Raw genomic sequence first — 72,089 nt, forward strand, 5'->3', positions numbered from 1 at the left:
GAGAAACAAAACTCATTTATTATTTTACTATAAAATTGGTTTTTTAATTAATAAATATATATTTTTTAAATAAGACGAATATTAATTTTTAGTATATCCATACTTTATAGGATTTTTATATCAAATATTTGGTGAGATTAATTTTTAATTTAATGAGATGTTATAACCCGTTTAAGAAATATATGGGTTTGATGAGATCCATACCCGTGAATTTGGGTCAAATGCATGAGAAGGCTCCATTTAAAAATCAAGCAAATCTGTTGACTCCAAAAATAGGGGGGAGCAACCACATCACGATACATAGGATTTTTATGGTTTCGTTTTTATATATTATAGATATATATAAGATATTGCCAAATAATTTGATAAATAAATAACTTAAAAATCATTTCAAAATAAAATCATCATCATCGTACTCAGTATATCCCACTAATAGCAATGCTATGGTAGGGTCTGAGGAGAGTAAGATGTAGACAACCTTACCTCTATCCCATAGGGATAGAGAGGCTGCTTCCGGTGAGACCTCCGGCTCGATAGTAGTTTTGCATCAAGCCTTGGACATAAGACACATAGCACTCAATCATCCGGACACCGGCTGATTGGTGCATGTGCCCTTGTCTTTCGGCTATCAACGCCACCACATGATGCCTGATTAACCTTCCGCCACTTTTAACGTTATTTTCATGAAATTAGTGAAATAACGTCAAAATTAGTGCAATGTGCCTTATGTCCAAGGCTAAAGCCCGTCAAGAGCCTACATTGACGAGTTTGATGACAGTTGATTTTTTAATAACCATGGCAAAAATAGCAACTTTGTCTAGATAATCTCACGTAAAAAACGTAAGCTATATGTCAAAATGTAAATAGTTTTGACAAAAGTTTGCCAGTATAAAGCCCGTCAAGAACCTACATTGACGAGTTTGATGACAGTTGATTTTTTAATAACCATGGCAAAAATAGCAACTTTGTATTGATAATCTCACGTAAAAAACGTAAGCTATATGTCAAAATGGGAGTATGCGAGAGTGTCGATCGCCGCAATAAAGAAATTATAATCTAAATATTGTCTTTGTCTTGCTTCTAAGTAGATCAAACATATTCGTATTTATCTATCTATATTATTAAAACAAGATAATGTTGCCACAATGCCACATGCGTTTAACTAGGACCGCCACCTATGCTGTCAACTAAGCAGTTCCCAAAAATATATTTCTCATATAACTAACCATTAATTTAAAAAATAATTTCAATACAGTTTCCATATTAACTAAAGTTCTTCCAACAAATATTAAAGTCAACTATAAGGGTCAAAAATCAATATTCGTTTTATATCAGAAATAATCGTATTACCAAATTTGTTATTAAATTATTAATAAATACTTAAAAAATTGATTGATATTAATTAATTCTTTATTTAGTAATTGTTATACTTTTAAATATGTTATCACATAATTATATCAATACCTTATTTCTAACTAGAAATAAAAATTATTTGTAATTTTAACTTATACTTGTTTAAATAAAATTTTTTATAAATGTTACTTAATAGTTATCAACTATATTCATATACATCAGTTACCGATTTATATTTGTATTTTAATCACTTTATTTATTATACAAGAGAATAATTTTTTTCTTGTATTATGTTTGAAATCCTACCCTTGTGGTAGATTTAACATCATCTAATGTTTTTTATAAGTATTCCTTTTTAATTAGAGCATTGATTTTAGTATCACCTTAATCTTCATAGCATTCCATTCATTTGGAAATCCTCTTCTTCCATTTTGTGGTTTGCAAATTACAGGATAATCATTCTTATGTGTTTTTAATTTTTATATCATTTTAACTGAATTATGTTTGCTTTAATCCCTTTTTATATACGTAGCAATAATGTTTATGTTCTGCACAAATTTTTTGACTGATACTTTTATTAATTTATGTAAAATAATCTTTTTTTTATAAATATGACATTTGCATTTCACTAAATCGATAACATATACATACATATGACATTTTATTATATATATTATTAAATTTAAATATTTTGTTATATATTTTTAACCTTCCGTGTATCACACGATCTATTCTAGTAACTTTAATAATAAACATCATCACATAACATAAAATTTATTCAAACATTCAAAGATGTCTCGGTTACTAACTAGTTTTTAATTTGACTTTATTCAATCAGTGTAACTTAAAACCTCTTGCATTGTCAGTGTTACTATATTATTATAGTTTCTAGAAGTTGATTAAATTAATTAATAATAAACCCTAGGTAGTCTTGAATCTCGATACCTATTATATAAATGAGAACATAACGTAAGATTAAAACTGGAAGGGAGTGATAACATAACAGAGCCTCCTTTCTCCACCACCACCCAATAATAATAATAATAATAATCATGGGCGCCGAATTCCTCCCCAAAGCCACTGAGAATTCTTCTTCCGGCGAATCTCCGGCTATCCTGGGACTACTTCCGGCCGCCCTGGTTGACCACATAGCACGGGTTGATTCATCCATCCTCTCCTCTATTCCCGGTGAACCCGGTGGCTCTTTCCCAGTACTTATCCTACCCTATTCATATTATTATTATTGTCTTGTTTAACTTATTAATCTTGCTAAATAAACAAAACCCATGTGTTTAATTGCGTGAATCTCAATTATAATTGGGTAATTCTCCAAATTCAGGATCTCAAGATCATCGTCTTTCATTTCATGTTTCTCATACATAATTTTTAATTCAGTTTCGGGATTTGTCATCATCACAAAATGAAATGAGATTCCTTTTGTATCACTCCTAATAGGGGTGCCGAGCCCGAGGTTGACTAGGCTCCTGCTAGGCTTTGTTTTTAAAAGCTCGAGCCAATGAGACTTTTTTACAAGCCCTTATTGTTTATTAATTAAGTTATATACAGTTTTTAATTATTTTTATATATTTTGAGAAAAAAACCTTATCTTTTCATATAAAAGGTTCGATCTTGGGCTCGATAACTAAACGAGATTTTTATCAATTTAATATCGAGCAACTCGGCTCGTTACTGGTTTTTTGAAATTTGTCATGAGATTTGGGCGTTATGATATAATTTAAGTGGAAAATTTCACCTAATAGTAACCAAGTTTTCCATGTGTATAAAGTTCTAATCTTGTGACATTTTTTGTTTATAAATGCTAAAAGAATTTATAATTGAGTAAAGTATTTGTACTTTTAGTAAAAAATAGATGCATGATATGACTGATATATTACAGGAAGGGGTATGTTAAGTAAAAATAAATACCGTTTAAAAAAAATCATTATGAAGTCATTCATCTTTTGTCAGTAGACAAAGATTTGCCCTTTACCAGAATCTCAAAAAGATTATGAAAAAGTAAAGCTTGTCTTACCCATATTATCTTCTAGGATATTTATGAAACTGTTGATCACTCTGAAGAAACACTAAGTGAACCCTGGACAGATTATAGATAATCTGGGGTTTAAGTAATGTTTCCCACGGATGAGGTCTAGCTGAGAAGGCTGTTCTTCAGGAGACCTGCAAAACAAACACCGTAAGCTCGTCACTGAGAAGGGGGGGTTCCTCCTTGTGACCACCCTCCGGCGTGAGAATCAGACTAGATTGCTCTGAATATAAGTGTATATTAGGAGATTGCTAGATAACTGGATAGCAGATGATCTTACCATTCCAAGATGTTGGAGTATTTATAGCCGAAGGTAGGTTTCCTAGAAGGTACAGCCGGCTGAATAGTATTCCTGTTCTACCAACAGTGGACTATGCACAGGCCATACTGGTTGGTGGATAGGTTACGGCCAACAGTAACAAAGTCGGCTGCACTATTCCACCAACTGTAGATTATGCACGTCCCACCTACTGTGGATTATACGCAGGCCATGCTGGTTGGTGAATAGGTTACGGCCAACAGTAACACTATTCTACCAACTGTAGGCTGCGCACGCCCCTCAGTAAGAGTTGGTGAGTAGGCAGCGGCTAATAGTGAAACAGTACTAGAGGGTGCTCCTCCTCGTACTGTTGTCGGTGAGCTGTCACCCTGTGATTGGCTCATGGGCTGTTCTGGTCAGATTGTCTGTCCTATCCATACCTTGGTAGGTATAGTACAAAAGATCTTTCAGAATCATACGGACTGGCTCATTTTGGCGGGATTGTTCCCGCCTTGCTCATTCCTTCATGTGACTACTGAAGTAGCTATTGTCTTGTGCGTGTAGCCCTGCTGTCTGCGGGTGGCCTTCCCTGATGGCTTGTATCCGCAACTGCGGGAACAGGCGGGGTACTTCACCATTGGAGGCTTTCCCTGCGTGTACAGCTTGCGTACTGCGCGTAAGGTTCTCTGAGCATGGTGGGTCCTGCGGGAGCAGATGGCCTTTGCGCAGACGTCCCTGTTCAAGGTGAGTCTTGCGGGACCAACTGGGCTCTGCTGGGACCAACCTCTTCAAGTCCCCCCAGTCCAATGTTCTTCTCATGAATGTTTAATAAAGTGAGGTGAACTTTTGGACTTTAAGCAAGGGGTTTTGAAAAAGGTTTTTAGTTTTAAGGTTCTCCGTGGGGATTCTTCCCGCGGGTTTCCTAATGTCACTTGCAAAAATTCCCGATTTTTTTGCTTGATCTTTGGGTATGATGCGGGTGGGTATGTAACCTCCTCGTAAGTCAGGAGCGTTGAGTCCCACTTGTGTGGATTCTCCCTGAGGTTTTGGTAGTTTTGAACATAGTGATCAATTATGTTAAAACCACCAATTCCATCCTGGAGCCTCAAACAATGTAGTTCTCGACGTTCCCGCTAAGCGGGGATGTTATTTCCGTTTCCGCAAGCATTGCCCAGAAGATCCTTCTTGGTTTCAATTCCCTGCGGAGCGCTAGGTATGTGAAGGGTTTTGCCTTAACACTGTACCCGCGCTCGTCTTACGGTTACTTTACTTTCAAGGTACCCCTGGCGTCAATTCCCTGCGGGTGCTAGGTATGTGAAGGGTTTTGCCTTAACACTGTACCCGCACCCGTCTTATAGTTACTTTGTTGCCGGGGTATTCTTGGCTTCAACTCCCTGCGGGTGCTAGGTATGTGAAGGGTTTTGCCTTAACACTGTATCCGCATCCGTCTTATGGTTACTTGGTTGCCAAGTTATTCTTGGCTTCAATTCCCTGCGGGTGCTAGGTATGTGAAGGGTTTTGCCTTAACACTGTACCCGCATCCGTCTTATGGTTACTTGGTTGCCAAGTTATTCTTGGCTTCAATTTCCTGCGGGTGCTAGGTATGTGAAGGGTTTTGCCTTAACACTGTACCCGCATCCGTCTTACGGTTACTTGGTTGCCAAGGTAAGGGGTATTTTCCCGCTTACTTTTGAATCTTTTTTGAATTTCGAAATTCGAAGAGTTGGTGGAAAGATAGGAACAGTCCAAACATCTGAAACGTCGTGCGACGGTTTCTTCTGACTGTGTCAGGACGTGCAGGAAGTTATGGTGACGTGACAGTACATGGTCATTCCAGACGCTTTTTCAGGCGCGTGGGCGCGATTTTCCGGGCGCGTGGCCGCGAAATTACTGGCACGCGTCCTTTTTACAGCTGTTGCCAGCTTGCTTTTTGCCACGCGTCATAGTTTCATTGCACCCTCGATTTCTCTCTCCTCCGCATTAAATTCACCGCATTAATTGCGATTAGTATATAAAGGGGGAGAGGGTCCTTTTTAATTCACACCTTCACCCTTCTCTTCTTCTTCTTAGCGATTTCCGGCAAATACTTCCCTTTTCAGGCAAGCATTTTCCCGAAATCGCTTTCTTTCTGCAAGATGTCTTCACATGATCTCGAGTCTACCACCGATGACAGGAGTACTGCTGGCGAGTGCCAGTGTGCTCTGCCCGGCGATCAGTACCGGTATGTTGTTAGGAAGTTCATGCTCGATCCTCTCGAGCCTGAGTTTCCTGAACCCCATCAGACCGTGTACGATGCCCCCAGTGGCAAGATCGGGGTATATGCTGCATTCTTTGTTTATGGGAACCTTAGGTTCCCATTGACAAAGTTTGTTTACCGTGTCCTCGAAAGGCACGGTGTTCATCTGACCGAGCTGCACCCAATGGCGATCGCGAAGATTCGCCACTTCGAGTGGGTGTGCCGGATATTGGGTGTTGGGCCCTACGTGGACCGCCTGATGACCTTCTATACTTGGAGGTGCATCCAGGGGTGGTACACCCTGACAACCCGGATCAAGGGTTTGAAGATTTGCGCGACCGAGCGCAGTCTCCGATCGTGGAAGCGGGAGTTCTTCTACATTTCTGCTCGCGCCATCCCCATTGCCATGAAGTTTAAAAATGGCCAAGCAATTCTGAGCCACCACGCCACCAACTACCAGGAGGCGGAATGGTTTGCGAAGATATCCCGGGTCCAATCTCCGGTTTACCGGTTTGCGGAGTCCGGGATGGTGATGCTGGGGATGAGCCGGGTATGGAAGGAGGCGTCTCAGGTTCCCATCCTTCTCGAATACGGTTTGAACTCTACTCCTTATGGTATGTCTTGTCTTTCTTGCTGATATGAGTTTGTCTTCTAACTGTTTCTTTTCTTTCAGAAGGGAACAATTTGGAGTCGCTCCTGTATCGCGGGAAGCTGACGGTCCCGTGCGGGTGGGTACTCGTGCTCTTGACGAGAACGAGTTGCCCATCCTGGAGCAAACAGCGGATCGGTTTGTGGAGGTCTATCCGCTGGGCCACGAGATCCTGAGCCACCGGCGGCCAGGTAAGGCGTTATTCTCTCCTCCACCCCTCAGTGCTGTACCCGCTGCTGGAATTCCTGACATCCTATCTTCTTCTGAGGAATCCGCAGATGGTCCTCCGTTAGTGCGGAAGAAGAGGGCTGCCGGCGGGAAAGGGAAGGAGAAGGCGGCCTCCACAGCCGATCCAGTGCTCCTATCTGACACTGAGTCAGATAGTGAAGAGGTGGCGGGGAACCCCGGTGGTGAGAAGACCACTGTTCCGGAGGCTACGACTGTTACCTCCGGAGAACCAATGACGACGACGGTGACCGGCATCAAGAGACCGGCTCCATCGGGTTCGTCCCCGCCCGTCCGTACGTTCAAGCTCAAGAAAACCCGTAAGTACAACTCTTTCTTGGCTTTTATCTTCGTAGTTTAATCCTCAAGTCTTTTAACACTTTTCTTCTTTACGCAGGCGTGGATGTTGGCGCATTCCAGGGTGAGGGGCCGAGTACTACCTCTCCGCCAATGACGGTAGGCTTGGTCAGCCTACCTGAGGCGTCGACCCAGGCGCCTGCGCCTGCCTCCGCTGGTTCAGTTGCTCATTCTGAGCCGACTGTTCCAGCCGAGATGACGTCACCGCCGGCTGTGAGTGCAATTTTTACAGCATCCTTCACAGAGCCGGCGGTTACTTTTGCCGCGGATTCTGCTGCAGCGACCGCGGCGGCGACCACGGCGGCTGCTACTATGCCCCCGGCAACGACGGTCGGTCCCTCAGGTACGCGTGGGGCTTCTCGCATCTTTCCGCCACCTTCCCATCTGCCTGACCTCTTGGATGGATTTCCATTGGGTTCCGGTGATGGGTTCGGCGGCTATCGGCCTGTAATTGACCCTACAGGTGCGTAGGGTTCCTTTGGCCCTTTATCACTTATATATTTTTTCATCTTTTCCTAACTGCTTTTTGTTTTCTGCAGTTTCGGATTCCAATGAAGTGTATGTTCCGCGATGGAACATACGCCAAGGAACAACCCTTCGTACCCCTGTGGAGTGCGTGGAATGGGCTCGCCACGCTGCTCCCCATGGTGCGTTGAGGGAAGCCATGGCTAGCTACCAGGAGGGTAGGCTAACCAATGAGCTTCGGGTTCTCCAAGCCCGGATGCAGCCGCGCGTCGAGCTGCTTTGTCGTGAAAACGACAAGTTAAAAGCAGCTCGCGCCAAGGAAGTATCTCAAGCGCGGGCTCTTCGGGAGGAGAACCAAAAGTTGGCCGCAGCTGCTGCGGAGAAGGAGAAGGCCTTCAAGGCCCTCGAGGTTGAGGTTCAAGCGCGACTCGAGGCCCGCTCCAAGGCTGCCCAAGCTGTTAACGAACAGCTTCGGCTGGCTAAGGAGACTGCGAGGAACGCAACCGAGAGGGCTACCAAGGCTGAAGCCGTTGCTGAGCCTGTACGCGTGGAGAACGAGGAACTCAAGGCCAAATTGGAGGCTCTCCAACGTGCTCATGATGCCTTGGCGATGGAGGATGCCAAGAAACTTCAAGAGATCCTGGACCAGAGGGGCGTGCTTGATCACACCGAGCGGAAGCTTAAGGGCGTCGAAGAGGCTGCCGCAAAGGAAGTGCTACTTGCCAAACTTAACAAAAGCGAAGCCGAACGCGCCTGCACCCAAGCTCAAGCCGCCCTTAAAGAAGCTCTGGTTGCCAAGGAATGGCTTCTTCGAGAAGCGTTGTCTCAGGTAAGTCTATCTTCATGTCTTCACGCTTATCTTTGTAATTAGGGTGTTGACACTTGTATATTTTCTTATGTAGGTTGTGCATCGGGTCTTCTCAGAGACATCTTACGATGATGCAATGAGCGCAGCCCTCAACGCTTCTCACGAGGATGGGGAACGGGTCGGTTTCCTGCTTGGTCTAGGGTTTGTTGAGAAAGGCGTCCCGCCATCCAACTTCCCTTTGTACAACGTAGATACCGAAGCCATATATGACCAAGCAGTAAATCAATACGCTGCCTTCCCGCATCCGGTGGTGGAGAAGGTGAACCAAGTAGCTGCTGCTGATGATGGGTTAGCTATCCTTAAAGCTTTCCTTGAACCGCCCCGTTCCTCTGATGGAGCGGGTCCAAGTGGAAGCGGCCCTGAAGCTTGATCCCGAAGATCCCTTCCCATTGCTAGGATAGTCTTGTACGGATGTATTTATTTTTCTTTTCGTAGGCGGGTAGTTACCCGGCCATTCTTGTAATAATTTATTTGTGAAATATAAATCTTTTTGCGTATAAGATTGTTATTTCTTTCTTTGGGTTCCTTGCTTTATAAACTTATGACTTGCATACTTAGTTTAAATTAGCAATTTTCCAAGTGTTTAGAATAAGTTAACCTGTTGAACGTGGTTAATAATGGGTTAAAGTTTTGCTTCCTCTTTCGTGATTGTGCGGGTAGAACCGTCACTTGCACTTAGTAGGATGGTTAAACTTTAACCTTCATCTGACCTGCGTGTAGGTTTTCCTCATCTTTTGAGGATAAGTTAACCTTTGAACGTGGTTGATAATAGGTATGAAGTTTTGCTTCCTCTTCCGTGATTGTGCGGGTAGTACCGTCACTTGCACTTAGTAGGATGGCAAAACTTTACCCTTATCTGACCTGCGTGTAGGTTTTCCTTATATATATATATATATATTTTTTTTTTTTTTTTTTTTTTTTTTAGGATAACCTTTGAACGTGGTAGATGATAGGTTGAAGTTTTGCTTCCTTGTTTGTGATTGTGCGGGTAAGACCGTCACTTGCACTTACAAGGATGGCTAAACTTTACTTACATCATACCTGCGTGTAGGTTTCCCTTATTTTTAACGTTGTGTTTATGCGGGTTTTGCCGCCTTCCACACGTAACGACTTACTTCTCCCCGTTTATGGGGTAAATACCGGCACCAGTGGGAAGTTCATAAGGATAAAGGCAAACACATTATGAAAGGAGAATCATTTCCATTAGAAGTGGCTCTAGGCCTTTACAAGTTTTGGAATTGATCTACATATAACATTTGCGTAATTGAGCTCCATTCCATGTTCTTGGGATGGGAGTGCCATCGAGCCTTTCGAGCCGGTATGCGCCCTTTCCCAGGACTTCTTTGATAATGTATGGCCCTTCCCAAACCGGGGCCAGCTTTCCCGGGCGCTCTTGGTTTGAAGCCTCGTTGTTACGCAGTATGTAGTCTCCTATTTTGAAGTTGCAGAGTTTTACCCATATTATCTTCTAGGATATTTATGAAACTGTTGATCACTCTCATTATTATCATTTTACAATAGTCAATTATTGAAGATATGACCAATATAGGTTGTGCATGGATATGTGTTTGGACTGATTATATATGTAATAAGTTCTTGATTGTTTTTGTTAGGCCTGCAAACGAATTGAACGTTTAGGGAACTTTTCGTGAACCGTTTGGCGGGAAGTTTGTTTATATTTGTTTATTAAATAAACAAATACACATTAACAAAAAAGGTTTTGTTTATTTAGTTTAATAAACGAAATTAACACATATCTCGTTTGTTCATTTATGTTAGTTTGTTGACGTTCATTTATGTTTGTTAACACATTCGTTTAAAATCTTAGGTCTGTAACAATTTAGTCTAGTTTTTATAATTTTTCAGACACATAATACATTGTTGTTCACATTATTTCTAATAGTTTTAGCTGAGATATGTTTTTCGTTTACGTTCGATTGTTAACGATTGAACATAAACAAACATGAACATGTTCATTTTCTTAATAAACGTACACAAACAAGAAAACCCCATGCGTTTAGTTGTCTATGTCCGATCGTTTCTTCAGTTGATGTTAAACGGACAAACACCAATTCACCAACATGCTCCAAACGTGTTTGTGTACAAGCCTAGTCCGTGTCCAATTAAATTATGATCAAGGCTTGCTTAGATTATTCGGTCAAAGCAATCAAATCTTGATATAAAAAAAACATGCAATTAGTTAGCTTACATATTAAGAAGACAGTTTTTTTGTAGGTTGCAGCTGAGGAGTTGAAACATATACTAAAAGAGGTCGATTCACATATTTTATCTTCACCAAATGATTTATCTTCTATAAAAACAATAGCGGGTGGAAGTGTGACCAACACGATCAGAGGGCTTGCATCGGGTTTTGGGATCTCATGTGGCGTAATTGGAGCATGTGGAGATGATGAACAGGGTGCTCTGTTCTTGAAAAACATGAGCCTTTGTGGTGTAAATATATCAAGATTGAGGGTCAAAGATGAACATACGGGTCAGGTGAGGTTCATAATATTTTCTTTTAATGCATTTGAAATTGAGGGATTAAGTGATGAAATTTGTTGGTTAATGATGTGGCGCAGTGTGTTTGCTTGGTTGACCCGTTAGGGAATCGGACTATGAGACCTTGTCTTGCTACTGCTGCTAAAGTACAGGTACAGAATATTAAGAGGTCAAGTTGACCAGTTTCTAAGTCAATGGGTTGGTTTGGTAAATGAAAGTGGTCAAACGTGTCGAGCCAGTATAACATGTTCCAAAACGCATACAAGTGTAAAATCTTTTAAATCATGAGAAAAAGGTCGATTATTACTTTCAATGGTATAATGTTGTTTTGGCCAATTTCTAAGCAAATGGGTCGATTTGGTACGGGTCAAATGGATAGTGATAACACATGTAAAGCCAGTCAAAACTTTTCCAAAATGCATATATGTGTAAGACCTTGTAAATAGTGAATAAGTAGCTTATTACTTTCCGTTATATAATGTTTTTTTGTTTGACCATATTATACAAGTTATTTGTTTTTATGGCCCGAGCCGTCTTTACCATAGTAAAAGTTAAAAAGATCTCATCTTGACCTGAGCCCATTTTGACCTGTTACTCAATCTCAATATTTTGTCACATAGTCACCACATTTATTGAATCTTTATGGGCTTTTTATGGCAAAATAAGCTTTACATACATTCTTGAAAATGGTTTTTATTTTCAGGCTAATGAACTAATGAGGGAGGATTTTAAAGGCTCTAAGGTAATAAACAATCTACCTTTTCTGAGTGATTGTCAATATTTGATCTTAAATTCATTATTTTGTTTATGATATTTGCTAATTTCTTTGTATATCTTTTTGTGGTACAGTGGTTGGTGATGAGATATAGTATATACAATTTAGAAATTATTAATGCTGCCATCAAAATGGCCAAACAAGAAGGTGTTCTTGTATCTCTAGATTTGGCTAGTTTTGAGGTAAATCCTTTTTTCTCTAAATTTTTATTTTTATTTCTTTTTGTTAAGTATAATGTAATAATTGACACTAAATCATACGAGCAGATGGTTCGAAAATTTAGGGAACCTCTTTTAGAACTGTTGGAGTCTGGTAACATTGATCTTTGCTTTGCCAATGAAGATGAAGCAGCTGAACTTTTAAGGTGAGGTTTTATCTCAAACGGGTCGAATAAAAAAATCTAGCTAAAAAGGAAACGAGTTAAAAGTCTCCCAATGCATACATTTTGTGTTAATCGAATTGGTGGGTTGTAAAAAATGTTAAACGTATTAGCGGGTGGACTTGTTTAACTAAACAGGTTGGTGGGTCGACTTGTTTAACGAAACGGGCTAAACAAGTCAACATGAAGGCGACCCGTTTCTAAAACAGATTAGATATAGCAACCCAAAACTAATTATGTTCGTGTAGTGTCGGAAACATCAACCCTAAAGCGCAGACACTTAACATTGTGTAACCCAAACACGACCCGTTTAAGCCATTCATCTTAATGTATGAACCATAAACATGTTGCAGGGTCGACCAAGTTGTACATGTGTTAATCGAGTTGGTGGATTGTAAAAAATGGGTTAAATGGGCCATAAACAGGTTGTAGGGTGGACCTGTTTAACTAAGCAGTAAATAGGTTAACAAGGCATTGGTGGGGTCCTGTGAGTTTTAACAGCTTCTCACTCTCATCAAGAAAAGAAAAAAAAAACTCGTTTTGATCTGTTTCCTAACCAACCCATTTTACTTTATGTAGCGGGGAGCAAGTGGCTAAACCCGAGGCTGCACTTGATGTATTGGGAAAATACTGCCAATGGGCGGTTGTGACATTAGGCGCTAACGGTTGTATCGCAAGACATAAGAAAGAGGTCAGCCTTCGAAAATTTATGTTTTTTATATTATTTCAAGTGCATTTTAGTCATATTACACGCCCTTAACTGGAAAAATTAACGCCCGTGTCAATGTGTTACATTTTCAAACTATTTGGGACCATGGATGTAATTTCTCATAGTTAAGGTCCAAAATCCGTGTAACTAACACTTATATGCATGAATAATGTAGGTGGTGAGAGTGCCAGCTGTTTGGCAAACGAAGACTGTTGATGCCACGGGGGCAGGCGATCTTTTTGCAGGCGGTTTTTTGTATGGTTTAGTAAAAGGAATGTCACTTGAAGAATGTTGCATTGTCGGGTCTTGTAGTGGCGGTTCTGTGATTCGGTCACTTGGCGGTGAGGTGTCGGCTGAAAATTGGCGGTGGATGTATAAACAGTTGAAAAGTAAAGGCCTTTCTGCACCGGCCGTTGTGCACGATTTATAAGAAGAGGTCTTTGTTTAATTGAGTCTTTTAAGTTGTTAAGATAGACATTGTTGGTGTGTCTACTTTATTGTATTTGATTTCAAGACTTTGATAAAGATGTAACAACTGACCAAGTCTTAATATGATTTATGAAGCAAGATCTACATTGATTGTGGCAATGATGATTTATGTTATGTTTTATTTCATACGCGTTGAACTGAAAAGACGGTATAAGAGCATGTCGTTTTAAATCATGAGTGAAGTTATCGGCAGATGTACATACGTATGACTCGGTACAAAATTTTCTGTAGCTACATGAACTACATAAGGTGTCTAGGGAGAAAAGCAAGGTATTAAAAGCAATACTGGTGATAGCTTTTGGTTGATTTGGGAAGCGAGAAACGAGAGTTTTCAGACATAAGGAGTGCTCGATAAAGTTGGTAAATGATGTAAAGGCATTCTCTTTCGTTTGGATCAAAAACCGGGGCAAAAGAGCAAGCTTGAATTGGGAGTCTTAGTACATATTCAATTTCGTGAACATCTTGTTGTCTATTTCTATCTTTATCGGTTATCATACTCTAATAAGCTTATTTTATTTTTTTTTTTCTTTTTCATACACTCACAATATACTAGAGATTTGACTTTGTGTGTCTATAAATAAGAAAGAAGTTAAACTTTTCTAAACCATCTCTTTTTTTAGAGAATGGGATATGAGTAACTTAGATGCTTTTATTACAGTTTTCTATATAATTTATAGATAAAGTAGTTTTAGAGAATGGGATGTGAATGCTTCAAAAACAAAGTTTAACGGATCTCATCAGTCGCTTAGGTAGGAAGTCGTGGTAAGTGTATTTTTTCTTTTAAATTCAAATTTCACGATCAACACAATCAAATAATAATACATGATTAAATACAAATCCATATTATCGCAATTAGATTTAGCATATAAGTATTAAATACATGAGTAAAGTTAAAATACAAAGGTAGATAAAAATGAGAAGTGTGAGAAATATTTGTAACAAAACAAAAAAACCCTAAAAAATAAATTTAGAAAAAATAATAAAAAAATCATAAGTCAAAATATAAATAAAAAATTAAAAAACGAAAATGTTTCCGCCATCATTCCCGTTTAAAAAAAATACAAAAAATAAAAAAAAATTGACGAAAAGACACAATTGCCGAGATCAAAGACACGATGATGAAAATGAACAAAAGACACGATTATAACTAAAAAAAGACATAATAGATCGCAAAATATAACACAATGCCGAACAAAATATAGCACAATGTTGAGTAATATAACACAATATAAAAAAAGACACAATGTTAAGGGAAAAAAACACAATCAATAACGAAAATAAACACAAAACACAATGATAAACAAAAAGACACGACGACTTTTTTCAATTACCATTGTGGTTTTTTTATGAGAACGAAAAACACGGTGGAAACATTTTTGTATTTTTACGTTTTTCATTTTTTTATTAAATTTTGAGTTATGATTTATTTATTTATTTTTTAATTTTTTAATTTTTTAAATTTTTATGGGTTTTTTTATGTGGCTACAAAACCTTCTCATTTTTAATCTCATTTGTAGAACAACTTGACCTTAAATAAAAATATATTCAAAGTTCAGGATTAACTATTTAACACAATCAAACAATAATACAAGATTGTTTTCTTGTCTCTTGCTAGATTTGTTTTTAGGTTTTGTCGGTTTTGTATTGCTTTTCTCGGTTTGTTACGTACCTCTAGGTTATCTCGTAAAGGGTTATCTTTTTGCAGGAAGATGAAAAAGGGGTTACTATGTTAAAGATGAAAAAGGGGTTTCAAAATATTCTGTTCAATAACTCAAATTTGGGTTAAGTGAAATAGTTGGGTGCCTAAAAAAGTAAACATTTATGCTTGGAAGGCGGAAATGGAGAGACTATCGACCTTGGTGGCTTTATCCAAAAGAAACATTGAGGTGGGTTCGATGACTTGTAGATTATGTGGAGAATACAAAGAAACGAGTGATCATCTCCTCACTTCTTGTTATTTTGCCATATTAGTTTGGCAATTTGTTAGCAAATATTGTCACATTCCTCCCATCTATGCTTTTTCGATACGTGACTTGCTTCATTATTATGAAACTAGCAATTTGGGGACTCAGAAAAACAAGGATTTATACGGGATCATTCTGGCACATGTTGATGCATATGGAAGACTAGAAACGATGTCATCTTCTCAAATAAACAGCTTGTTTCGCCGAAATTGTGGAAGACATTAAATTGTTGGGATTTCTTTGGATAAAAAATCGTTCGTCTTTTAAAAATTTGCTGTGGAAAGATTGGGGTAATTTTATGTTTAATCTTATTTTCTTTTGTTCAGTCTATAGCTTCTTGCTAGTTGTGTTAATGAAATATGTTATTTCAAAAAAAAGGGCAATGAATCCTATTGGCAGGTGGCGTCCATAGATCCTTTGGCAACCTCTCCACCTCTTCCACCATGTGATAAGGGTTGGGCCTGGAAGAACTATTCTCTAATGGGCCTATTCTAGTGTCACTTAGTGGCCGTTCAAATCGCTCGTCGCTCGAATTCGCTCGTCGCTCACTCGGAAATTGCTCGGAAAATGCTCGCTCGTTTTTACGCTCGATTGAAAACGAGCCGCTCTGCTCGGTTCGGTTTGTAAATGAGCCAAGCAACGAGCAAAGGTCTGCTCAGTTCGGTTCGGCTCGAATATTTTTAATTTATTTTATATATACATATATATGAACAAATAAATAAATATATAGACAAAAACACATAAATATAAGCTTACAATTATTTTTACCCCTTTAAATTTTTCATATTCCGTTAATTTTATAGTTTTATTTGTTCGATTCAAGTTTTTATAAGACTAAAAGTTTGTTTAGATGATCATTATATCTCACTTCAAACTTATTTTTTAATAAAAATTACAATATATTACACGTTTGTCTAAAAATTACTAATTTATTTATAAAATATAGTATTTACAGCCTTCAAATTTGTTTTTTATTGAAAATTTTAAAGTGAAAAAGAAATAAATAATGCTCGAAATCGCTCGACGTTCATTCGAAAATTGCTCGATTCAATTTTGGCTCGTTTCGGTTTTCGCTCGGTTCGAATTTCAGCCGTTCGATTCGGTTCGGTTGTAAACGAGCCAAACAACGAGCAAGCCTTCGCTCGGTTCGGCTCGGCTCGTGAACAGCCCTAGACTGTCACTTCTAGGGGTTGGGCCTGGAAGAACTATTTTCCAATGGGCCTATTCTATTGTCACTTCTAAGGGTTGGGCCTGGAAGAACTATTTTCTAATGTGCCTATTCTAGTGTCACTTTTGGCTCATAACTACATGAATATGGATGAGGCTAGTGAAACATTCGGTAGTGACTATTTGAGTTATATGAGTTAATAGAACAAATGTGTAGAAATGTAACTATACCGAATCTTAATCAAGCTAGCCCCGCCGATAACATCAGTAATGGACTCGACTTGTTCAAAGCGAAAACATACGAGAAAGAAGTCCAAGAAAAAAACAACTCATCCTCGCTCCTTATAATTAAAAGACACTTTATGGTGCTCAAAGTAGGGTGCTAATTCGAGCCTTAATACGTGGTTGAAGTTGATGATCTTGAAGATGACGGTAACTGAAGAAACACTAAGTGACCCAGGGCAGATTACGGATAATCTGTGGGTTAAGTAATGTTTCCCACGAGGATGAGGTCCAGCAGAGAAGGTTGTTCTTCAGGTGACCTGCAAAACAGATACCGTAAGCTCGTCACTGAGAAGGGGGGGGGGGTTCCTCCTTGTGACCACCCTCCGGCGTGAGAATCAGAGTAGATTGCCCTGAATATAAGTGTATATTAAGAGATTGCTAGATAAGATGAGATATCAGATGATGTCCTTACCATTCCAAGGAGTTGGAGTATTTATAGCCGAAGGTAGGTTTCCTAGAAGGTACAGCCGGCTGAATAGTATTCCTGTTCTACCAACAGTGGGCTACGCACAAGCCATGCTGGTTGGTGGATAGGCTGCGGCCGACAGTGACAAGGTCGGCTGTATACTGTTCCTTTACTGCCGGCTATGCACTGTTCCACCAACTGTAGGCTGCGCACGTCCCACAGTAAGGGTTGGTGAGTAGGCAGCGGCTAATAGTGAAACAGTACTAGAGGGTGCACCTCCTCGTACTGTTGTCGGTGAGCTGTCACCCTGTGATTGGTTCATGGGCGTCTGGCCAGATCGTCTGTTTTGCCCATACCTTGGTAGGTATAGTACAAAAGATCTTCCAGAAGCATACGGACTGGCTCATTTGGGCGGGAGTATTCCCGCCTTGCTCATTCCTTCAGGTGACTACTGAAGTAGCAAGAGTTAGTGCCTTGTGCGTGTAGCCTTGCTATCAGTGCGGGTAGCCTTCCCTGATGGCTTGTATCCGCAGCTGCGGGGACAGGCGGAGTACTTCACCATTGGGAGGCTTTTCCTGCGGGAACAGCTTGCGTACTGCGCGTAAGGACGTCACGTCTCTGAGCATGGTGGGTCCTGCGGATCAAGTTGGTTTCTGCGCAGACGTCTCTCTTCAAGGTGAGTCCTGCGGGTCCAACTAGGCTCTGCTGGGACCTACCTCTTCAAGTCCCCCCAGTCCAATGTTCTTCTCATGAATGTTTAATAAAGTGAGGTGAACTTTTGGACTTAAGCAAAGGGTTTTGAAAAGGGTTTAGTTTTAAGGTTTTCCATGGGGATTCTTCCCGCGGAAGTCCTAATGTCACTTGCAGAAATTCCCGACTTTCCTGCTTGATCTTTGGGTATGATGCGGGTAGGTCTGTAACCTCCTCGCAAGTCAGGAGCGTTGAGTCCCACTTGTGTGGATTCTCCATGAGGTTTTGGTAGTTTTGAACATAGTGATCAATTATGTTAAAACCACCAATTCCATCTTGGAGCTTCAAACAATGTAGTTCTCGACGTTCCCGCTATGCGGGGATGTTATTCCCGTTTCTGCAAGCGTGGCCCAGAAGATCCTTCCTGGTTTGAATTCCCTGCGGAGTGCTAAGTATGTGAAGGGTTTTGCCTTGACACTGTACCTGCACTCGTCTTACGGTTACTTTACTTCCAAGGTATTCCTGGCGTCAATTCCCTGTGGGTGCTAAGTATGTGAAGGGTTTTGCCTTGACACTGTACCCGCACCTGTCTTACAGTTACTTGGTTGCCAAGGTAAGGGGTATTTTCCCGCTTACTTTTGAATCTTTTTGAAATTTTTTGAAATTCGAAGAGTTGGTGAAAGGATAAGAACAGTCCAAACTGCTGAAACGTCGTGCGGCGGTTTCTTCTGACTGTGTCAGGACGTGCAGGAAGTTATGGTGACATGACAGTACCTGGTCATTCCAGACGCTTTTTCAAGCGCGTGGGCGCGATTTTTCGGGCGCGTGGCCGCGAAATTAATGGTACGCGTCCTTTCAACAGCTGTTGCCAGCTTGTTTTTTGCCACGTGTCATAGTTTCATTGCACCTGCGATTTCTCTCTCTTCCGCATTAAATTCATCGCATTAATTGCGATTAGTATATAAAGGGGGAGAGGGTTCTTTGTAATCCACACTTTCACTTTTCTCTTCATCTTCAAAACGATTTCCGGCGAATACTCATCTTTTCAGTCGAGCATTCTCTTGAAATCGTTTTCTTCTTTCATATCTGCAAGATGTCGTCTCACGATCTTGAGGCTACAGCCCAGGAGGCTGGGGTGTACGCCGATGACAAGAGTACTGCTGGCGAGTACCAGTGTGCTCTGCCTGTCGATCTATATCAGTACATCGTCAGGAAGTTCATGCTCGAGTCTCTCGAGCCTGAGTTTCCTGAACCCCATCAGACGGTGTATGATGCCCCCAGAGGCAAGATCGGGGTATATTCTGCATTCTTTGTCTATGGGAATCTTAGGTTCCCATTGACAAAGTTTGTGTACCGTGTCCTAGAGAGGCACGGTGTACACCTGACCGAGGTGCACCCGATGGCGATCGCGAAGATTCGCCACTTCGAGTGGGTGTGCCGGATTCTGGGCATTGAGCCCTTCGTCGACCGCCTGATGACCTTCTACTCTTGGAGGTGCATCCAGGGGTGCTATACTCTGATAACCCGTATAAAGGGTTTGAAGAGTTGCGCAACCGAGCGCAGTCTTCGTTCGTGGAAGCGGGAGTTCTTTTTCATCTCCGCTCGCGCCATCCCCCTTGCCATGAAATTTAAGAATGGGCAAGCTCTCCCCAGCCTTCACGCCTCCAACTACCAGGAGGCGGAAAGGTTTTCAAAGATTTCCCGAGTCCAATCTCCGGTTTACCGGTTTGCGGAGTCCGGGATGGTGATGCTCGGGATGAGCCGGGTGTGGAAAGATGCGGATGCGCAAAAGATCCCGATCGTCCTCGAATACGGTTTGAATTTTGTTCCTTATGGTATGCTCTGTTTACTTTGTTTATATAGGTTTGTCTTCTAACTGCTTTTCTTTTATTTCAGAGGGGAACGACTTGCAGTCGCTCCTGTATCCGCGGGAGGCTGACAGTCCCGCTCGGATGGGTACTCGTGCTCTAGATGAGAACGAGTTGCCCATCCTAGAACAAACGGCGGATCGGTTCGTGGAGGTCTACCCGCTAGGCCACGAGATCCTAAGCGCCAGGCGGCCAGGTAAGGCGTTATTCAACCCTCGACCCCTCAATGCTGAAACCTCTGCTGGAATTCCTCTAATCTTATGTTCTGATGAGGAATCCGCAGATGGTCCTCCATTGGTGCGGAAGAAGAAGGCTGCCGGCGGGAAGGGGAAGGAGAAGGTGGCCTCCACTGCCGATCCGGTGCCTCGGTCTGACTCAGAGGCCGAGAGCGAGGAGTTGGCGGGGAACCCCGGTGGTGATAAGACCACCGCTCCGGAGGCTGCGACGACTGTCACCTCCGGAGAGCCCAGGATGACAACGGTGAGCAGCGTGAAGAGGCCGGCTCCATCGGGTTCATCCCCGCCTGTCCGCACTTTTAGGCTCAAGAAAACCCGTAAGTACAAACTCTATTTTTACCTTCATAGCTTTCTATCATTAATACTTATCTTCCTTGTGCAGGCGTGGATGTTGACGCATTCCAGGGTGGAGCGGGGAGGAGTACCTCCCCGCCCATGACGGTAGGCTTGGTCAGCCTACCTGAGGCGACGACCCAGGCGGCTGCGCCTTCGCCTGCTTCCGCTGGTTCAGTTGCTCACTCCGTTGAGCCAACTGTTCCAGCTGTGATGACATCACCGCCGGCTGTCAGTGCCATATTTACCGCATCTTTCACTGAGCCGGCGGTTACTTTTGCTGCGGACTCCGCAGCGGCGACCGCGGCGGCCTCCACCATGCCTCCTCCGTCATCGGCAACGACGGCCGATCCTTCAGGTATGCATGGGGCTTCTCGCCAACCTCTGCCTCCTTCCCATCTACCTGACATCTTGGACGGATTTCCCTTGGGTTCAGGTGATGGGTTTGGCGGCTATCGGCCTGTTATTGACCCTACAGGTGCGTAGGGTTTTTTTGGCCTATTTTTTTTTTTTTTTATTATATCATCTTTTCCTAACTGCTTTTTGTTTTTTGCAGTGTCGGATTCCAATGAAGTGTATGTTCCACGATGGAACATCCGCCGAGGAACAACCCTTCGCACACCTGTGGAGTGCGTGGAGTGGGCTCGTCACGCAGCTCCCAGTGGTGCGTTGGGGGAAGCCATGGCTAGCTACCAGGAGGGTAGGCTAACCAATGAGCTTCGGGTTCTCCTGGCCCGGATGCAGCCGCGCGTCGAGCTGCTTTGTCGTGAAAACGACAAGTTAAAAGCAGCTCGCATTCAAGAAGTAGCTCAGGCGCGGGCTGTCCGGGAGGAGAATAGGAGGCTCTCCGCCGCGGCTGCGGAGAAGGAGAAGGCGTTCAAGGCCCTTGAAGTTGAGGTTCAGGCTCGTCTCGAGGCCCGTTCCAAGGCTGCCCAAGCTGTTAACGAACAGCTTCGGCTGGCTAAGGAAACTGCTAGGATCGCAACTGAAAGGGCCACCAAGGCTGAAGCTGTTGCTGAGCCTCTACGCCTCGAGAATGAGGAACTTAAAGCTAAATTAGAGGCGCTCCAACAGGCTCATGATGCCTTGGCGATGGAGGACGCGAAGAAGCTCCAAGAGATCCTGGACCAGAGGGGCGTGCTTGACCACACTGAGCGGAAGCTAAAGGGCGTCGAAGAGGCTGCTGCAAAGGAAGTGTTGCTTGCCAACCTCAATAAAAGTGAAGCCGAACGCGCCTGTAACCAAGCTCAAGCCGCCCTCCAAGAAGCTCTGGTTGCCAAGGAATGGCTTCTTCGAGAAGCGTTGTCTCAGGTAAGCTTTTCATGTCTTTACGCTTTTCTTTGTAAATAGAAAAGGTTTTGATACTTGTATTTTTTCTTTTTGTAGGTTGTGCATCGGGTCTTCACGGAGACGTCTTATGACGATGCTATGAGCACAGCCCTCAACGCTTCTCATGAGGATGGGGAAAAGGCCGGCTTCCTGCTTGGTCTAGGGTTTGTTGAGAAAGGCATCCCGCCTTCCAACTTCCCTTTGTATGATGTGGATACTGAAGCTGTTTATGACCAAGCAGTGAATCAGTATGCCGCCTTCCCGCATCCGATGGTGGAGAAGGTAAACGAAGTCGCTACTGCTGATGATGGGCTAGCTATTCTTAAAGTTTTCCTTGAACCTCCACGCTCTACTGATGGTGCGGGTCCAAGTGGAAGTGGTCCTGAAGCATGATCCTGAAGATCCCTTTCCACCATTAGCGTAGATTTTTGTTTTTGTATAGCTTCTTTTGTATGCGGGTATGCACCCAGCAATCTTTGTAATATTTGAATTTGATGGAATAAAGATTGTGTTAATTCCTTGCCTTGTTTATTTTACGCATGTTTTGATCTAACTTAGCAATTTCTTTAGTACTTAGATAAGTTAACTTTTTAACGTGGCAAATTATAAGTTTGTTTCGCTTCCTCTTTCATGATTGTGCGGGTATGACCGTCACTTACACTTAGTAGGATGGCTTAACTTTACTTATATCTGACCTGCGTGGAAGTTTTCCTCATCTTTTCCTTTGAAATTTTCTAAGTGTTCAGAATAAGTTAACCTTTGGACGTGGTAGATAATAGGTTGAAGTTTTGCCTCCTTGTTCGTGATTGTGCGGGTAAGACCGTCACTTGCACTTACAAGGATGGCTAAACTTTACTTACATATGACCTGCGTGGAGGTTTTCCTTAAAACTTGAAATTTTTACCGTCGTGTTTATGCGGGTTTTGCCGCCTTCCACACGTAACGACTTACTTCTTCCCCTATTTATGCGGTGAATACCGGCACATCAGTGTGGGAAGTTCATAAGTATAAAGGTAAGGCTATCAACACATTGTGAAAGGAGAATCATTTCCATTAGAAGTGGCTCTAGGCCTTTTCTTTACAAGTTTGGAATTGATCTACATATAACATTTGCGTAATTGAGCTCCATTCCATGTTCTTGGGATGGGAGTGCCATCGAGCCTTTCGAGCCGGTATGCGCCCTTTCCTAGAACTTCTTTGATAATGTATGGCCCTTCCCAGACCGGGGCCAGCTTTCCTGGGCGTTCTTGGTTCGAAGCCTCGTTGTTACGCAGTATATAGTCTCCTACATTGAAGTTGCAGAGTTTTACCCGCGTGTTGTAGTACTTTTGCATTTGTCGCTTGTAGTTCTCTTCACGCACTGCGGCTAAGTCTCTGCGTTCCTCGGTTAGCATAAGGTCTAACCGTCTTTCCGCATCATTGTCTTCTGGCTGAATCAAGACCCTTGGTGAGGGTAAACCAATTTCGACCGGGACCATGGCTTCAGTGCCATAAGTGAGACTGAACGGGGTTTCTCCCGTACTGGCCTTCTTCAGCGTTCTGTTTGCCCAAAGGACGTACGGAAGCTCGTCCACCCAGCCGGATCTGTGTTCCAAGAGTCTTTTCTTTATGCCTTCGACGATGCTCTTATTTGCTCTTTCCACCTCACCATTACCTTGCGGGTGTGCCACTGAGGTAAAGGTGTGGGTGATTTGAAGTTCTTTCAGCCACTGTTGTAGCTTCTTATCAGCAAAGTTGGTGCCGTTATCGCTCACCAAATTCTGTGGAAGTCCAAAACGACAAATAATAAATTCCCAAATAAATTTTTTGATATGTTTCGCGGTTGTTTGGGCTAAGGGTTTTGCTTCTATCCACTTGGTGAAGTAGTCGATGGCTACCACTAGGAACTGAACATTTCCTGCTGCTGTAGGAAATGGGCCTGTCACATCGATGGCCCACTTCTGAAATGGCCATGAAGAGGTGACTGGAACAAGTTCATTCTTCGGGCGGTGCGTGTTGGGTGCGTAGAGCTGACAAGACCTGCATTTTCTAATGTATGCCAGCGCATCCGTATGCATCCCCGGCCAAAAGTATCCCGCGTTGTTTAGCTTAGCTACAACAGCGCGTGGACCTGCGTGTACTCCACAGATGCCTTCGTGTACTTCCCTTAGGAGGTAATCAGCATCTTGGTTGTCCACGCATCTTAAGAGTGGGCCAAGAAAGTTATGTCTGTAAAGGATGTCATCGATGAGTTGATAATTCAATGCTTTACAGCGTAGTTTTCTTGCCTGCGTTTTTGACTCTGGTAGTGTACCTGCCGCGAGGTATTTTATTATTGGTGTCATCCACGTTTCTGTGCCGGTTTGGATGACACAAATTTCCTTGTGCGGGACCGAAGGTGCCTCGAGGAGTTCAATGCGGATGTCCTTTCCCAAGTGGGTGAAGGCTAATGATGCAAGCTTGCTTAACGCATCCGCAGATTTGTTTTCACTACGCTTGACGTGTATGACTTTGCAGTCGTTGAAATCGCGCATAAGGGTTTTTGCTTGTGCGAGGTACAGGGCCATTGTGTCGTTCACGGCCGTGTATGTCCCGTTGATTTGATTGGCTACTAACATGGAATCCACGTGGGCTTCCAAGTGTTTCACTCCCATCTTACGCGCAATTCTCAGCCCAGCCAAGAATGCCTCATACTCGGCTTCGTTATTCGTACTTGGAAAATCCAGTCGAATAGCGTAAGTGTATTCTTGGCCTGCTGGGTTGGTTAGTTTCAGCCCTGCGCCTGAACCCTCGTTACTGGCTGCTCCATCAGTGTAGAGTCGCCAGACATCATTGATGTCTTGTGCTGGAGAGGGTTGAGCCTCTTCCTGGCACTCTTTTTCCCGCGATGCAGGCACTTCCGCAATAAAGTCGGCCAAAACCTGGCCTTTTATGGCTGGTCTTGGCTTATACTTTATCGCATACTCCCCCAACTCAATTGCCCATTTGGCTAGGCGTCCCGATAACTCGGGTTTGCGTAGAACGTTTGCAAGTTTGAAGTTGGAGAGAATGGTGATTGGGTGACCCTGGAAATATCGTCTTAACTTGCGTGAAGCGTGTATAAGTGCTAAGACTAATTTTTCGAGGGTAGAGTACCGGGTTTCTACGTCTGTTAGGATACGGCTAACATAATAGATTGGCATCTGGATGCCTTTTCGCTCTACTAGCAGGACTGCCCCGGTTGCTCTATCTGTTGCGGAAAGGTATAGGATTAACTCCTCACCCTCTTTTGGTGCTGTGAGCGTTGGGAGTTCGATCAAGCGTGACCGAATCTCCTGAAAAGCTGCTTCCGCTTCTGTTGTCCAGCGGAAGTGCGTTTTCTTTAAACAGTTTCTCAACGTTGACACGAAAGGAAACGACTTATCCGCGTGGTTTGCCAAAAAGCGATTAAGTGCCACTAGTCGTCCATTCAGTGTCTGAGCCTGTTTGATGGTAGTAGGTGATTCCATTTTGATAATGGCTTCGACCTTTTCAGGGTTCGCTCTGAAGCCATCTTTAGTGACGATGACCCCCAAGAACTTCCCTTCTTCCATTCCAAAGGCACACTTGCCCGGGTTGAGTTTCATGTTTATCTTCCTAAGCGTGTTGAAAGTTTCTTCGATGTCTTTCAACATCGCTTCTGCGTCAGGGCTTTTGATGACCAAGTCATCCATGTAGACTTCCAAGTTCCTCCCAATTTGGGCATGAAACTGGTTGTCCATCAAGCGTTGGTATGTGGACCCGGCATTCTTAAGTCCGAATGGCATCATTTGGTAACAAAATGTGCCATCGGGCGTCCGAAAAGCGGTTTTGTCCTGATCATCAACGGCCATGTGGATTTGATGGTACCCCTTATACGCATCCAGGAAGCATTTAAGGCGAAACGGTGCTAACGAATCCACCTTAAGATCAATTTCGGGTAACGGATAACAATCTTTGGGGCATGCTTTGTTTAAGTCCTTGAAATCTATGCACATGCGCCATTGTTTGTTATTCTTCGGTACCATAACGGGATTTGCAACCCATGTTTGATATCTACTAACGCGTACGATGCCTGCGTCAAGGAGTTCCTTGACTTGGGTTCTACACGCGTTAGTTTGTTCTGGCCCCATTACTCTGCGCTTTTGTACGACTGGCGTAACAGCCGGATCGCATTTGAGCTTATGCTCTGCCTTACTTCGGGGTACACCAGTCATGTCAGCTGGTGTCCACGCGAAGATGTCAGCGTTTTTCTGTAATAAGCGCTTGAGTAAGGTGCGTGTGGGATCAACAACTGTTGGGCCAATGGAAACGGCTTGGTCAGGGTATTTGCCGTTGAAGGCCCATCTTTCCGGTTCGGTAATGGTTGGTTTAGCCATCTTTGGTTTGGGTTTAGATGAGACAGATGCGATGCATACCTGGGGAATGCCGGTGATCATCGCTACACCCTCAGCTGTTGGCCATCCCATCATGCCGTGGACTGAAGATACCACGGCGTTGAATCTTGCCATCCCGTCTCTTCCGAAGAGAATGTCGTATGTGTGGTGGGGCTTCCTCATTACGACGAAATCCACGTCTTCTGTGCGTGAGTGATTCCCGTCTGTAAGAGTGACGGGGAAAGATAGGATACCCAGGGGGGTGTTTGTGCTGCCATCGAACCCTTCCATCGAGGCGTAGATCGTTTCCAGGCGTTCCTTGTCTTCGTCATCTAGCTTGTCGAAGAACTGCCTGTACATCACCGTTGACGAGGCGCCGTTGTCAGCAAGAGTGCGAGAAGTGATGTAGTGTCCCAGCTGGCTTTTGATGACGATAGGGCCTTCTTTGCTGGGTCCTCCTGGCACTCGCGGGAAGCGCACCTCGGCTTCCTTCCACGTGCATAGTTCTGTCGCTCGCCTTTTTCTTCCTCTCATCTTACCATGAACCATGTTGATGCTGATGTCAACGGGCTTTCGTCCGTTGCCTCTGTACCGGTTGTCATTCCTTCCTCCCTTCTTGATTGATGCCACAAGGTGTGCAAGTCTTCCATCCTTGACGAATATTTCAACAATATCCTTCAAGGATGTACACTCTTCCGTACTATGACCTTTTGTCTCGTGGAAGTCACAGGATTTGCTCTGATCCGCATTAGGTCGCTGCCGGATCATTGGAGCTTTTGGCCATGGTAGTTTTTCGGTGGCAAATATTTCCGTGACGCTTTTGGTGAGTGGCGTCCACCGGTGTTTTCGGCTTGAAGGGTGTGTGTTATCTCTTCCGCCAACAAGAGGGTGAGAGCTGGATGAGGTGTCAAAGTTTACCCTTGACTGCCAAATACATAGCTTCCTCTTTTTGTTCTGCCGGGCGATCCGAACATTGTTTTCTCTAGTCCTTTGCGTGTAGATGTGTGTACTCTAGGGAAGATCCCTTCCCAGTTGCTTCTCCGTCTCGGCAAAGCGCTTAGCCGCCGTCATGATGGCATCCCATGTGGATGGCATGCCGTCCTTACCCGTCAATGTGCATATAAGCTCTGGGTATTCGGCGCCCTGGATGAAAGCGGCGCGAACAAGATCTTCACTTATGTTGCCCAGACTTAGCTTTTTGGAGTTGAAGCGAGTGATGAAGTCTAGTAAAGATTCATCCTCCTCTCTCACGCAGTTGAGGATCGTCCACTGTTCTTCAGTATATTTCCTTTGTTGGCTGAAGTGTTGGCTGAACTTGTTTTGAAAGTCCGCCCAATCATAGATGTAGTGGACTGGTAAACGATCGAACCATGCCCTGGCCGCTCCAACCAGAGTCATCTGGAACATATAACACCACGTGGGTTCCGTCCAGTTACTGACGGTTGCCCCCGCAATGAATCTGTTCAAGTGGTCGTCTGGGTCGGATAGACCATCATAAGTGCCGATGTTGGACATTTGTTTGGCACTTCTCGGGGCGATTGCTTCCGCAATGTCCCTTGCAAACTTTGACTTTCCTGCATTCGCAGCAGTTGGTCTAAAGGTTTTGGAGAAGTCACGCGGGTTTCTCTCCGCATTCGTTGGTTTAAAGGTTTCTCCAAAATTCCTTGTCGGTTGGAAGTCCGTTTCCTTACGCTTCCCTTTTGCCTTATGGCGAGGGTTTGCGTCGGTATCGGATTCTTCCCGCTCATCTTCTGAGTACTCGCACTCACTGTTCATATTGAGATGTTGGCGAGTACTGCCGAATTCGTCAGCCTGTTGAAGTGAACGCAAGCGTTCATCCAACTCAGCTTGGAACTCTTTCTGACGTGCTTCGGCCCACGCCTTAACTTGATCTAGTGTTTGGCGAGGGACCCTCGTCCGTTTCTCCAACTGGGCATCAGTGAACCCCAGTGAAATATTGTTTACTGCACTTGTCCCGGCTTGGGTAACCGGGGTAGTGTTCGTAAAATTTGTAAAACCGCCGGTGTTCCCAGTTGCTGGGGTTGTGGTCACCGGGGTTTCTTGGTCACTTACTGGCCTTGGGACCGGAGTAACGTTAACCATTTCTTCAGAAATTTTGAAAAAACTAAGAATTAGTTCTAGCTTTTATGCACGGATGGCGCCAATGAAGAAACACTAAGTGACCCAGGGCAGATTACGGATAATCTGTGGGTTAAGTAATGTTTCCCACGAGGATGAGGTCCAGCAGAGAAGGTTGTTCTTCAGGTGACCTGCAAAACAGATACTGTAAGCTCGTCACTGAGAAGGGGGGGTTCCTCCTTGTGACCACCCTCCGGCATGAGAATCAGACTAGATTGCTCTGAATATAAGTGTATATTAAGAGATTGCTAGATAAGATGAGATATCAGATGATGTCCTTACCATTCCAAGGAGTTGGAGTATTTATAGCCGAAGGTAGGTTTCCTAGAAGGTACAGCCGGCTGAATAGTATTCCTGTTCTACCAACAGTGGGCTACGCACAAGCCATGCTGGTTGGTGGATAGGCTGCGGCCGACAGTGACAAGGTCGGCTGTATACTGTTCCTTTACTGCCAGCTATGCACTGTTCCACCAACTGTAGGCTGCGCACGTCCCACAGTAAGGGTTGGTGAGTAGGCAGCGGCTAATAGTGAAACAGTACTAGAGGGTGCACCTCCTCGTACTGTTGTCGGTGAGCTGTCACCCTGTGATTGGTTCATGGGCGTCTGGCCATATCGTCTGTTTTGCCCATACCTTGGTAGGTATAGTACAAAAGATCTTCCAGAAGCATACGGACTGGCTCATTTGGGCGGGAGTATTCCCGCCTTGCTCATTCCTTCAGGTGACTACTGAAGTAGCAAGAGTTAGTGCCTTGTGCGTGTAGCCTTGCTATCAGTGCGGGTAGCCTTCCCTGATGGCTTGTATCCGCAGCTGCGGGGACATGCGGAGTACTTCACCATTGGGAGGCTTTTCCTGCGGGAACAGCTTGCGTACTGCGCGTAAGGACGTCACGTCTCTGAGCATGGTGGGTCCTGCGGATCAAGTTGGTTTCTGCGCAGACGTCTCTCTTCAAGGTTAGTCATGCGGGTCCAACTGGGCTCTGCTGGGACCTACCTCTTCAGTAACTATGTAATTCAGTCGAGTTTGCCTAAGGCCAAATTGACTATTGATGTTGGGGAACTTTTGGGATTTATGGTCATGGGTCAAGAAGATAGGGTCCGAAACTTGATTAGGGCTGAACAGGTGCTTAACGGTCACAAATGATTTTTATGGCTAATAATATTAGAGTGGGGTGAAGAGAATTAGTTGGATTGTTTTAGCCGTTATAAAGTAAGTATAATTTGGATGACATTAAGACAACTTTTTTGTGAGTAAAATATATAAGCAAGTAGTCTGCGTGGTTATCATTTTATGTTGGTTAATTTCTTATGTAAATTGTGGTGTTGTTCAATGTTTGTGGATACCTATAGTTGCTTACTAGGGTTTTTTTTTTTTCGTTTTTAATACAACCAGCCTTTAAAAAAACATAATAGTAGATAAATTACTTTTATAATTTATTTTTATTTGGATTTTCATTCCTTGCAAAACACAGGCGATAGTCATTTCCATTTTAGTGGGGGTGATAAAGTTGTTAGGGTATATAAATAGGAGGTAAAGAGTTCGAGTCCTAGTTGGGAAAATTTTGCCAAAATATACATTCCCAAGACAAAGGTATATTTGCTGTTCAAAAGTAATAATAAAAATAAATATAAATAAATAAACAAAATAAAGATAACATTGAGAATTTCAATGTCTTGATCAATGTGACAGCAACTCTTGTTTCCTCGTATAGCCGCTAAGCCAAGCCACTACCAGCCGGCTAACTTCTTTTCTACTTTTCTGCACAACTCCAGCAGAGCCAGTTGGCTCCCTCTAGTCCAGCCGTTTTATTTTAAAGGCTGCCTTCAATTTGTATTGATAGTGGGCCCAAAACCAAACAGCCCATTAGACGATATTATGGACCTATGGTTAATGACAATAACGTTTTTAACCCAGCATGGTTTTTTTATTGCACCAATGTTATGAATCATCATTTTTAAATCACAAAAGCTTTCTTTTTAGAGATCACCCATGGCCCAACCATTTGAATTTAAACTAGATACTATTAAGGTTGTCAAAATTGTTACATAAAATTGACAATTTGACATGAAATGCCAAATTGCATATTTGTCTTTGTTTGAGTGAGTGATTTGAGTGTGTGGCCAAAAGGGGACCAAACCAGGTACTATTTCGCAAGGAGGCATTTAATGAGCTAGGGACAATGACACTGGACAAATTAAAGTGGTTTTTTTACTGCTATTTGAGTCACCTGATCATCTCTATCCCAACCTAAAATATCTCTCTCTCTTTCTCTCTATTGAAGTCTAAACCCAAGATCTCCCTCTTTTTTAAATGAAGTATTCCGATGTCTCATCTCAATCACTTGAGCTAGAGTGGTTATTATTAGGAAAATGGATGGTGCAATGTTTGGAAATTTAAGTTGAATGATGTTATTTTAGTAATTTTGGATGCAATTTTGTTGCTTGACATATGTGTTGAATACACTCGGTGGCGGAACCAGAAATTTTTAATTGAGAGTTCATGACAGTATTGTTTTGGATTCTTAATTTGTTAGTGTATGCTACTTATTGTAACTAGAAGTGTAGCAAAATGGGAGGAGTATAACTATGAGTTCAAATGATCCGAAACCGGTGTATTGGGAATAAAGGATACTTCAAATTTTAGTTTTGCTTTAGACCTCAAATAGTATGGACCACATATGTTCTAAAGTTCGAAAAGAGCTTGGAGCACGAGAGTGTTACTGTTAGTCAGAACACGAATGTTAATAACTTCAACAAAGAACTTGCCAGGAAGGAAGCTTGATGGACCGAGTGATTTTGGCACATATTGTGGAAAGGCTTGATGGACTTTAATTGATATAAAGTGTACACATTAAAACCTCCTCAATTAGAAAATCAATAAAAAAACAAAAAACAGAAGAAAAAAACAAGATATTATTTAAAATAGCTTGTCTTTAAAATAGACGAATATATATCAATTTAAACTAATGTTTAGTCTGAATGAATAAACAAAAGTTTCCTAAAGGTGAAAAAAAATAGACATAAATATCATCGTGACGAACTTTATGCTGTCCTGTGACCAAATATTTTTCCAAACTAATTAAAAGTTTTGTAGTGATATGTATGTATATATCTCATACATATTTATGCGTGTGGGCCTGTAAATAAATATTCTGCCAATTCACTACATATATCATTATCATGTTCCATCATTGTATCATCGGTGTCTCAATTATCAGTTTTTCTTCCTTCTAAGACTTCACAAAATATAAACCAAATATTAATCAATGAAGTTGTCTACTGACTTTGAATTCTAAAATTTTCGCCAGCTCGATTGATAATGGAAGGGAAATCAGGATTTGGATTTCAGGCTCAGGCTCAGGCTCAGGCTCAGGCTCAGGTTGTGAAATCTGATTCCAATCAGATTTTATTTTAGTGAGACTTCGGGCGTTGGATTTTTCATTAAATACGAGATAGTGGGCTTGGGCTACCCATCCGTTGTTTGTGATTATGGGGTATGGGGTTGCCTTTTGTCATTGAGTTACCCTGGGTAACCGGACTTTATCCGTTGATCGTTAAAAAAAAGAACTCTAAAAGTTACATATAAAAATAGATTTAGTTAAAATTTCACATCCTCCGTACATACTCATAAATATTAGGGGTGAGCATAAAACCAAATTAACCAAATCGAAACCGAATTAACAGAAAAACCGAACCGAAAAAACCAAACCAAAGCGTTAACCGGCAGTTCATTTTTTGAATAACCGATTTTTGATTCGGTTCGGTTTTTTCGGTTGTATTTAAATGCACAACCGAAACCGAACCGCAAGTTCGGTTTTTATAGAAATATAAAACCAATCCATCGATTTTTGTTTCGGTTTGGATTTCGATTTATTCGGTTTCAAATCGATTTATTCGGTTTACTACACACCCTACTAAATAGTTAACATTTGGTTTGAAATTCTTTAGTTACATTCAGGCGGTAACTTAAGCAAATAATTATTTATGTGAAAGTATACGATATTTTCTATTAATGTTTGTATTTTTTAAAAAAAAGAAAATATGTGTATAGTTAGGTGGAATTTTTTGCGCTTTGATTATTTGTATTGGTGTGTATAGTAGCTTGCTAGGTTCTAATGAAAGGATTTTTCTGTTGGTGGTTGAAAGAAAAAGATTAGAAAATTTATAAACGTGCTTATAATGTATGGACAAATATATAATATGCATGATACTATATAAAAACTAACTATAACATGATAATATTGACTGTTGAGTTTTTGACAACTTTCATAAAAAACATCGATGATGAAAGTCTTACGAGTGCGTTTAAAATGCTTGTTTCGTGTTGGGATGAAGATTTATTTTTTATGGGCTCGTATCATAAAAGAAAATAATAATCTTTTTTCAATATTTATGAAAAAAATTCATTAATATACCTTTGGCATATTAAAGTCACTAAGCATAGCATATTTTAATAAACATAAACGTACAAGAGGAATTTTTTCTCCTAAAGTCCCTATACTTATCTATTGCATGTTTATTAAGTTTTGATTTGACAAATGTAATAGATAATGAGTTATTACTTTAATTTTAGATATATGTTTTGTAATCACAAACATTTTAGATAAATGTAGTGACTCAATATAGTAAAATTATCAAGTTTTTCATGAGAAATGAAAAGGGCATATTGGTTATCTTGGTTATGTAGGATGCAGACATTTATCTAAGAAAGTATTATGATTCTAGAATCCTATAGAAAATACTTGTTATCCAATGAAGGAAGAAGATACGTAGAATGACATGGTCTTTCGGTTTGTGCACCGATGAGATCTTGGAAAGAAGAAAGTGGCTTGCTTTATCGGATAAATGGTGTGGGAGATTGATGTACATCTACTATAGTAATTTGTCTTCATGGGAAGTAGTATACATCGACCTACACTATGTGATGTAGCATACTTATCCTAAAATTTAAATCGATTTTTTTAAAAACATACGTTGCAAATAAATAGAATTCAGCTTTTTAATTATTAAACAAACTAATAAAAGATGGTTCTTTGTAAATGTAATGAAACAATCAGGATCCATAATTCTCGATTTTCTCGATTGAAAATAAAGAAGCGGACTTGATTTCATAAAAATTCAATTTGTTGGAAGAAATTATTGTCTTTCAACTAGGATATTACCCGTATTACACACAGGTTGAAATTTGATATGTAAAAAGTGTACATAAACAATCATAAGATATCATAAAATATTACAAAAGTCATGAAAATATTAGATATTAACAGTCTTATACCAACATGATCTTCAAAATTTCCATCCTCAAACAAAATCATCCGGCCTTAAAGTCTGAATAAAACAAACAAACAATGGAACTCAATTAACTATTTAACAAAAATGTTAACGTATATCATAATGACTTTATGTGAACACGGGTTGAAAATAGATAAATAACAAAATCAATATAGACAAATTTACCAACCATCAACTTCTTCAAAATTTCACCAAAAAAACAAATTACCTTCACAACTTGACAAACAAAATAAATGATTATAGAAGTTTATTGTATGTTTTTATCAGTTTTTAGTTATGAACTAAACTAATAACTTAAATAGAAAACACAAAGTAAAGAATGAAAGTAAAAAAATTAGAGTAATCAACTACATAACTAAGTTATTGGTGTTATCTTAAATTTTATCTTCAGATTACAAAGAGTTTGGAAGATCATCAAAATTTGACTCATAGTTCTCACACTCTAACAACCATTTTACCTTCTCATTAACTTCATTTTCCAAATCCAAATGTGTCATTTCTTTTATAACATTAGCAAGCTTCAAGTGATCCAAATCTTTTAATAGAAACAGATCTTTGGATTCCAATATTAATTAAGGATAGTATCTGTGTTACATATGGTGAAACATATTTAAAAACATAATATATATGCAACATCATATAAATTTAATAAAATGCAAATGTTGTATTTATACATAAATGATACTTTTATATGAATTATAAGACATCATAACTTATTTGAATCAAATACAAAAACATTCAAAGACTAACAAAGATAAATGAAAAGTTAAAATATTTTATAACTTATATCATTAGTACAATAATAAGCAAACAAAGGAAATTTTTCTCCAAATCAATAAAACAATTCTACAATGTCGATTCAACAAAACTTTTATCTCAATGTTGATTCAAAAGATGAACTCTATCTAAGACATTTATTGCACATTAATAACTATAATGTTTTTACTTTAAGATAGTACCTGTGTTTATTTGCATATCAATTTAAAAAATTTATTACAAACCATACTTGAATGAAGTATTACCATTTTGAAAAACATTTATCACTAACTTCATTTTCCAAATCCAAATGTGCCCTTTCATTTATAACATTAACAAGCTTTAAGTGATCCAAGTCTTAAAAAAAAACCCAGATATTTGGATTCCAATATTGATTTAGGATAGTACTCGTGTTACACACGGTGGAACATATTTAAAACATAATATATATGTAACATCATATAAATTTAATGAAATGCAAATGTTGTATTTATAAATAAATGACACTTTTACATGAATTATAAGACATCATAACTTATTTGAATCAAATACAAAAACATTCAAAAACTAACAAAGATAAATGAAAAGTTAAAATATTTTATAACTTATATCATTAGTACAATAATAAGCAAACAAAGGAAATTAGTCTCCAAATCAATAAAACAATTCTACAATATCGATTCAACAAAACTTTTATCTCAATGTTGATTCAAAAGATGAACTTTATCTAAGACATTTATTACACATCAATAACTGTAATATTTATTACTCTAAGATAGTAACCGTGTTTATTTGCACATCAATTTAAAACATTTATTACAAAACATGTTTGAATTAAATATTACCATCTTGAAAAACATTTATCACTAACTTCATTTTCCAAATCCAAATGTGTCATTTCTTTTATAACATTAGCAACCTTCAAGTGATCCAAATCTCTTAAAAGAAACAGATAATTGGATTTCAATATTGATTTAGGATAGTACCCGTGTTACACACGGTGGAACATATTTAAAAACATAATATATATGTAACATAATATAAATTTAATGAAATGAAAATGTTGTACTTATAAATAAATGATACTTTTACATGAATTATAAGACATTATAACTTATTTGAATCAAATACAAAAACATACAAAGACTAACAAAAACTATCTAAGACATTTATTACACATCAATAACTGTAATATATATTACTCTAAGATAGTACCCGTGTTTATTTGCACATCAATTTAAAACATTTATTACAACCATGTTTGAATTAAATATTACCATCTTGAAAAATTTATAGTTAGTAACCTACCATCTTTAAAAAAAAATTAACAAACCATGTTTGAATTAGAAGGTCTAACTTTTAATTTTAAAATGTCATATTTTGACTTCAAAATGTCAACAAAATATATATGCATTTTTTTTAAATCCAAAATGTCACACCCCCACCAAAGGCGGCGGAACATGCCGAGGTGTAACGATTGCCCATAAGCGCATGACACTATTTAAAGCGACAATATTTAACAAACTCATTTCATTTCACAACATCGAAAATGTCACGTAACAATATTCATAAGTCGAATATAATAACATATCACAAAATGTAGCAAAACAAATATTGTTCACTGTTACTAATATCCTAAAGGTATTTGTGACGTTTTCTCCAAGCATCCAACATCAACCTAAATGCAAACCTGTAACATTTCATAAAATTAAGTTTGTCAACACAAAGGTTGGTGAGCAATTCATAGTTTTGAGCATATATGTATATAATAGAAAAACCACAATCTTGTATACGAAACAACAAATAAATAGCAATAATTTGGATAATACGAGGTCGCTAATAAGAATACACTAGCGGCGCCGTCTATAAGAGAATACCAAATAGATTCGGATTTAATGAGGTCGTTAATAAGAATACATTAACGGCACCGTGCTATAAGAGAATACCAGATAGTTCACGGATTAATGAATCAACCTTCCAAAAGCGGTAAACACATAAGCATATAATCATATAAGCATAGAACACCAAATCGAGCATTTATTTAAGTAAAGTAAACAATAACGTTTGTGGTTTAAGACTCAAGTATAAAGCATTTGATTTGAATAAGTATGAAGTGTCACCCCAAAACAAAAGATAGAAAACGGGGTATGAAGTTACTCAGGTTCAAGTAATAAACTTGAAACATTGATTATTTGGAGATTTATCGGAACGACGAGTTAACGTATGAAGCCTAAATAAAAGAAAGTCTTGGATTTAGAAATGTTGTCTTGAAGATCTTTAAATAAAATAATTGTTGCAAAAAGTAAACAATTAAAGTTCAAGGTTTATAATTGAAGAAACACTAAGTGACCCCGACAGATTAAGGATAATCTTAGGGTAAGTAGATGTTTCCCACGAAAGTTAGGTCCGGCAAAGATGGTTATTCTTCTCAACCTGCAAAACAGACACCGTAAGCTCGTCACTGAGAATGGGGGGTTCCTCCCTGTGACCACCCTCCGGCGTGAGAATCAGACTAAGTTGCTCTGAATATAAGTGTATATAGAGAGAAATAGCTAGAGAGAAGATGATGATACCGTTCCAAGGTGTTGGAGTATTTATAGCCGAAGATAGGTTTCCAAGCAGGTACGGCCAGCTGTATATAATATTCCTTTTCCACCAACTATCGGCTACGTTCGTGCCATGATGGGAGTAGGTGGGTAGGCAGCGGCTGATAGTGACATTTTGTACTGGAGCGTGCTCCTCCTCGTACTATTGTCAGTGAGCTGTCACCCTGTGATTGGTTCATGGGTTGCTTTTGTCAGATCTTGTCTATTTGTCCATACCTTGGTAGGTATAGTACAAAAGATCTTCTAGAAGCGTACGGACTGTCTCTTTTGGGCGGGAATATTCCCGCCCTGCTCATTCCTTCTTCAGGTGACATTGCTGAAGTATGAGTTAGTGCCTTATGCGTGTAGCCTTACTGTTAGTGCGGGTAGCCTTCCTTCTTGGCTTGTACCCACAGCTGCGGGGACAGGCAGGGTACTGTACCAAGGGAGGCTTTCCTGCGGGAACAGCTGGCTTACTGCATGTAAGGTCTTCATCTCTCTGAGCATGGTGGCTCCTGCGGATCCAGTTGGTCTTTGCGCAGACGTACCTCTTCAAGGTGAGTCTTGTGGGTCCAACTGGGCTTTGCGGGAACCTACCTCTTCAATAATGTAACTATTTAATAATTTATAATAATAACCCTTTAAAAATGTAAGTTTGCTCGAAACCGGGTTAAAGTATCTAACCTTAATATTTACTTAACCTATGTTAAGTAATAAGGTGAGAAAATGCTAAATGCAAGTTCCTTTGGGACAAAGATACTAAAACGGGTTTTTAACCAGTGTTCAGGTTGTTGGTTCGGGTCTTGATAATTGGTCAAACCCAAAGTCAACTTTCCAAAATAATGAATGTTATGAGATAACTTAATAAAACTTTATAAGACTTAACCAAGTATGTAGATCTATTGTTTTAGAACTAACAGCGTACGTTAAGCGAGTGTTCGGTTTTGTCGGTCCAAACTATGTTATGAGATCAAGTTGGATCCAACATTTCCAAGTACTTAAGAAAATAATTAAAATCATTTTGTAAACTATTTTTAGAGAAATATACAAGTCTTGATAGCTAAAAACACACATATGTGTCTTAAGCGAGTAAAAATCGGATTGGTTCGTTTTCCGTCTCACAATATATTCCTTGATTGGTTCAGTTCACGGTTTGGACTATTTACGGTTAAACCCAGGTTAGTCTCTACAAACCCCCACCATGGAATTTCATAAATATGACAAAAAAAAAACCTAAAACGAGTAGAAGTTAGTCATATATCAAGAACACGAAGTCCTCCATGAAGCTTTGCCTTACGAGGTCCGAAACTTAACCAACCGGAGTCGGAGAAGTAACTACCAAAGGTAACAAGGGGTGTGTATTATATATATGTTGTACCACCATATTCAAGTAATAAGAATTAGTTAGAACAAGGTTAACTTTTAGTTTGACCTTAAGTAGTCAAAATAGCAAAATGTTGAAGATGAATACTTGGATTTGAGAGAGATTTTGGAGAAGATGAACAACCAAAGTGGTGTATGGAGCCTTGCTTTTATAATGGTAAGAGTATGGTTCATACAAATAGGGTAAAGATGCATGTGATGGTTGAAATTGTCAAACAAGTTTTTGGTAAATGACAATAATAGTCCCCAAGGTTTGGTTTAAGTCATTTTTAAGGAATTTTAAGGACCAAAAAGGATGTTTTCAAGACCCAACAAGTGTAAAACAATATTGTAACATAAAATCCATCAGTTTGATTATATTAAGCTTTGGTTTACAAAATGGGTCGGTTTACATGATAAACGAATACAAAAACGAATACAAACGAGACCGAAATTGACGAATGTCACAGTTTCCATCGGGAAGGGTTAGAACGAGAGCATTGCAAAGCATGTCCTTGAGAGTACAAAATGCTTCCTCTTGCTTCGAACCCCACTCAAAAGGTTTTCCTTTATGGGTGAGAGAGGTAAGAGGCAAAAAGATCTTGGAAAAATTCTGAATGAATCGCCGATAATCTCCGGCCAAACCGAGGAAGGAACGAATTTCCGTGGGAGTCGTTGGAGTTTTCCAACCTTTAACGGCCTCAATTTTTGCTGGATCAACATGAATACCTTTGTCGTTTACGATATGTCCCCAAAATTGAACTTCCATGAGCCAACATTCACATTTGGAGAATTCGGCATAGAGTTGTTCGTTTCTAAGGAGCTCGAGAATGGAACGCAAATAATGTTCATGTTCGGCTTTGGATTTAGAGAAGATGAGAATATCATCAATAAAGACAATAACAAATTTATCAAGGAATGGTTTACAACGCGGTTCATGAGGTCCATAAATACCGCGGGTGCATTTGTTAACCCGAAGGGCATAACCAAAAATCAGAAATGTCTATATCGAGTACGGAAAATGGTATTTGGAATGTCTTCTTCGCGAACACGCAATTGATGATAACCCGATCGAAGATCAATTTTGGAGAAACAAGTTGCGCCTTGAAGTTGGTCGAATAGGTCATCGATTCGTGGCAAAGGATAACGATTTTTAATAGTAAGCTTGTTAAGTTCACGATAATCAATGCACGTACGAAACGAACCATCCTTCTTTTTCACGAAGAGAACGGGAGCGCCCCATGGAGAAGAGCTTGGACGAATGAACCCTTTATCGGAAAGTTCTTCGAGTTGGCTTGATAGTTCTTGCATTTCCGACGGGGCTAGACGATAAAGAGCCTTGGCCACAGGCATCGTGCCGGGCACAAGATCGATACGAAATTCAATCGGACGAATGGGTGGAAGACCGGTGACATCATCGGGAAAGACATCTAGGAAATCACGAACAATAGGAATATCTTGGATTTCCTTTCCATTTTGTCTTTTGTCACCGCGAAAGCTATAAATGGAACATACTTTTGGCGTAAGTACTTTTGCGATTGAGCACACGACATGAGATTAAGCCTTCGAGGCGTTGCGTTTCCGAAGACCTTAAGAATTTTACCGTTGACAAGCGGAATACGAATGAATTTATCGAAACAAACGACTTATGCACAGTGCAAAGACAACCAATCCATGCTTACTATGAAATCGAAACTTCCCATTTGCATCGGGATGAGATTGATGGAGAATTTATGATTGGAAAGGATGAGAGAACAATCGCGGACGGCGTAATTGATGGTAATATAATTTCCATTGGCGACTTCAACAGAGAACGGTCGGGAAAGCTTAGTTCAAGGCATCGCAAGTTTCGACTCAAATTTTAAATAAATAAAACTTCTATCGGCACCCGTATCAAATAAAATAGAATCCAAATGATAGTTCACCAAAAACATACCGTTCACGACATCATTTTCCACTTGAGCTTGATTTGCATTCATCATGAAAGCTCGCCCTTGATTGCCATGGTTGACTTGAGGTGCTTGTTGTGGAGGTGGAGGTGGTGCTTGGATGGGTTAGATGAGTGGTGCATTGAGTTGGGGAAGTTGGTGTTGGTAGGTTTGGACTTGGTAGGCTTGGGTTTGGTAGTAAGGTAGGTCGTGGTTTGGTTAGCAAAAGTGAGGCGAGGGCAATTGTTGCGTAAATGGTTAGGGTCGCCACAATTGAAGCAAGCTCGGGGTTGTTGTGGAGGGTTTGGTGGGTAGGGCGCATATCGGTTTTGGGGATTTTGGGGAGTAGTTCTTGGTTGGTTGGGTTGGGTTGGTTGTGCGGATCGACATGTGGTATTGAGATGACCAAAACGGTTACAAATTGTGCATTGGAGGCATGGTGTGTGATGGGTGATGGTGATGTACGTGCTGCGTGTGGTATAAAATATGATGGATGGAATGATTTGCTTTTGCACAAGATCGTGTTTTAAATTTATAAAAGTGATTTCTACAAAGACTAAACACACACAAAATAGGCAAGTGTACCTATCGTATATGTACAATAGTATTGGTAAAAACCAAGTATCGATCCGTGGAAACAAATGTTTCTAATAATAAATCGTTGTTTTACTTTAATCGGAGGTTTTAAATCATTTTGGGGTTAATTATTGAACTTTTTATAAAATATAAATACTTATATATATAATATATAGGTGACCAAGATAAGAGATTCTAAACGAGTTGTTCAATTATGCGAAGGTTACCATCTAAGGTCAAGAATCACTCTATTTTATCATTGATAATGGATATATAAACATGTGGTAGACTTGCCGTAATAATATATGATAGATAGCTCCTTAAGCCTTAAGTGAGCATCTTTGGCACGAAGGAGGTAGCATGCGCATTTTAAAATCCATCCTTTCTTAATGTCATGCCACCTCAATAATGTCAATTTAAGTTGGCAAGTAGTTTCGTAAAGTAGAAAGATTAGGATTGACTTCGATTTCTCAAATACCAATTCTAACAACTTCGGGTGGTTGTAGTTAGCTCACACAACCTCCCCTTGGTTGATTTATGTAGGTTATAATTACACATTCCATTAACAGATGACTTCTTTAACTAATTTGATATCCTAAGCAAAGCCATTTTCGGATTACCAAGGTTTAGAGAAATACATCATAACTTATATCTCATCATTTCTATGTACAATATAAGGATCCATGTTTCGATAATGTATCAAAGTATTTCTATTTTTCAAGAACATGAATCAATCATGAATGATTGCCAATGGGATTGACAATCACCAACTTTGAATTAGTGATTTAAGATGGTGAACATTTCTCATCAAAAGATAATTGTAATATAACCATGTACTTTACTAGACTAACCCACATGTTTTATATAATCATCAAGCAAACAAAGCTTCTTCATAGATTTTAGATGGTAAAAGGAGTTTAGCTCATAATGAGCATGATGATAAACATTAAGATGAATGATGATAACAAATACATGATTAAACTTGGAACAATCTAACCAATTGTAGATGAATCTTCCTTCTTAATGATGATAATGATGGTTGACTGATGCTGGTTGATGGTGATGACCTCCAAGCCTTCAAACTCTTCACTAGATCTTCAAAGTGAGTGTTAGTGTGTGTTTTTATAAGTGAAAACCGGATAGAACTCTTTTCAAGGCACACCAAATGAGTGCAACATGAGCCACTATTTATAGGCAATCTGGATAGTGAGGCACGACCCCGTTCTTGATGAGCACGGCCCCGTGCATTTTTATGACATGTGCCAGATTTGTTGTCTTTTCTATGAGGTGGCAACGGCGCCGTGGTTGGTAGGCACGGCCCCGTGTTTTTTAGTGACACGTGCTCAATTCTTCTTTGTCTTTTCTGTGTTCTCGTCCACGACCCCATGCTTGATGAGCACGGGCCCCGTGCTTTTTTTTCCAGATTTTGTCTTTTCTTGTGTTGGAAGCATGGGGGCGTGTTTCTTGAGACATGGGGGCGTGTTTCTTTGTTTTCTTCTGTTTTTCTTCGTGTTTTTGCTTGTTTCTTCGTTTGGGGCTTGGTTTTACCTGAAATTATGTTTTATTATGATAAGTAGCCTTTTATGCTATGTTATTTGATAGAAATTGCAGTTTACGGAGGTTATTTGATGCCAAAAAGATGTATATTTCTATGTACATCCAACATCCCCACACTTGAACATTGCTTGTCCTCAAGCAATCTTATTATAAACATCCTCTAAAAACAGCAAGCGCAGATTATAACCATCCCTTAAGTGTGCTCCAAAAAGATGAAACAAAATAACCAATCTTTATGTTAGTGATAAATAAGAGGGAACTTTTGTTTTTATGAGCTTCCGCTTATGCAAAACGTCACGTTCTCACAATGTTCACTCACTCTCTGTTTTATATCTAATCATACCTGTAATGTATGTATGTGAACACTCTTAGTCAAGATGTAACCTGTGAAAATAAGCTTGTAACAAGTTCAAATCTCCACCTTTGTGAAGGGTTGCATAGATTGGAAGGTAATACGGGTTGGTTTTGGGTATTTGGTGGTGGTTCAAGGGTTTTAGGTTAATGAGGATGGTAAATACAACTTCTGTTGATTGTCGGGAGTCTTAAGATGTCTTCAACGGTTAGCTACTTTCTCCCGATTGCTATTTTTTTTTAACTAGTGACTCTTTTAAGGTCAGATCGTCAAGACCAGTTTTCTCGAGGATGTGGATCAGTTCTTCCTCAATCCTGCTCTGAACATAACTCCCAACTTTAATGGATCGTTCGGCTTTGAGCCTAATAGCTCCCACCCTCATTAGTTCGGTATATTCATGCTGAGACTGAGTTTGACTTTTTCTACATCTTCTTTTGTGGGACCAGTTTCCACAACCTAAGCATTGTTCATATCTTTTTGCTCTTCTCTTCATTGCGTTTTTGGAAATTCCACATAATGGTGGCCTTTGTTCATCTTGGCACCACTTTTTCCTCACCTTATTGCTAAAGAGAAAGATTCTCTCCCTAAGTTCTGGAGGCAACCTAGGTTTTTGCGTAACGTATGCAACAAAGGAAATTGAAATCGAAAGAATGCATTTCCAGTTCTTTAGGGTCTGACGGTAAAAGACCAGTGTTGTATTTACCGGTGAGAGGGATAAAATGGTATGGTAAGGTTTTGTAAGGTTTTTGGTTTTGTGATTTGAAGAATGGTTTGATGGGATTGTGACAATATTACCTTCTTCCTTATACAACGCTTCGTGCGGTCTTGAAATGAATAATTGCGACAAGTTCTAAATCACACGAAACATGTAACTCACTCAAAGCTTCCGAAAAATATTTATATGGCATGAGGTTTATCTCACAGTAACGGAGGAATTGGGTATAAACGCCATATTTTGCATAAATTTCTTCTCGGTATTACAAAACTTCTTTTTACTTTTTCACTTTTCTTTGGTTAAAGTAGATTAGTAGTTGGATTTTTCTTTAGGTTTTATTATAAAGCTAATCTTTGTTTGCTACAAAAATTTTGTTATTAGAGTATTTTATAACTAGTTGAGCAAGCAATTGGTCAAGTAATTCCCTCCCCACACTTGAATCTCACATTGTCCTCAATGTGAAAAGATTCATAAAAAGATTAATAATAAGATTCATATGAAGTTTGGAGGGTAAACTGAAAAGGAACTTCCCTTCGGGCTAACGAAATTTCGACAGAGCGTCCCCTGTGTTTCGTCCGTTTTCCTGTAGTGTACCTAAGTAGTGAAACTACAAACAACTAACAAACATCCAAATCACAGTTATTATATATTTATTTTTATTATTATTTGTTATTTATTTATTTACGATGCCTAGTTTAATCAGGGTCTTGGCCAGACCCTACTCCCAATATTTTTATTGGTTTTGGTGGAGGATTAGTACCTCTGAGACGGTCTCGAATGGTCCATCGATGTATGGTTTTAATCGATGTCCATTAACTTTGAACTTGTGGCCGTCAGAATTTGAAATCTCGACTGTCCCGTAGTCAAAAACTGATTCAACTATGTGTGCATATGTCCAACGAGATTTCAACTATCCTGGGAAAAGACGTAAACGTATGTTGTATAACAATACATGATCACCAACTTGAAATTTTTTGTTTCCTTTTAAATGGGCGTCGTGTAAACGTTTAGTCTATTCTTTGTAAGACCAGGAATTTTCATATGGCAGTGCTCTTAGTTCTTCTAGTTCGTGAATTTGATCTTTCCGGTTTTTACCGGCGGACATTAGATCAAAGTTCACTGCTCTGAGAGCCCAATACGCTTTGTGTTTTAGTTCTACGGGTAGATGACATGCCTTCCCATAAACAAGTTTGAATGGTGTTGTTCCTATGGGGGTTTTGTAAGCCGTCCTGCGGGCCAACAAAGCGTTATCTAACTTTTCTGCCCAATTTTTGCGATTTATTCCTATAGTTCTTTCTAAAATCCTTTTAATTCCTCGATTCGAGACTTCTACTTGCCCACTAGTCTGAGGGTGATATGGTGTTGCCAGTCGGTGGTGAACCCCATATCGTGCTAAGACTTTGTCCATCAGAGCGTTACAGAAGTGGGTATCTCTGTCGCTGATTACGGCTTTCGGAGTACCGAATCGTGAAAATAACTTATTCAGAAATCTTACTACAACCCGAGCATCATTAGTGGGAAGAGCTTGAGCTTCTACCCATTTAGACACGTAGTCGACTGCTACAAGGATGTACTTATTTCCGAATGAGTTAGGAAAATGGCCCATGAAATCTATTCCCCATACATCAAAGACCTCACAAAATTGAATGCCTTTTTGAGCCATCTCATTCTTGGCTGAGATGTTCCCGGCTCTTTGACAAGCATCGCATGCTTGGATCAAAGCATGTGTGTCTTTATATATGGTGGGCCAGAAGAACCATGCATCAAATACTTTTCTGACCGTAGTGGCGGTACCGTGGTGTCCACCAGTAGGTCCTTCATGACAGTGTTTGAGAATATCTAAGGCCTCCTTTCCTGCTACACACCTACGAACAACCTAATCAGCCCCTATCCTAAACAAGTATGGATATTCCCAGAAGTAGAACTTAAGGTCGGAGAAGAATTTCTTCTGTTGTTGATGAGTTAGCCCTTTTCTTAGGATTCTACAAGCCAGATAGTTTGCGAAGTCAGCAAACCAAGGAATTTCATCATTTTCTTGCATGACTGCTTGGATATGCATGAGAATTTCGTGTGGAAAATTATCATCGATAATTTCTTTGTGAATTTCTTCTGAAGCTGGGCATTCTAAGCGCGAAAGATGGTCTGCGGCTACATTCTCTGCTCCCTTTTTGTCTTTGACTTCTATGTCGAATTCTTGGAGTAGTAGAATCCATCTGATAAGTCTGGGTTTGGCATCCTGCTTGTTGAAGAGGTATCGTATGGCGGCATGGTCGATGTAAACTATGGTTTTGGAAAGAACTAGGTAGGATCTAAACTTTTCAAAGGCGAAAACTACCGCTAATAACTCTTTTTCTGTTGGGGTGTAGTTTTCTTGTGCATCATTAAGAGTTTTACTGGCATAGTAAATTGGGTGAAAGTGTTTTTCCTTGCGTTGTCCGAGTACGACTCCAACTGCAAAGTCACTTGCATCGCACATGATCTCGAATGGAAGGGTCCAATCGGGTGTAGTCATGATTGGTGCGTTGACAAGTTTGTCTTTTAATATGTTGAATGATTCAACACATTCTTCAGAGAAGACGAATGGTGCGTCTTTCTCCAAAAGTTTGGTCATAGGTCTAGCAATTTTGGAGAAGTCTTTTATGAAGCGGCGGTCGAAGCCTGCGTGACCAAGAAAACTTCTAATGGCTCTGACTGAAGTTGGTGGTGGAAGTTTGGATATGGTTTTTTGTTGGTACATAGATGTCAGTAGTTCATATGTCTAAAGTCTGTAATCGAGTCTGTAATATTGTTTATGTAATTGTTTGTTTAGAAGCGAAGTTGTTGACAAGTTCGCTTAGGCGAACTTGTTAACCAAGCGAAGTTGTTGACAAGTTCGCCTAGGCGAACTTGTTCAACGAGCGAAGTTATAGACAACTTCGCCTGAGGCGAAGTTGTCGTGTATTTATATTGTTTTCTGTTTACTGTTTACGGTTAATCAGTGAATCAGTTGGTCAGTTAGTGTTTTGGTTGATCGAGTTCAGTTTACGTGAGTCTATTGACGTGAGTCTGTAAGTAACACGGTTTAAGTTATCAATATAACGTGAGTTTTGTTCGTATCGTGTGTTCGTGAGCTAATATTCTACGTCCGTAACGATCTACACAGGGATTCCGCACCTGTGTATATCGGGATATCTCGTGTGATCCGTCCGGGGAACCTACAATTGGTATCAGAGCTTTTGCTCGATTGTGTGGTTCGGGATATTAACGCGGGTGTAGAATTCGTTCCATTTCGGGTATTACCGGGACGAGTTTGTGGTGTTTTTGCTCATTATAGCTTCCTACCAGTGTGTTTAAGCCTTCAAACCGTCAAAATTTGTCGTTAAAATTCGATTTTCAGATCTGCAGAAAGTTCAAGTTCGTCAGGCGAAGTTGCTGTTCATCAGGCGAAGTTGCCGTCAGGATTCGTAGGGTTTCAGCGAAGATATAAGGAGAAGCGAAGTTATTCACAACTTCGCCTACCTCCTCAACTTCGCCTAACTCAGCGAAGTTCTTCTCAAGTTCGCCTAGTTCAGCGAAGTTCTCTTCAAGTTCGCTTACTTTCTAAGTTCGCTTACCCTAAGCGAAGTTATTCTCAACTTCGCTCAGTCACGCGAATTTAAGAAGAATCCAGCGAAGTTATTACTTAAGCGAAGTTATCCTTAACTTCGCCTACAGTACTGTTTCGAAGAAATTTTTTAACTTCGCCCTTTTCAGAATTTTTCGGGTCTCTTAGTCTTCAAGAAGGATGTCGTCAATCAATATTTCAGAGCTTGTCAAGATGGAAGTTGAAGCGGGGTCAGCTACAAAGGCCCCAAGGTTGCTGAAGGGAACTGATTTTGTCGCTTGGAAGGATCGGTTCATACAGTATGTTAAGTACCAGGATGCAAAGATGTGGGTATGCATCCAAGATGGATATATTCCACTGATCATGGAGTATGAGGGTCGAGACCAAATCAAGAAATACAGTAAAATGGAAGAAGAGGAGAAGAAGATGTATGAAGCCGAAAGCAAGGCTCATGCTGCAATCACAATGGCTCTTCCACAGGAGATCCTCCATACTTTCAGAAAGTATACATCAGCTAGAGAGCTTTGGGAAGCTCTTGAGAGCAGATTCGAAGGAAATGTAGGCATTCGGGCCTCAAAGATAAAGTTACTCAAGACTCAATTTTCAGTCTTTAAGTACTTAAAGAACGAATCTCTTGATGATATTATCACTCGATATTATCATCTAATGACTGAATTGAGTAACTACTCCATTTCCTACCGAGAAGAAGAGATTGTAGAAAAACTTCTCGATGCTCTCCCACCAAAATGGGAGATGTATACTGTACTGATGAGAGAAGACAAGGACTTCTCTACTTATGATCTTGAAACCGCGGTCAACAAGCTCAGAACTTTTGAGCTTAATATGGTAAGAAAGGAAACATCTATGGATCAGGTTCAAGATCCGAGCATGTACGGTGCTAAAGTGAACTCCAATACAAGTTCAAAGACTGACTCAGCCGCCTACTACTCGAAAGGTGAGTCGGGTGCCAATTCTTCACAGGAGGGGCATGTGTCAGTAAACACAAATGGGGATGTTTGTTTTGTTGCGGGTGGATCAAGTGGTACTCAGCAGACAGCAAGCCAGAGTAGTGGATCTTCAAGTTCCTCAAGCAATAATTACTCTAAGATGCCAATGAGCGTCAAATCTGCTGAAGAGCAGTTTGGCCTCTATGCTTCATTTATTGCTTCTTACGAAAGCTATATTCAAGGAAAGGTGATTGATCCAGCAATGCTAGATGAAGACTACGACCAGATCGATGCTGATGATCTGGAGGAGATGGATTTACAATGGCAGATGGCCATGATAGTGAGGAGAGTGAAGAAGTTCATGAGAAAAACGGGGAGAAAGTTTGTTGGTGGCAGGCCAGGGTTCGACAAATCTAAGGTGAGGTGCTATAACTGTCAACAAAACGGGCACTTTGCAAAAGATTGCAGAAACGAGAGAGTTGAACGTGGTCAGGGCCGGTCTGCACAGCACACTGGGAATAATAAGGAAATCAATGCTATGTTGTCCAGAGAAGCAGGAGAATACAACTGGAACCTGCATTTGAATGAAACTAGTGAACAGGCAAATATGGCTAAGGTTGAGAGTGAAGAACGTGAGAAGACTACCGGAGAAGAGAAAGCTACTGGTAAGGAAAAAGCTTTCATGGCAGATAACGAGGATCAACGCTCCGAGGTAAGTTCTAAATCTATTTGTACTAAATGTGAGAATTTGTCTGAGCAACTTGCTACCATAACTGATCAGTATGTTCGTTTAGATGCTGAATTTAAAACTCTTAAAGAAGATCATCACTTCACAAAAGCAAGAGAAAACAGTTACAAAGTTAAAATTAAAGCATGTGAAAAAGATGTTAAAAGCTTAAAAACTAAACTTGCTGAAAAAATTGAAGTTATTGATCTTAGTTATGAGGTTTTAGAAGAAAAGACTAAACTGATTGCTGAACGAGAAAAGCAGATTGCTGACCACCAGGTGAAAGTGGTGGAACTAAACCGAAAACTGGAGCAGTTCCGAAATTCCTCAGCTATTCTTGATCACCTTGTTAGTGATCAAGGTACCTCTACAAAGAGAGGAGGAATTGGTTATCACGAGGTTCCACCACCGTATAACCACAATTACACTTTTAACCCTAGTGTACAGAAATCTGCTGATTTTGAAGTTCCTCAGACAATTCCAATCAAGGTTACAAGTAAAGAACCAAGTGTTAGTAGTGGCGAAACGAGTTCGCCTGTTTCAAATGTGAATATTTCTGTTACGAGTCCAGTCTCATCGGATTCGGATAAGTTGTCTGAATCAGATAAGACAAAAGAGAAGGTAGTGTTACCCACTGGTGGAGAAAAATATCAAACTTCTAAAAAGAGTACTCCACTCAACCCGTACGTCCCACCTTATGTGAGACGAACGGCCGGTAACACTGCCTCGACATCCAAAACAACCTTTGAAAAGAAAATGGAGTATAGGTGTTGTTTTAGATGTAATAAGTTAGGACATCTTGTTGCAGATTGTCCTCTGACGCCGAAATTCAGAGGCGTGAGGCCTATTAAAACTGAGCATAAGCTTAATGGTAATTTTAAAAATGAAAACCCTTCAAAGTTTCAAAATGTAACTAATCCAGGTTTTCAAAGAAACAAACCTCAGTTTTACAATGCTAATTTCCAAACCGTAAGATATAATACTGTCAATTCACATAGGTTTGGAAGGCCACACACTCAATTTCCAAGGAGATTTCCTAATAGGACTGACAGAAATTATCCAAATGCTAACTTTGGAAAGCAGAAGTACGGGATGTTAGATCCAAGACCAATTGGTCTTGGGTCCCTAGATTCTAATCATTTGCTTTATTGTGCAGGAACAGTTGAACATGGCTGCCCACAGTCTTTGGATTGTAGATAGCGGTTGTTCCCGGCACATGACGGGCAACAAATACTTGTTGCACGACTTAAAACCTATTCAAGGAGCGAGAGTTAGGATTGCAGGTTGATCAGAGGAAGGACGGGATGTTCATTCATCAAACGAAGTATGTTCATGATATGCTCAAGTGCTTCAAGATGGAGGACAGTTCTCCATATGATACTCCAATCTGCGTCAATCACAAATTGGGTGCTGAAGTAGACGGTGATGCAGATGTGGACCCAACTCAATATCGGGCAATAATAGGTTCTTTAATGTACTTAACTGCATCTAGGCCTGATATAATGTTTGCTGTTTGTCTTTGTGCACGTTTTCAGGCAAATCCAAAAGAATCTCATTTGAAAGGTGCAAAGAGGATACTGCGGTATCTCAAGGGCAAGCCGAAGCTGGGGTTGTGGTACCCTAGAGGAGGTGACTTGGAGCTGGTCGCTTACACAGACTCTGATTATGGAGGGTGCAATCAGAGTCGGAAGTCAACAACTGGAGGTTGTCAGTTTCTTGGTGGCAGATTGGTGTCGTGGCAATGCAAGAAGCAGACTTCAGTCGCAATCTCAACCTGTGAGGCAGAATACATGGCTGCATCCAACTGCTGCTCTCAGGTTCTTTGGATACAACAACAGCTGCGCGACTATGGTCTGAAGTTCTTACTTACTCCTATTTGCATTGATAACACAGCTGCTATCTCAGTAACTAACAATCCCGTGAAACATAGTAAAACTAAACACATTGACATACGTCATCATTTCATTCGGGATTGTGCTGAGAAGAAACTGATAATTCTGGAAAAGGTGGATACGCTTGATAATTTCGCTGATTTATACACTAAAGCGTTTGACAAATCCAGATTTCAAAACCTTATTGAACTGAATGGGATGATCAATCCCGAGTAACCATGTTTTTCTTGTTTATTTGTTCGTAAAAAAAAAAAAAAAAAAAAAAAAACGTCACTAATCGCTTAAAATTATGTCGGTTACATTAGTTTGATGGACTTGTCTTCGGATATGTTTTGGTCCTCATTTTCTACTTGTAGATTTTGAGGATAGCCATTAACCAGATTACTGATAGTGATCGGGGCGGTTTATGATGAGTTTTTCTTTCTTTCGCTTAAAATTAGTCGATCATACTTAGTTAGAAGGACACATACTAGTATGTGGTCGGTCCAGCTGATCCATTGGATCTTCGGGATAGCCGTTTACCTGAAGACTTTGTTTTGGTCGGGGCGATTTTTGTTTAAATGTTAAAATTTTTAAGGGAAATAAAATTATTTTTCAAGTCTGTTACTTCGTAAGAAGTTCGTTAGCTATGTTAAACGAAAAATTGATCCAACCTTTGAAAATGATAGATATACTAACTTTGTGTGCTTAACTAGTGAAGTTATTAGGCTTAAAAGGCTTTAGGACAGCCATTGTATGTCATGGTAACTTTTTATGGTGCGTAAAAGTAGCTGTGATACAAACTAATTTTACTTGATTTTACGTGGAAACTCCTTAAGAGTTTTGCGTGTCTTCATATATATCTTTTCGAATGATAGGCAGAAAAGCGATTACCCAGTCATACACGAGCCCATGTGTGTTCTGATCCGTGAAGATGGCGTTTCAAGATACTGCAGTGATCCAGATTCGGGACTTGCATTTAATTTCTACTTTGAAGTCTATGTTTGTTTAATATATATATATATATATATATATATATTTGAAGTCATTGAAACATGTTAGAGATGACGAAATATCAAGACTTCTCAATCTTAGAGTAAGAAGAAGAACGGGAACCAGAAGAAGAGTACATACATGTTTAATCAGACACTATGGGTCGAAGTCAATTCGGGGTGACTTGGGGAAAGCCAAATACGCTTTGAGGATAGATAGGAGGCATCAATATTTCTGAGTTGTTGCCCACTTAAATTTTGAGGCTTAATTGAATATAACTCGTATCACAGAAACGATGAAAACCACTTTAAGTTATACCTGCTTACAACCTGTCTCTATATGTCATAATACAGCTAAACACGGATCTATGTGACAGTCACTTAATTAGTATGATTCCTGTTCGGATCTTTTCTAAAACGTAGCAGTCCCTAGCGAGACTGAAATTTGATCCCTTATGCTTTAAATTTTTTAAGTTTTTTGTACTTAGATAATTTTATGATTTTTAACTGGTTACTTAGAATTGATCATGTCATTTATTTCTTCTAGGAAAGTTTTATAACTTAATTGGAAAACTGTTAAAATTATAAGGTTTGATTTTGTAAATATATAGGCGATGTTGTTGAACAGGCGAAGTTGTGGTTAACTTCGCCTAGGCGAAGTTATCCGTAACTTCGCCTGTATAACTCCGCCCATATAAAAGGATTTTCAACAGTCAATTGTTTCATTAATATCAGCGAACATATCCACAGTTACACCATTCTCCGGCGAACTTGTTCTTTACATCGATTTCGTGTTATTTATTCCGATTTTCACACCGATCAAAGGTTCGAGATGTTGTTTTCTCATATATTACAAGTTCTTTCATGCTAATCAAGGGTCGTTTCGACCCGGTTATTAACCTCGAACCAATCGGTTTTGAAACCGATTCTCTTAACTTGTGTTTTTCCGTGTTAAACACTATACTGATCGTCAACATGTCCTTAAAACTTGTGTTTACGAGTGCTTAATCGTCTAAACTAGCCGAATCATCAACTGCACGTTGTTCCATGAATCTCACTGTCGCCGATTCAGTTTCAGGCGAAGTTAGGGTTTAGGCGAAGTTATCCGTAACTTCGCCTGGAGCTTAAGTTCGCCTGAGGCGAAGTTATCCGTAACTTCGCCCAGAACTTAAATTCGCCTGAGGCGATGTTGTGATGAGGCAAAGTTAACTTTAACTTCGCCTAAGATCAATTTTACTTAGTGTTAATTAGACGAACTTAAAGCTGAAGCGAAGTTGTTCCCAACTTCGCCTCAACTTTAACTTCGCCTATACAGAGTTTATCACAACTTCGCTCATGGTAGCAAAGCGAACTTGTGCTATGTCTTTTTGTCGTTCTAACTTGGTTAGTTTGTTGCAGATATGGCTGCGATAGCGGGTGCTGGTGGTGCAGGAGGCGATGACGGTGAAAATCAGAGACAGTTTTTCCCGGGTCACAATATGTACATCACTCTTGACCCGGAGGCGAGCGGTGTGGACGACTACCGCGAGATTATCACTTTCCTCCTGCGCTCGAGGATCTTTCATGCGATCACAAACACACTGCCGATATCTCTACCGAACATCGAAGACTTCTGGGAGACGGTAGAATATGATTGCCGTGTTGAGCCCCCGGTGATGAGAGCTACGGTGAACAATCAACAGGTTCAGTTCAACTCTAAACAGATCCGGGTGGCATTACAGTTTGGTGAGGAGACTCGAGACGATCCTACAGAGTTCGTAGCTCCTTTTCGTGATGGAGCATTTCTTCGAATGGGCTACTCTGGTCCATTAGGAGATACCCAGAGGAGGAAGGGTTTCCTTCTAGACCAGTGGCGCTTCCTTATGCACGTCATGATCGTGTGCATGTCGGGGAGGAAGGCGGGCACAGACGGTATGGGTGCGACCATGCAGTCTGCCATGACTGCACTGACCTATAACAAGCGTTATAGTTTCAGTCAAATGGTCTTTTACGAGATAGACAGGCAAAGAAGGGCGATGTCTCGGGAGCGGTTCATCATGTACCCACGTTTTTAACAGATGATATTGAACCATGTCGCTCCGAGTCTACCTCAGAGACGCCCGATCAGATACGTCGAATCAGTGAGCAAACGTATCTTTGCTCAATGCCGCACGTCAAGTGCGAGGAGCAATCCTGAACGTCGTCCCAGGCATACTCCTCTATTTGGGTTTTTAATTAACCCAGAGTATGTTCCTGCTGGTGGGGACGAGTTCAGAGATCCTCAACCGCAACAGGCAAGAGCAACTCAAGCTGTTCCTGCTCCTGCTGTGCCTGTTGTATCTACTGCAGAGGATATAGACCTTGACGCTGTTTTTGGAGGTCAAGGCTATTTTGACATGGATCATGTGGAAGAGGTGCAAGTCTCAGCTGCACAAAGTTCGGGTGTGAGTATGACTAGAGCAGCTACGTCGATGGCTGACTCCGATTTGGACGAGATTATGAATGAGGGGAGACGGTTGATGGTGTCTCAAGAGAGAACGATTGGGAAGAGGAAGAGAACAGAGGATGATGATGAGTCGGAAGAAGAAGAAGACATACATAAGCTAATTAGAAGATCAAGACGGGAGAGGACAGGTGCTGGCATGGGAGCTGGAGAGACTTCAAGGACTGTACGATTTGCTCCGGCCGCACTGTCTGGTATGTCTATTATTCCTTCTTCTATACAGGTGACGAGCACAAGCGCTGCGGATGTTCCCGTGGTGGCTACATCAACGGCTGGCATTCCATCCACCACTACCATCCAGACGTCGACTCCGGAGATCGTGTCTCTACCGCCGCTAACGCTTACTCAGTCGGTGGTAGCAGCACGATTTGTAGAGTCAACGGTTATTACTGCTGCAGGGTTATCAGGTATGGTACCACCTGCGGTTACGCCTGCTTCTGGAGTCTCGCCTTCGCCAATGTCAGACTCAGAAAGAATAGCTTCACTAGAGCGGATCGTGGTAGAACAATCGAAGACTATTCAAAGCCTAGTGGAAGCAAATCAACTACAGGCATCCCTCCTGGTTGAGCATGGGAAAATCATAGATGCCTTGAAGGAGTTCTTGGCATCTCAGGGGGAGATGAGCTGTAAGGGCGACGAGCTCAGAACGAAGAAGAAAAATGACCGTGACGATGATCCCAATGCATCGAAAGATGCAGGTGGTGAGCTGCCAAGAACTTCTGAAGCTCTTGGTACTTCCACAGCTGAGGGGGAGTCTACTGACGTGGCTGGTGGTTCTGGTGATGATGTAGTGTTGGTGGAAGATGACGTGATCGATGCGCTGAAAGAGCTTGACGACGACATGTTCAGTGATGAGGTGTTGTTCGATGAAGATGTGCTGCCGAGTGATATGATTGAGAAGATCGGTGAGCAGATTGTGATTGAAGATGGAATAGAAGAGGGGGAGATAGTAGAAGAAAACGTTGAACACGAGATCCCTGAGGATGAGAAAGCTGACGTGAGTGTTGAGATGGATGAGACTGAGTGGGAGGAGCAGCCTAGGTGGAAGGAAGGCTGTGCTCATTGGTTTATCAAGACCAAGAAGCCTGCTGTTCCAGCCATGTTCAAGAAGAGTTATAACATCAAAGGCTATGCTGAGTCGAAGAAGGGAATCATATGTTGGATTTATGATGAACAGATCAAGTTGTTTGTGGTGAAGCGTTATGATGGCATTCAATACTTCAAAAGAATGTTGAGATCTCTCAATACGTTGCCGGAATGTGAGGTGAAGGATTTGGCCAGGTTGGGCCTGATAAACAGAAGTAACAACAATATGGCAAGAATGATTGAGAAGATTGTGTGGAAAGAAGGGATAAAAGAAAAGAAGTTTGAACTATTAAAGCCACAGAAGGGAAGCTCGTGGAGGATACAGAGAGAGGATTGAGAGCAGATGGCAAGCCATGGATGGTGATGAAGTACAAGCCGATCCGATGCATCAAGGAGGTTCCAATGAAGAATATGCCTCAAGATGTGTTGAAGAATCTAAAATGGTGGTACGTTGATTGCCAGACTGCTGAAGCCGTGATGGAAGACGAAGATGAACAAGAAGTGCTGAGGGTGTATGACCCGATGCATCTTGTTAACTTATCGAAAGCTGATTTGCAAGCGTTGAACGAAAAGAAGATATTCTATATTCCTGCTTGGAAGGATGAAGCAAGGAAATATCAGCGAGTAGTCACGGTGTGTGTTAGAGAAGGAGTGCACGCATGAAGAAACAGGATTACAAGACAAGAGCTGAAAGATCAAGATATGAAGCTACTGCCAAGGGGGAGTCTGTTGGTACATAGATGTCAGTAGTTCATATGTCTAAAGTCTGTAATCGAGTCTGTAATATTGTTTATGTAATTGTTTGTTTAGAAGCAAAGTTGTTGACAAGTTCGCTTAGGCGAACTTGTTAACCAAGCGAAGTTGTTGACAAGTTCGCCTAGGCGAACTTGTTCAACGAGCGAAGTTATAGACAACTTCGCTTGAGGCGAAGTTGTCGTGTATTTATATTGTTTTCTGTTTACTGTTTACGGTTAATCAGTGAATCAGTTGGTCAGTTAGTGTTTTGGTTGATCGAGTTCAGTTTACGTGAGTCTATTGACGTGAGTCTGTAAGTAACACGGTTTAAGTTATCAATATAACGTGAGTTTTGTTCGTATCGTGTGTACGTGTGTTCGTGAGCTAATATTCTACGTCCGTAACGATCTACACAGGGATTCCGCACCTGTGTATATCGGGATATCTCGTGTGATCCGTCCGGGGAACCTACATTTTTATTTTGGCCCTATCAACTTCTAGTCCTGCTTGGGATATCTTGTGACCTAGAACGATGCCTTCTTTGACCAAAAAATGGCATTTTTCCCAGTTGAGTACTACGTTTACTTCTTCACACCTAGCCAACATTTTGTCTAGGTTTTTCAGACAATGATCAAAGGAGTCTCCAAAGACTGAGAAGTCGTCCACGAAAACTTCCATAGAGTGCTCGATCATTTCATGAAAGATGGCCACCATGCAACGTTGGAAGGTGGCCGGAGCATTACATAATCCAAATGGCATTCTTCGGTAGGCGAAGGTTCCATACTGTCACACCCTCAAAATCCACTAACGGAGTTTTACCGTCAGAGGGTGTGAACTAACTGGATCGGAATCATTAGTTATAATCAAACACCATGTTTAAAGTTTTCAAACCAACAAGACATTAAGTCTTAAATAAAATGCGAAAGCGTAAATTGTACACCAAAAAGTTTGCGCCACACAGGACGACTTTAAAACCCAAGTTATTAAGATAAAAATTAAAAGATGTTTTCAAGCGATGGTGTTTAGCGAATGCATGTTCCTATACCGCGCACCCGCCTCGGCTACCTGAGAATAACATACTAAAATTGTCAACACAGGGTTGGTGAGTTCACAGGTTTATATAAATAAAGTGTTTGCGTTTGCGTTTACGTTTGCGTTACCAGATAGTGTTAAGTCAATTATATATCAATAGGTTGCTAACCTATCAAGCATGTATTACTAAGTGTTCGACATCGAAGCTGACTATTTATCAATTGCCTTGCCACCATGTCAACCACGACCATGGTAATGTGTTAGCCAAGATTACACCCACTCGACCTACAGTCAAGTTTAGAGTTGGGTGGGGTTTGTCAAACCCAGTAGTACTACTCAACATTGACTCGCTATTATCCAAATATTAACCGGTTCAATGTTATGAAGGACTTTAGTTGGTTTGCTTGCCACTTAGCCTTACAAGTGATATATTAAAACTAAACAAAATCTATAGCGTTGGAGTATGTTATCCCCCCCCCAAATAAAAGCGTGTAAAAAGAGTAAAAAGGGGACGTGAAACTCACTTTTTGCGAAGATAACCAAAAAGATCCGAGAAAGGTATGCGTCACAGAAAATCCTCACTAGTGTTCCAAAAACAAAAACGAGATTATCCAAGTATTGAACTACGAGTGAGTCCCTAGACTCGACACATACAACTTATGCATGAGATGCGTTTCGTGTTTCGTTTGTGAAATAAGTGCGACTCGACAAACACACTGGTGATAAGTTACACGTGTGAAAAAGTACTTAAGTGTCAAGTATTAACATCGTTCATTACTAGCAAATATCCCCCACACGGGAAATTTAGTCAAAACATAGCAAACATCGATAAGTTATGCGCTTTTCATGATACTTCAAGTAATTCAGCAGCTAAATTGTCCTGGAAGATTTTCACTCGACAAGATTACTCTATTTAATAAATCCTAACAAGTCAAATAAATCACCAAAAATCATCACAGGAGAACAAGTGAGGTAGGTTTCTATAAATATTTTTATTATATTTTTATCATATACGGTTTTATCACAATGATCAAAACATCACAGCAAAAACACAGCAATCATTATCATGCGCAACAGAATGTTAATTGTTATTCCCGTTAAATGACAAATCCAATTAATGCAAGACCAATTGGGTTAGATTCCTAACTCAAAATATTAACTTCCAGAAGTGGAAAAAACCCATTTGGTCTTGTCGTTTATGAGCTATCTTAGTCGCAAAACAGCCTAACAGCAGGTCTCCCGAATTAGCCTTGCACAACAGTTTTGTAAAATAATAAAAACAAACTTTTAGACGTCCAGAATTTACAAACTCAGACTTTTCAGAAACTAGACGCGACTTAGTATATTATAGAATCAACAATCACTTCAAAACATGTAATTAACATCGAGTTACAGTCATCTAAACACGAATTCAATAATCTGTCTAGCATCAGTTTTCTTCAAAACTCATCAAACTATCATTCTACGAACAATTAACCATGCAAGCAACCCTCTAGACTCATAATCTTTCAACAATCAATAGTTTTAACATCTAGGGTTTATGTTTATTATGCTTAATCATGCAATTAACTCAATGAAATAGACTAGAGAGGATGTAATTTACCTAGCTAGCACTTTAACCCTTCAATCCAAGCTTGAATAATAACTTGTATATGTATGTGTGTGTGGTGATCGGCCGAGAAAGAGAGGAGAGGGGAAGGGGGCTTCCGTCACCAAGAGGGAGAGGGAGAGAGGGAAAGAGTTAGGGTTTTAGTTAAGGTTGTTTATATATTAATTAAATAAAAGACAAGTTACAACTAGCACCCTTAACTTCTATTTTGTATAATTCTAGCATAAAACATCAATCACCTCCATAATATAATGACATGCATACAAGCACACATTTATACATATAAACGTAACACATAATTATATCAAGTACTTGTTTATAATATTCATCGTTTGTTCACCAATGGTTTGAGTCGCCTCGTGTGTGTTTCGGTGAAATTCCGAAAGACTACTTGTGTAGTGATTGTCATGCGTCATCTAAACCCTAGTTTAAATGTAATGAGATATGCGTTACAGTTCGTGTGATATTAAGTTTGAATTAACGGAGTTCGGATTAACGGAGTTAACCTGAAATTGACGAGTGTCACATCATTCCCATGTTGAAAGAATTTTCGTCCCGAAAATTCGAGTCAAGTCGCGATGGGTGTCTGAAAAAAGCAAAAAAATTTCAGTTTGTCATATTATCCCCTAGTAGAAAGAAATTTTGTCCCGAAATTTAATTCATACTTCTGGTGTATTCTAACGGTTTGTCGGCTTTCGTGGTTTTTGGTGCTTGGTCAACCCTTTAAAAAGGTGAGGATACTTTTTGATCATTTGATCCTCGCCTTCCCACGTGAACTCTGGTCCACGTCTCGAGTTCCAACGGATTTTTACGATGAGAATCTTGCGGTGTTTGAGTGTTTTGGTTTCCCAGTCTAAAACTTCGACTGGTTCTTCGATGAAGCGTAGCCGTTCATCAACTTGCAACTGGCCCAAAGGAACTGCTTGTGTTTTGTCAGAAAGGCATTTTCTTCAAGTTGGATACATGGTAAACGTTATGTACGCCACTGATTCTGCTGGTAAATCCAATCGGTATGCTACCGGACCAACACGTTCAGTTATCCGGTATGGGCCAACGTCGTGGGTTGAGTTTGTTTCGCTTTCCAAAGTGAACTACACCTTTCCAAGGTGAGACTTTAAGTAAACTTGGTCGTCCACTTGGAATTCCAGAGGTTTTCAGCGCTGGTCGGCGTAACTCTTTTGGCGATCTCGTGCTGCTGCCATGCGATTTCAGATTTCGGCAATCTTTTATGAGGTTTCGAGCAATAGTTCGGGACCAGTGGTTTGGCTATCACCCACTTCTGCCCAGCAGAGAGGTGATCGACACTTTCGTCCGTATAACGCTTCAAACGCGCTGTTTTAATGCTTGCGTGGTAGCTGTTATTATACGAAAACTCTACCAAGGGCAAGTGGGATTCTCAACTTTTTCCGAAATCCAACACGCATGCACGCAACATGTCTTCCAAAGTTTGAATGGTGCGTTCACTTTGCCCATCTGTTTGAGGGTGGTATGTTGTGCTCATATCAAGGCGGGTGCCTAGTGCGCTCTGTAGTGACTTCCAAAAGTGCAAAGTGAAACGAGAATCTCGATCAGATATGACTGATACAGGCACTCCGTGTTTAGACACTACTTCTTTCATGTAGATGCGAGTCAGCCTTTCCATTTTGTCCGATTCCTTGATCTCTAAGAAATGCGCAGACTTAGTCATCCGGTCAACGATCACCCAGATGGTATCGCATCCCGTCGGTGTTTTGGGTAATCCCGTGATGAAATCCATGGAAATGTGTTCCCATTTCCACGTTGGGAGTTCCGATTGTTGTAACAGCCCGGATGGTTTCTGATATCCCACCTTGACTCTTGCACAAGTCAAACATTTGCTCATGTAGGTGGCAATGTCGGCTTTCATGTTTGGCCACCAGTAAAGTGCCTTTAGGTCATGGTACATTTTATCTGAGCCAGGGTGAATAGAATATCGGGACTTGTGTGCTTCGTCCATCACCAGATTTCTAAAGTCTCCATATCGAGGGACCCAAATCCGGTTTTCGAAATATCGGACCCCGTTCGATTTGGTTTCTAACTGCTTGTCCATGCCCCGCATGAGTTATGATGGGAGGTTATCGTCTTTCAACGCTTCGAGTTGAGCATCACGAATCTGATCAGGTAAGTTGGCGTGAATCGTGAGTTGTAATGCTCGCACTCATCTAGGCTTATCGGTTTCTTTTCTGCTGAGAGCATCGACCACTACATTGGCCTTTCCCGGGTGGTACTTGATGGCACAACCATAATCCTTAAGTAGCTCGACCCAACGACGTTGTCGCATGTTCAACTCCTTTTGATCATAGATATGTTGGAGACTCTTGTGGTCGGTGTAAATGGTAAACTTGGTACCGTACAAGTAATGTCTCCATATCTTAAGAGCAAACACCACAGCTCCAAGTTCCAAGTCATGGGTAGTGTAGTTCTTCTCGTGGATCCATAGTTGTCGAGAGGCATAGGCTATAACTTTCTCGAGTTGCATCAACACGCAACCGAGACCCTGTATCGATGCATCACAGTGCACTTCAAAGTTTTCCGTTTCCTCGAGGAGGGCTAGGATAGGTGCACTACAGAGTTTGGTTTTCAACAGTTGGAAGGCAGATTCCTGCGCGTCACCCCAATTGTACTTAGTACCCTTGTGTGTCAATGCGGTGAGGGGTTGAGCAATCTTTGAGAATCCCTCGATGAAACATCGGTAGTAGCCAGCCAGTCCTAGGAATTGTCGCACCTCAGTCGGAGTCTTAGGTGCTTCCTAGTTTTTGATGGACTCTACCTTGCCGGGATCGACATAGATACCATTCTTATTTATCACAAGTCCTAAGAAGTGAACCTCGCGAAGCCAAAATTTGCATTTCGAGAGTTTAGCATACAATTGTTCCTTCTTTAGCAATTCCAGGATTAACCTCAGGTGTTCTTCATGGTCGGTCTTGTTCTTGGAGTAAACGAGGATATCATCAATGAAAACAATCACAAACTTGTCGAGGTACGCCTTGCATACTCTGTTCATGAGATTTATAAATACGGCTAGTGCGTTGGTTAAGCTAAAAGGCATAACCAAAAACTCATAGTGACCGTACCGAGTTCTGAAAGCCATCTATGAAATGTCTTCTTCGCGCATTCTTAACTGATGGTAACCAGATCTCAGATCGATTTTCGAGTAGTAACTCGATCCTTGAAGTTGGTCGAACAGATCATCAATTCTGGGTAGGGGATAACGGTTCTTGATCGTCACCTTGTTCAGCTCCCGGTAGTCGATGCACATGCGGAAAGTCCCGTCTTTCTTTCGAACAAATAAGACAGGGGATCCCCATGGTGATGAGCTAGGTCGGATAAAACCTTTATCCAACAGGTCTTGTAGTTGAGTGGACAATTCCTAAAGCTCCGCCGGTGCGAGCCGATACGGGGCTCGTGATATGGGTGCAGCCCGAGGGCTAAATCGATTTGGAACTCGACTTGTCGAATAGGTGGGAGTCCAGGAAAATCCTCCGGGAAGACTTCCGAAAAATCTCGCACAATCGGTATGTCTTCGATTCGCTTCTCCTTCGCGGGTTTCTCGACAATATGAGCTAAAATCTCTGGATGACCCTTTCATAAATATTTCTGTGCCTTCAATAGGGTGATGACGCTTCTAGTCATGTCGTTCTTCTCGCCCTGTATCGAGATGATTTCGCCGGAAGGGGTAGTGATATGGTATATCTTGTCGTGACATATAATCTCAGCTCTATTCTCGGATAGCCAGTCCATGCCGACAACGACGTCGAAACTACCAAGCGTAAAGGGTATGAGGTCGATATCGAAGGTATGACCCGACAGTTTCAACTTACATCCCGCTAGTACATAAGTTGTTTCTATAGAATTACCGTCAGCTAATTCAACTGGAAACTTAGCATCTAACGGGGTTGGAGTTAAGTCTAAGAATCTACTAAAGGCTTTCGATACAAAACTCCTATCAGCTCCAGTGTCAAAGAAAACAGAAGCAAAACAGTCGTTCACAGGGAACTTACCGGTAACCACATTCGGATTGCTGCGGGCCTGGCCCTACCCAATGACGAAAGCTCAACCTTTACCACTGCTCCCGCCACTGTTATTGCCTCCATTGTTCTTATTCTGATTCAGTTTGGGGCAATCCTTCCTGAAGTGACCCTCTTGACCACACTCAAAGCACCCTTTCGTCGCTGTAGGCTGCTTAGGAGCACCCTTTGCCGCTAGGTCTCCCTTACAGTCCTTGGCCTGATGAACAAATTTACCGCATCACAAACACTTGATACGGTTGCATGGGCCAGCATGGTGATAGTTGCACTTGTTGCACTTTGGGTACTTTCTAGCATAGCCACTCGAACCCTGTCCGTCGCCGTTGTTGTTATTGTTGGAACCCTGATTATTGAAGTTCTGAGTGAGTTTGGGTCTACGGTGGGGTTTTTGCTGTGGAGGGTTCGACGACGAGGAGCTGGTGTTGTCAAACTTTCTCTTTTCATTCCCAGAGTTGATGTTGCTGTTGTTGTCAGTGCTTGAGTTGTCATGGGTTTTAGAGGTGGAACCTCTAGGTGGTAACGCACCTTGTGCCACTTCTTGATCCGTCAGCTTGTGGGCTATTCGGATCGCTTGCTGATTAGTGGTTGGTTTAAAAGACGTCACCATACCCTGAATATGGGGTACCAAACCATCGATATACATCTCGATTCTCTTACTTGGCGGATCAACCATCCGCGGGCACATCACCGCCAGCTCATGGGAATGAGTGGTGTAGGCTTCAATCTCAGAACGCACCATCTTCAGCGCCCAAAATTCCGACTCCAACTTCGTGATTTCCTCTCTAGGACAATACTCTTCCCGCATCATGTTCTTGAATTCCTCCCAGTTCATAGCATTTGCCAATTCCAATCCAAGAATTTGCACATTAGAGTTCCACCAGGTGAGGGCGGAATCTTGCAATGTTCCAGCAGCAAACTTGACCCTGCTGGCTAGTGGACAGTTACACATCTCGAAAGTTGACTTTGCCTTCTCGGTCCAACGCAGGAAACCTATGGCTCCCTCAGTGCCGTCAAATGAATTAGGCTTGTATTCTAGCTAGTTCTTGAAAGTACAAACTCCGGCTTGACCTCCGGCTTGATTCTGAACGTGCACAGCTAGAGCTGCCACCGCATGGTCGTTCAGTAGGGTTTGGAGTTCTGCTGCGGTTAGGTTAATGTTACCGCGACCACGACCAGCGTTTCTTCCAAACATCTCCCTTCCATCTAGGTGTTATCATTCTTAGATGTCATCGTCTGAGGACACCTCTGAGTGTGCCTCCTCCTCAGCCGGTTCTTCCTCCAGTTCCTCTTCAGGTTCCTCATCGGGATCTTCCTCGGGTTCTGCTGCATTCGGGGCAATCTGCGCCCCTAGTGTTTTGCAACGGGCTAGAGCTGTCGCTGCAAGGGCTCTTGCACTAAAAATATGGTCACGCAAATCTATAATCTCTGCTTGCATTTTGTTCATTATCTTCATTTGCTGAACATGAGCATCCTGAACTTCCTTCATGGCTTCGATCAGGTAGGAAATTCTCTCTCGGACTTCGATTCCATTCTCTTTCAATTCTCTCACATTTGCTCTAGTCGAGTGCATAATGTTGACTTCATGATCCAAACAGGAGGCGAGAGCTGCGAAAGCACGCTCCATTGGTTGGGTTAGGGGCGGTAGTGTGTTGAAGGATATAGGACAGCCCGGGAGAGGTAGTGGTGGAACTTGCTCACGGTAAATGATCCGCTCGACTAGACTCGGGGTACCAACTCCAGTGACCATTGTCCTCGTACACGTCTCCAGATGGGCGATATCTCTTCGGTCGGGGGCTGCTGGTGCCGGGACTACTCGAGGTGGTGATGAGTCGGGTAGCTGCGGTTCCTTTCCGGGGACGTGGGGCACCGGGTCGGGTGATGATGATGGCGTTGACATCCTTACAGGATAAGTCGTGTATGGTTTATGCGCTTATGTTTGAATGAGGTAAAGAGATAAAGAAAATGAAGGACTAAATATAATATATATATTTATATATGCAGTGCGTATTATTATAACTAATGGGTCGTTGCGGTTATAGTCTAGTATGCATGCAATTCTAGTTCGCTATGACCAATGGCTCTGATACCAATCTGTCACACCCTCAAAATCCACTAACGGAGTTTTACCGTCAGAGGGTGTGAACTAACTGGATCGGAATCATTAGTTATAATCAAACACCATGTTTAAAGTTTTCAAACCAACAAGACATTAAGTCTTAAATAAAATGCGGAAGCGTAAATTGTAAACCAAAAAGTTTGCGCCACACAGGACGACTTAAAAACCCAAGTTATTAAGATAAAAATTAAAAGAAGTTTTCAAGCGATGGTGTTTAGCGAATGCATGTTCCTATACCGCGCGCCCGCCTCGGCTACCTGAGAATACATACTAAAAGTGTCAACACAGGGTTGGTGAGTTCACAGGTTTATATAAATAAAGTGTTTGCGTTTGCGTTTCCGTTTGCGTACCAGATAGTGTTAAGTCAATTATATATCAATAGGTAGCTAACCTATCAAGCATGTATTACTAAGTTTTCGACACCGAAGCTGACTGTTTATCAATTGCCTTACCACCATGTCAACCACGACCATGGTAATGTGTTAGCCAAGATTACATCCACTCGACCTACAGTCGAGTTTAGAGTTGGGTGGGGTTTGTCAAACCCAGTAGTACTACTCAACAGTGACTCGCTATTATCCAAATATTAACCGGTTCGATGTTATGAAGGACTTTAGTTGGTTTGTTTGCCACTTAGCCTTACAAGTGATATATAAAAACTAAACAAAATCTATAGCGTTGGAGTATGTTATCTCCCCCAAATAAAAGCGTTTAAAAAGAGTAAAAAGGGGACGTGAAACTCACTTTTTGCGAAGATAACCAAAAAGATCCGAGAAAGGTATGCGTCACAGAAAATCCTCACTAGTGTTCTAAAAATAAAAACGAGATTGTCTAAGTATTGAACTACGAGTGAGTCCCTAGACTCGACGCATACAACTTATGCATGAGATGCGTTTCGTGTTTCGTTTGTGAAATAAGTGCGACTCGACAAACACATTGGTGATAAGTTACATGTGTGAAAAAGTACTTAAGTGTCAAGTATTAACATCGTTCATTACTAGAAAATATCCCCCACAAGGGAAATTTGGTCAAAACATAGCAAACATCGATCAGTTATGCGCTTTTCATGATACTTCAAGTAATTCAGCAGCTAAATTGTCCAGGCAGATTTTCACTCGACAAGAATACTCTATTTAATAAATCCTAACAAGTCAAATAAATCACCAAAAATCATCACAGAAGAACAAGTGAGGTAGGTTTCTATAAATATTTTTATTATATTTTTATCATATACGGTTTTATCACAATGATCAAAACATCACAGCAAAAACACAGCAATCATTATCATGCGCAACAGAATGTTAATTGTTATTCCCGTTAAATGACAAATCCAATTAATGCAAGAACAATTGGTTTAGATTCCTAACTCAAAATATTAACTTGCAGAAGTGGAACATACCCATTTGGTCTTGTCGTTTATGAGCTATCTTAGTCTCAAAACAGCCTAACAGCAGGTCTCCCGAATCAGCCTTGCACAACAGTTTTGTAAAATAATAAAAACAAACTTTTACATGTTCAAAATTTACAAACTCAGACTTTTCAGAAACTAGATTCGACTTAGTATATTATAGAATCAACAATCACTTCAAAACATGTAATTAACATCGAGTTACACTCATCTAAACACGAATTCAATAATCTGTCTAGCATCAGTTTTCATCAAAACTCAACAAACTATCATTCTATGAACAATTAACCATGCAAGCAACCCTCTAGACTCATAATCTATCAACAATAAATAGTTTTAACATCTAGGGTTTATGTTTATTATGCTTAATCATGCAATTAACTCAATGAAATAGACTAGAGAGGATGTAATTTACCTAGCTAGCACTTTAACCCTTCAATCCAAGCTTGAATAATAACTTGTATATGTATGTGTGTGTGGTGATCGGCCGAGCAAGAGAGGAGAGGGGAAGGGGGCTTCCGTCGCCAAGAGGGAGAGGGAGAGAGGGAAAGAGTTAGGGTTTTAGTTAAGGTTGTTTATATATTAATTCAATAAAAGACAAGTTACAACTAGCATGCTTAACTTCTGTTTTGTATAATTCTAGCATAAAACATCAATCACCTCCATAATATAATGACATGCATACAAGCACAAATTTATACCTATAAACGTAACACATAATTATATCAAGTACTTGTTTATAATATTCATCGTTTGTTCACCAATGGTTTGAGTCGCCTCGTGTGTGTTTCGGTGAAATTCTGAAATACTACTTGTGTAGTGATTGTCATGCGTCATCTAAACCCTAGTTTAAATGTAATGAGATATGCGTTACAGTTCGTGTGATATTAAGGTTGAATTAACGGAGTTCGGATTAACAGAGTTAACCTGAAATTGACTAGTGTCACACATACGGACATGTAAAGGTAGTTTTATCCTGATCCTCAGGAGCGATGGGAATTTGAAAGTATCCGGAGAATCCATCAATAAAACAGTAGAACATTTTTCCAGATAATCGCTCAAGCATTTGGTCGATAAAGGAAGTTGAAAATGATCTTTTCTTGTGGCGTCGTTAAGCTTCCGGTAGTCAATACAAACTCGCCAGTCTGTAATGGTCCTCATTGGTATTAGTTCGTCCTTCTCATTCATTACAACTGTCATTCCTCCCTTCTTGGGTACTACTTGAACTGGACTGACCCAAGGTGAATCCGAGATTGGGTAGATTAATCCGACATCAAGGAGTTTGATTACTTCCTTCTTCACCACATCTTCCATGAGGATTTTGTGAGTACAAAAGGAAAGACTGATGCCCTTGATATCCATGATCTTCCATGCGATAGCCTTCTTATGATTCTTAAGAACCTTAAGAAGTTCGTCTTTCTCTTCTTTAGAAAGGTGAGATGAAATAATTACTGGGAGTTGAGAGTCTTTTTCTAGAAAGGCATATTCGAGATGGTTCGGTAGTTCTTTTAACTCTAAGGCTGGTGGTTCTTCGATTGATGGTTTTGATTTTTCGTTGCATTCGGTGATTTCACATACTACATCTGATGCTTCCTGATAGTTAGCATTGAGATTTCCATTTTCTAAAATGGGTATGGTGATGGTTTCGAGTTGGTTAGTGATGGAGGAATCTCGCACATAGCAACTCACGATAGAATCGATGATGTCGACACAATATAATGTGTCATCGTGATGTTGCGGATATTACATAGATTTTCCTATGTCAAAAGTGATTGCCTCGTCATTGACCCTGAGAGTGAGTTTGTCGGTGTAAACATCAATAATAGCCTTTGCAGTGGCTAAGAAGGTTCTTCCTAAAATCAAAGGTACACTTTTGTCTTCCTCCATGTCTAGCATCACAAAATCTACTGGGAAAACGAACTTGTCAATTTTGACAATCATGTTTTCAACAATGCCCCGGGGGTATTTAACTGATCGATCAGCTAACTGAATGCTCATGTGGGTGGGCTTTGGTTCTCCTATCCCTAGTTTTGCAAAAACCGCATAAGGCATTAAATTAATACTAGCTCCTAGGTCAGCCAGGGCATTGCTAACAGACAAATTTCCTATGAGACAAGGGATAGTAAAACTCCCTGGATCAGTCATTTTTGGCAGCAGCTTGCTTTGGAGGACATCTGAACATTCTTTACTCAAGGTGACATGCGAAAGCTCCTCCAGCTTCCTTTTGTTGGTCAGCACTTCTTTGAGAAACTTTGCATAGTTCGGCATTTGAGCAATGGCTTCGACGAAAGGGATGTTGATGTGGAGTTGTTTGAAGAGTTCTAAAAACTTCCCGTACTGAGCTTCCAGTCTCTCCTGCTTCAGCCGTCCAGGGTAGGAATAGGTGGAACATAAGTTCGGACTAGTTCCTTAGGTTGTACGGTGGCTATCGGGATCAGTCTTTCCTGCGTTTTCTCAGGGGATTCCTTCTCCATAACTGGTTCTGAAGTTGGTGAGACAATAGTGGTTGTGCCACTTCTTAATGTAACACGTTGGCTGCTGCATTTGGGTTTGTTATTGTGTTGCTTGGAAGAGCGTCGGGTGGTCTTTCGGATAATTGTCGGGCAATTTATCCGATTTGAGTTTCTAGATTCTGAAGTGATGCTTGTTGACTTTTGAGATCGGCTTCATGTTTTAATAACACTCCGCTGATATCAACAGCTCTTGAGTCGGTGTTTTTCTCTGCTTCATTTGTTTTAGTCATGAGTTGGATCAACATTTCTTCGATCTTCGAGTAGCTTGGGTTTTGATGGCTACTAAAACTTTGATCTTGAAATTGAGGTTTAGGTTGGAAGGATTGATTCATCGGTCTCTTTTCAAATCCTGGTAGGGGTTGAGTGTTACCTCCGTCTTTCTAGCTGAAATTCGGATGGTTTCTCCATCCTGGATTGCAGTTATTGCTGAAAGCGTTGTTCTGTCGAGCGATGAAATCGACTTCTTCCATAGCCATAATGACTTGTTTACAGTCACTTGTCTTATGATTTCCTCCACAAGTGTTAGAAGCGAGTCTGGTTTTTGATAGCTCGGCTTGAAGTTGTTCGAATTTTTTTGAAAGGGCTTCAAGCTGTGCTGTGACAAGAGTGTTGGAATCGACGTGGTGTATTCCTTTATGGGTAGGTGTAGATCTTGGTGGGTTGTAAGCGAAACTCTTCTTTGCGTCCTTCTCTAGGACTTCAAATGCTTCGTTAGGTGATTTGGATCCCAGGTCTCCACCAGCGATTTGGTCGATGGCCTGTTTGTTTTGACTGGATTGTGCGTCAAAGAAGGTTTGAACTTGTAACCATACGCTTAGTCCATGATGTGGGCATCTTCTTAGAAGACTTTTGTATCTTTCCCATGCTGCGTGTAACGACTCATCATCATCGGTCCGGAATCCAGTAATGCTGGCTCAGTATTTGGCAGTTTATTGGGCGGAAAATATTTGAGGAGAAACTGTTCAACCATCTGGTCCCAAGTGGTGATGGAACCAGAGGAAATAGATTCTATCCATTCTAGGGCTTGGCCCCTTAGAGAGAAAGGAAAGAGTTTGAGTTTGATTTGATCGTCCGAACAGTTTTGGATTTTAAAGGTTCTGCAGATTCGGAAGAATCGAGATATGTGAGAAAGAAGATCTTCGTCGAGGAGATCATGAAATTGAACTGAATTTTCCACCATATGAATGGTGCTTGATTTGATTTCGAAATTTTTGGTGATTTAGGGTGGAGCCACTCCATTGTCGTAGCCTTCGAGAGTTGGCTTGGCATACTGGCTCATGTTCGGCTCATTGTTCTGGGCCGCCATCATTTCTTCGGTTTGACTTTCTCCTAATGTGGTGGCGTCTATCGATTCATCTTTGATTGCTTTGGCGGTTTCTGTAGTCCGTTTACGAGTTCGTCGACGAAAGAGTCGTTCCGGTTCAGAAATTGGAGAAACAAGCTCAGGCTCAAAAGTAGAGGACATACACGAGACTAAATCAAATTTAAACACTAAAGTAAAAGTTAACTAAAGTTAGTCTAAGTTAAACTATAAGTTAGGCTAAGCTATTTTAAAACTAAACTAAGGTCTAAATTAATTAAGCTTAAAATAATGTTAGGTAAATAAAGGTAAAAAGTAGGCTAGCCGTAAAATTATATATTGTAGTATTTAAAAAAAATAAAGGTAAAACAAAATAAAAAAGAAGTTTAAACTTTGTACAATTATAAACAATGATTAAATTAAAACTTGAATCGTTCTTAGAAACGTACCGTGTCCCCGGCAACGGCGCCAAAAACTTGATGTGCGTGCTGCGTGTGGTATAAAATATGATGGATGGAATGATTTGCTTTTGCACAAGATCGTGTTTTAAATTTATAAAAGTGATATCTGCAAAGACTAAACACACACAAAATAGGCAAGTGTACCTATTGTATATATAGAATAGTATTGGTAAGAACCAAGTATCGATCCGTGGACACAAATGTTTCTAATAATAAATCATTTTTTTACTTTAATCGGAGGTTTTAAATCATTTTGGGGTTAATTTTTGAACTTTTTATAAAATATAAATACTTATATATATAATATATAAGTGACCAAGACAAGAGATTCTAAACGAGTTGCAATTATGCGAAGGTTACCATCTAAGGTCAAGAATCACTCCATTTTATCATTGATAATGGATATATAAACATGTGGTAGACTTGCCGTAATAATATATGATAGATAGCTCCTTAAGCCTTAAGTAAGCATCTTTGGTACGAAGGAGGTAGCATGCGCATTTTAAAGTCCATCCTTTCTTAATGTCATGCCACCTCAATAATGTCAATTTAAGTTGGCAAGTAGTTTCGTAAAGTAGAAAGATTAGGATTGACTTCGATTTCTCAAATACCAATTCTAACAACTTCGGGTGGTTGTAGTTAACTCACACAACCTCCCCTTGGTTGATTTATGTAGGTTATAATTACACATTCCATTAACACATGACTTCTTTAACTAATTTGATATCCTAAGCAAAGCTATTTTCGGATTACCAAGGTTTAGAGAAATACATCATAACTTATATCTCATCATTTCTATGTACAATATAAGGATCCATGTTTCGATAATGTATCAAAGTATTTCTATTTTTCAAGAACATGAATCAATCATGAATGATTGCCAATGGGATTGACAATCACCAACTTTGAATTAGTGATTTAAGATGGTGAACATTTCTCATCAAAAGATAATTGTAATATAACCATGTACTTTACTAGACTAACCCACATGTTTTATATAATCATCAAGCAAACAAAGCTTCTTCATAGATTTTAGATGGTAAAAGGAGTTTAGCTCATAATGAGCATGATGATAAACATTAAGATGAATGATGATAACAAATACATGATTAAACTTGGAACAATCTAACCAATTGTAGATGAATCTTCCTTCTTAATGATGATAATGATGGTTGACTGATGCTGGTTGATGGTGATGACCTCCAAGCCTTCAAACTCTTCACTAGATCTTCAAAGTGAGTGTTAGTGTGTGTTTTTATAAGTGAAAACCGGATAGAACTCTTTTCAAGGCACACCAAATGAGTGCAACATGAGCCACTATTTATAGGCAATCTGGATAGTGAGGCACGACCCCGTGCATTTTTATGACATGTGCCAGATTTGTTGTCTTTTCTATGAGGTGGCAATGGCGCCGTGGTTGGTAGGCATGGCCCCGTGGTTTTTAGTGACACGTGCTCAATTCTTCTTTGTATTTTCTGTGTTCTTATCCACGGCCCCATGCTTGATGAGCACGGCCCCGTGCTTTTGTTTCCAGATTTTGTCTTTTCTTGTGTTGGAAGCATGGGGGCGTGTTTCTTTGTTTTCTTGTGTTTTCTTCTGTTTTTCTTCATTTTTTTGCTTGTTTCTTCGTTTGGGGCTTGGTTTTACCTGAAATTATGTTTTATTATGATAAGTAGCCTTTTATGCTATGTTATTTGATAGAAATTGTAGTTTATGGAGGTTATTTGATGCCGAAAAAGATGTAAATTTCTATGTACATCAGATGGCGTTGACAATTGTTGCAAAGTGGGAAAGTACTGATGTAGGGTCTTCGGGTTTGTGGTGGAGCTTGGGTTTGTTGTTGTTGTTGGGGTTGGGTGACAGTATAGTTTCGGTAGTTGGTTTTGGGTTTCTTTTTGTTATTGTTATTGTTGTGTCGGGAAGAGTTGGAGTAGTTAATGGCTTGGGGTTGAGGGTCAACCGTGGCTTGCGGTGCGGGCTC

The 72,089-nt window shown here is 40.7% G+C and overlaps 1 protein-coding gene across 1 annotated transcript; it reads left to right on the forward strand.

Moving 5' to 3' along the window:
* The first annotated feature begins 2,337 nt into the window (after positions 1 to 2,337).
* Positions 2,338 to 13,394, forward strand: LOC143584536 (uncharacterized). Its single transcript, XM_077066568.1, has 8 exons — positions 2,338 to 2,564; positions 10,692 to 10,955; positions 11,039 to 11,110; positions 11,662 to 11,700; positions 11,808 to 11,915; positions 12,000 to 12,097; positions 12,692 to 12,803; positions 12,997 to 13,394. Exons 1-8 carry the CDS (start codon positions 2,406 to 2,408, stop codon positions 13,249 to 13,251), a joined length of 1,107 nt encoding a protein of 368 aa, XP_076922683.1. The 5' UTR covers positions 2,338 to 2,405; the 3' UTR covers positions 13,252 to 13,394.
* Positions 13,395 to 72,089: the final 58,695 nt, after the last annotated feature.

This window comes from Bidens hawaiensis, unplaced genomic scaffold (assembly GCF_021521415.1).
Source record: "Bidens hawaiensis isolate Kalapana, Puna unplaced genomic scaffold, B.hawaiensis_p1.1 tig00001521_1, whole genome shotgun sequence".
Classification (NCBI taxonomy): domain Eukaryota; kingdom Viridiplantae; phylum Streptophyta; class Magnoliopsida; order Asterales; family Asteraceae; genus Bidens; species Bidens hawaiensis.

Bases quoted from the DNA above. Each gene is read 5' to 3' on its own strand.
- LOC143584536 (XM_077066568.1), top strand. From the start codon at position 2,406: ATGGGCGCCGAATTCCTCCCCAAAGCCACTGAGAATTCTTCTTCCGGC. The intron at 11,701-11,807 runs GTAATAAACAAT...TTTGTGGTACAG, and splicing joins AGGATTTTAAAGGCTCTAAG to TGGTTGGTGATGAGATATAG. The intron at 11,916-11,999 runs GTAAATCCTTTT...TCATACGAGCAG, and splicing joins TAGATTTGGCTAGTTTTGAG to ATGGTTCGAAAATTTAGGGA.